Below are 66517 nucleotides of genomic sequence, written 5' to 3' on the forward strand. Positions count from 1 at the left end.
CTTGAAGCTGGCTTCACTGCTTACAGCATTGTCTCTGTGTCCAAGGGCTGTTTTCAGATAATTTCTCCGTCAGAAAAAAATAAAAAAGTTCAGGTTTGAATTTTGGTAAAACTATAAAAAACAAATTAGAACCTCAAACTTCAACCTATATAGATGACCCTTCATTTTTAAGTATTATGTGTTTACTTTTAATGAATTATTTCAAACATTTTAGAAATGTTAGATTTTACTTTCTATATTTTAATCACTTTCAAATTTCTTTAATATGGCTTAAAAATATTCTTCCAACGTATTCTGGGAGATAGACACAGAAAATATTAATAAATTAGGGTTGTCTAAAGTGGGAGAAATTAGACCCTTACAGTGTAGCAAGCATTGTATTAGATGTTTTGTATAAATTTCTTCTGTGCATCCACATACCAGCCTGCATGACAGATGCTATTATCACCATTTTACACACGAGAAAACTGAGCCAAAGAAAGTTTAGGAAATGCTATAAAGTATTAGTGAGCTATATGTCACTTTTAGAATGCATGAGTTTAAAAGTTAATGTGTTTCTAACTTTGATACCAATAAAAATATTTATTTTTACACTAATTAAAATGTAAATACATATTCTCCTATCACATTCTCATGGCTAGATTTGCTTCAGTTATTTTTAATGATTGCTAGAAAAAGTGTGAAAGAGAAATTATATCTGTTGACTATTCTAGGGTTTCTCAAGAGACTTGGACTATTGCTGTATGTCCTGTGAGTTAAAGATAGAACACAATGTACTATTCTGGCCCCGATGTAGATACACCCAGAATATCACATGGACTCTAGATGTTTGGTACAAAAACCAAAAAAGGAACAGACTGCATCTATATGTGGCATGAGTGTAAACATGGTAAAAAGGAAGGGTAAATGACGGACGGCCACTTGCTTGTCACCGCCTGCTCTCCCGCCTCCTTTCCTCCTTCTCTCCTTTCTTCTTTCCTTCTGTCAGTCATTCAAGGAATATTTACTGAGCACCTAGTTAATATCAGGCTTTGTAGTAGCATCAGTTTGCCTTCTCCCCGAAAAGGCTTCCTACTCAGAACATTTTCTGATGAATCTACTTGTCCTCTCTCTGCTCCGGGAGTATGTCCTTAGTTTTTCTGATTTTCTCTCTATGGTCTATCCCAAGTTCTGTGCTCCATAATTACTTTATTGTTTGTTTTATTTTCATTACTCTAATTTTGAGAACTGCAAAGAGAATCCCTGACTTTCTTCTTGCCCTCCACTACCTCCCTGAAGAACTTCCTCTGAGTAGAATGTTAAGTCTTGGGAAATGGGCTCAGATGCCCTTTCTCCCTGCTTTTGTGATATTCTGTGGCTGGAAATGGGACTCATCAAGTGAATTTGTGATTTTTCCCTTGGTCAGCTTGTATCTCTACATTTTTGTTTTCTAAGAAAATGATTATTGGTTGAGCCTCGATTTTATTGCTTTTGGAAGCAAAGAAACAGCTACTTTGCTTAAGATCAAGATATGTTGCTTTCCATGGCCTTCTGCAGAATAATCCTTCTTTCTTTGTGTTTTGCAGATACTCATCACTGTCACAGCTGTGGTCATTTCTGCATTTCACTGGGCAAGATTTTTTTTCTTCTTTCTTTTCCCTTTCTTCTTAATTTTGTTGTTTTTGGTATCTTGTGAGGGACTGCCACGTAGAAGTGTTTTATGCTGCCATTCCTTTGAAAAACACTGATAAGTCAGATTAAAAAGATGCAGAGTTATTTATTGCACTTAAATGTCACCCAAGGTAACTGTTCTTCTGCCTACTTACACACAGTAGAATAAACCTAATGATTTAAATGCCAGTTTGTTAATGAAGCCATGCTGAGCTGCATATAGCTGTAAGAATTCTAAGAATTATTATAACAATTATAAGTCTAAGAATGTTAAGGGTTCAGCTAATATATTGTCTGCCTAAATTTAATAGGCCAAAATTGAAGAATATTTTAAAAAGTTATTAAAACTAAAAATATGTGCAAAATAATTCCTTACATATTTCCTAAAGGTTATTAGCTTTTCAATGATTAATTCTGGCAATCATTTTTAACTTTGTGAACATCAACTTCATAAAAACAACTGCACTATACATTGGAATTGCAATGCATGTAACATCTCCACTTAGCCTGTGTTTGAAACTTTCTTTAGTATGTGTCCTGTGACACTGTTTAATTTATTTATTCCTAGAGACTTTTAACTGACTTCTGAAGATTGTTTCATGTATTTATTGTGCCTCCTTTGATTTAAACAAATAATTGTCAATTATATAACTCACAAGTTGCCACAAATTATTTTGAGGGCCAGATATATCTAAATATAGAAAGTGAGAGTTTATATAGAAGTTTTTTCAAATAACTTTTTTTCAAAGGAGCCTACACCTTGTAGGACAAGAAAACAAGAAGAACAGGGATTCACAATACAGTGCAAAAAATTAAGCACCGATCAATATTAACCCAGATAAACTGCAAGTAAGAGAATTATCATTTCCCCCACTTAACGTAGACATATATAGCGCGGTTCTATACAGTATAACATAGTGGATAGGATTAAATGGAGTCAAAAAAGTCTGGGTGAAATCATGGCCCTGCCACTCAGTAACAATTTAATTTTAAGCAGGTTTCTTAACATCTCTCTGACTCAGTTTCTTTATGCGAAATGATAGTGGAAATGCCTGCTTTAAAGATTTTGCTAAGGATTAAATCAAACTATATTGTATGTAAAATGCTCATAGAGTGTGTGGCACATAGCAAAATTGCTTTTATTTCATTGCTGTTGCTGTTATAAAAGTTGTTTGACTAAATAGAGGGCAAGGAGAAAAAATTACAGTTACCAAAAAACAGTAAAAATATTATATATATATATATTTAAATGTACATCCTCATGAGAGGTAACCCTTCATTCTGGGCATTGTAAACAAAGGTATAGATATAAAGACAAGAATAAACAAGGTGAAGCCATTTATTAAAATCCGTGAAAGGCATAGCTTCTGAGTCCTTCTTCATGATTTTATTTTCAAACTTTAAAATCACCTAGACTCAATTCATTTTTAAAATTTAACTAACATTGGGCTAGGCTCGGTGGCTCACGCCTGTAATCCCAATACTTTGGGAGGCCAAGGGGGGTGAATCATGAGGTCAGGAGTTCAAGACCAGCCTTGGCAAGATGGTGAAATCCCGTCTCTACTAAAAATACAAAAAAATTACCCAAGCATGGTGGCTCGAGCCTGTATACTCAGGAGGCCGAGGTGGAGAACTAACTAAACCTGGGAGGTGGAGGTTGCAGTGAGCCGAGATCATGCCACTGCACTCCAGCCTGGGTGACAGAGTGAGACTTTATCTCAAAAAAAAAAAAAAAAAAAAAAAAAAGACAGAGGTAATCCTTCAGCCTCGCTAGCTGCCATGTTCATTCCTCACTCCAGCTCAAAAACAAAAACAAAAAATTTAACTGACATTGCACATATATAAATTCAAGTTGTAGTTTCCATAACAAAGCTTTGTCTTCACCCTGAAATTGGTATTTATTTAGCATTTGTCGAGTTATTTTTTATAAAATTGCCAAAATGATTTACTTCTCGGTGATTGTGCTACTCACTAAGGAGCAAATGGTCAGGAGTACTTACAATTTACAACCATGTTATTGACCACATTTTTTCAAAGATCATGATGACCTCTTCGCAAGCGATGTTTTTATTAAAGTTTCCTCAAAGATTCTCCAGAATTATCCTGAACAATTTAATCTTTCCTGTAATTCTTTAAAAGGAAGACATAAAGTTAACAAGATTGACGAATGCTGGGTTGGTGGCCTTGAGTATTCATTTTCCTTGCCATTAAAAATATTTATGTTTAATTACCCGCTAACTCCTTATCTGGTGACTATACTAGAAGTTTATTTAGTTAATGTGTCTCTTTATCCTAAGATACAATGAATTGTGTATGTAACACAAGACAGTTTAGATGCATTTGCTCGAGTTAAGGTAGCCAGGGTCCTTATAAATAGGGCCTGAAATAATGGCTCACACTTTCTAATAGTTTCTGGATTACTATAGATTATTTAAAAATTGCTTTAAAGTCCTTAGGGTACATTATTTACTAATTATGGATCTTAAATAATAATCATGCTTGGTAAAAACCTTAGGTAATTTCATTAAATCACACGATTAACAAATCCCTTTTTGAACATTTGTATACTGTTGGAGAGAATGCAAACTATGTCAACCACTGTGGAAAGCATTTTGGAAATTCCTCAAGGAACTTAAAATAAAACTTCCATTCAGCCCAGCAATCCCAGTACTGAGTTTAAACCTGAAAAAATAATAAGTCATTCTATCATAAAGAACACATGCATTTACATGCTCATTGCAGTGCTCTTCACAATAGTAAGGACACGGAATCAACCTAAATGCCCATCAACAGTTGATTTAATAAAGAAAATGGGGTACATATATACCATGGAATACTATGCAGCTATAAAAAAGAATGAAATAATGCCCATGGTAGCAACGTGGATGGAGCTGGAGGAAATTAAGCAACAAAATGCAAGAATAGAAAATCAAATGCCACATACTCTCACCTATTGGATTCACATGATTATAAACATCGGATTCACATGGATATCACTAGACAGGGGATGAAGGGGCAGGGGTACGGGCTGAAGAAACACCTGTCGTGTACTATGCTTAGTACTCGAGGCCTAGGAGATGAGATTGGTAGGGAACCAAGCCTTGGAGTCACACGGTCTAACCATGTAACAAACCTGCATGTGTACCTTTCAATCTATAATAAAAGTTGAAATTAAAAAAACAAATTCCTTTTACATTCTTAGGTGAAAATATATGTGACAACATCAAATAGGCCTTTTTCATCCAAGCAGTCATAGGGAAGACTGTGATAGAGAAACCGTCGAAGACAGAATGGAAAATAACACAGACCTTAACAGAGCTAATTTTGTGTTTCTGTGTATATGTGAGTGCATAAATCATGTGTATAGCATGAAAAGTTAGGAAACATGGTTGGTGATTCCCAGGCACAGACTAGGGGGCCTTTTAGGTACCTATAGGCAAGAGTTCCCAACTCGGCCCTAGCCATCATTTTCAACAAAATGTTAAGAGAAGCACTCATTGGGTGAGGAAGACCACTGAAAATGCATGCCGCACATCTAAGATATTATTAATGGCATAATTTTAATTTCATCTCTTGAAAATTGTATCAGTCTTGCGGAATGAGTTTGAAGATGTTTCCAATTGCTAAAACAGGTGGGAAGAAAGAACATGACTGAATAGGTCTTGTGTGAGAGAAAGAAGAATTTCTAAATGTATTTTCTTTTATTTTTAGGCCCCTATGGAATTAATTTGTTATATTTACCACACTGGAACTTCCTTCCAGAGCCCCAGGGAAACTTTTGTCTGACCGTAAGTCTGGATACTAAATAAAACATGTCCTCAGTTATTGTCTTAATCCTTTTAGACCAAGAATCTCAATCTCTTCTATAGCTTTCCAAGAATCCAAGTTTTTTTTTTCTTTTTTAAACATCCTACTATTTAATAATTCTTTGTCTTCCTCAAACAGAATTTTCAAACAAAGTTAAAATGAATCAGAGAATCAGGGCTAGTTCTGGAGAATTATGGGGTTGGTAAAACTTGTCTTGGTCTTTCCTACCATTAAGTCACCTACTAAGTTACCTTCTGCTTCTGTTTGCAGAACATGTGCTGTTGGTACTGTAATCCTCTGAGTATGTAATAACGCAGTTTGTGCAACAAGTGAAAGTGTCAAAGGAGGGGCTTATGGTCTGGAAGCCATTCAAAAATATCAAAGAGATAGGTTCTTCACAGGTGTGGAAGCGCTATACCCTCACAAGATGTTTCTCAGGATCTGGGTCAGGTGGGGGATTGATGTGTCCCTTGAAAAGAAATGTTCATACCGAGCATGGAAGACCAGTGGCAATGACCAGACTCTCTGCCTGGCAGTTGTTTCTTTCAAGGCAGATGGAAGATAAGAGAATAGAAAGAGGTAATTTCTCCTTGTCCATTCTCACTCCTGGGAAGAGCTTCACATCAAAACATTCTATCAGTAGGTTTAACAGTGGATCACCCTGGTTTATGTTCTTCTTTTTGATTTTGACTGTTGGGCATGTGGAGAAGTACCTTAAAGATGTCAGGTATGGAACCCAACCCAGCCAACAACACTTATGGAATGTATGTACTCCTGTAGCTGATACAGGACTTTGTTAAGTCAGTTGGCAGAAAGCTCGCAGGATAGACAAAAGGAAGTTTTGCAATTAACCAGTTCAGTTGCCTTATATCATGCTTACTCTTTGTATCATAGACTTGAATTACATGGCAAGAATGTGGTTGGAATGAGTAGAATTCATCGATTTTAGCATTGCATGACTCTCTGGAGCTGGAGGGTTTAGGAAACCCTACAGTGGAGACAAATATGTCTTGCATAAGTCAGAGGGAATTCAACTGGCCATACTTCCTTGTAATAAACATATCAAAATGCCTGCTTTTGGCTGCTCTATACATCAGCTGTGGGCAGTGATTAATTCCTGGCCTCCTCTACTTCCAATCATGCCATAAGAGGAGGGGAGAAAGAATCTTTACCGGCTGTAAAGTAAGACATAAAACAAGGCTAACAAAGCACCGTGTGTCAAGTTGCAGCAGGAGTGATGGCAAATACATGGGAATGAGTCAATGTCGGATTAAAACAAAGAATGTAATTCATGGAAACCTCTCAAATGTACATGTTGGGATGTGCTGAACAGTTGACTTGAGTGGATTTGTAGCAGCATGTGAAGGTGATTTACATAAATGTGAGCTCATGCCCAGAACACAGATGTGACTTGCAAATTTACAACCCTGGGATCATGGAAGCCGCACACAGAAGCAAACACAATTGATAAACAAAACATTACTCCTTTTGACTGCTGTTAAATATTTAGTGAACTCTAATACTGTGCTGCTAGGATGAGGCTTGATTTAGTTGGTCCCACTCGTTGAATTTCTCTGAAGGGCAAAACCTGTGCCCCAACCCTTACCTCAGAGTGAAAAGATTACATTGTTGCAAATGAGGCTGGTAATTTGGATTCAACTCAAATGGAAGAGTTCAGAAATGTAGACAAAAATGGCAAGTTGAATGGATCTGCCTTCTAGAAGCCTATTTGGTGTGTTCACCTATAAATGACCTGCCCACACCTCAAAAATCAAAGTGTATTTCTTCCTCTTCAGTTCACTCCTCTCTCCTGACTCTGTTTCTTAATTCAACCATGCTGTGATCCTTCCAGCCACCTTCTCCCTTCCCATGATTTAAATAGTCGCTGAGACATAAACATTTCTCTTCTGCCATGTCTCTGGAATTGATCACTGCCTTTCCTCTCTAAAGTTCAAGTCCTTCTTACCTCTCATCTGAAATATTGCCGTAGGCTCCTAATTAATCTACTCATTTTGTCTTTTCAACTTTTATTCCTTTAATCGACTTTATGTTTGTGTGGGTTTTTTTGTTTTGTTTTGGCTTGTGTTTTTTGTTTGTTTTTTGTTTGTTTGTTTTTGAGACAGGATCTCTCTCTGTTGCCCAGGTTGGAGTGCAGTGGTACAATTATAGCTCACTTCAGTCTTCTCCTGAGCTCAGGTGATCCCCATGTTTCAGCTTCCTAAGTAGCTGGGACCACAGTCATACACCACTATCCTGGCTAAGTTTGTACTTTTTTGTAGAGATGCAGTTTTGCTATGTTGCCCAAGCCAGTCTCAAACACCTGGTCTCAAGGGATCTACCCACTTCAACCTCCCAAAGTGCTAGAATTACAAGTGTGAGCCACTGTATCCAGCCAACTCTATGTATTTGACACTTAAGTTTCCCACAAAGGACTATGGTTATAGCAGATGCTAGATTAAAAAAAAAAAAAAAATAAGACTTCAGTTGTTGCTCAGAACCTTCTATTTCAAGTGACTTTTCCTTGGCCTACAGTTTAAAATCTGCAAGCTACTTTTCCAACTGCATTCCCCATTAATATCTAAATTTAGCTACCCTACAACAGGTTTTCTCAAGTTGTCACTATTTCCATATTGGACTAGATAATTCTTTGTTGTTGGGCTCTGATCTGTGCATTATAGAATATTTAGTAGTCTCTCTGATCACTAGCCACTAGATGCCAATAGCACCACCTGCCTAGTTGTGACAATCAAAAATACCTTCAAACATTGTGAAATGTTCCCGGGGGCAAAATTCCTGCCCTAGACAAAATGGGTCTCTTGTGGTTATCAAGGTATGCTTTAGATTTCTTGTGTCTACATGTATGTTTGTAGTGGGCCATTTGCTTGGAAGGTCTTCCCTATTACATCTACCTGTGAAAGTCATATCCATCATTTGTGGTTTACCGCAAGACTCCTTATTACCAAAGTCCTCTCGTTGTTTTAACCACTATCCCTTAATACAAGTAGTTCCCTTTGGAATTACGTAACATTTTACATATTTCTTTTTGTTTACTTCTTTATTTACTTTGGGGTTTTCTGTTTTTTTTGTTTTTAAACATTTATTTTATAATTGGGGTACATGTGCAGGTTTGTTACAAAGGTATATTGCATAATGCTGGGGTTTGGTGTATGAATGGGCCTGTCACCCAGGTAGTGAGTATAATATCCAATAGAGAATTTTTCAATCTTTACCCTCCTCCCTTCCTCCCCTCCTGTAGTCCCCTGTGGCTGTTACTCCCATCTTGATGCCCAACACTTCACATTGTTCTTAAAACATTTATCTTAATTTTTACATTTTTCTTTTAATTTGGCTGCTAAAAAAATAAACACAGAAGCAAAGTTCTGGCCTTTATTTAAATGTATAAATATTTATAGCCTGACTTATGTAAGCTACTCTATATTTTGCTTGAACTTTACTTTCTCATTTTTTTTCTTGCCCCTAACAAGCCTACTGTATCTTCTTGTATGAAATTTTTAGGGTTATATAAGTCCTAAAGTAGTAGTTCTTATACAATAATCTCAAAGTTATCTCACTGATAAATGCAATTATATGATGCTCTCTTTTGGCAAGTGTGATAGAAAATAAACCACAGCCTCTTTAGAGAGAGAAAAAACCAGAGCTGGCTGGATCTTAGGAGCCATCTGGTCCTTTATCATCCCTTTTACTTGAGGTAACGGGAATAGGAATATTGGAAGGATAAATGGCTTTTCCCAGGTGGTAGATCTAGTCTCTTACCCACAGTGCCTGCTCAGAATTTATTATGTTAGACTAGTTGTTCCTCATGAGGGGGTCCTCAGACCAGCATCATGTGCACAGCTTAGAAACTTATTCAAAATGCAAATTCTTGCCCCCATCCCCAACGTACTGAGTTAGAAACTCTGGGGATAGGGCCTATCTATCTGGGTTTAGTACAGGGTAGGGGTCTTTAAATCTGAGCTTGTCAGGTTAAGTTCGAGGACCCGTTCATAGAGACTGGTTATTTACCATGTGCCATATTGAGTGGAAGTTAAATTGTTGTGGGTTCTCAAAGACCAGATTGTTAAAGGCAGCTGCAGTCAATATCAAATTAACCTGACCTATTTCCTGAAATGTAAAACTTAATCCAGAGATCCTCTGTTTATACAATAAAAATATTTACCCTAATATAGTAGTTTCTGTTTCACCTTAAGATAGCACAATAAATTTGCATCAAGTTTAAAGATCTAAAATTTATTTGATTTTGATTTTTATCATGTACTGCAGGGAGCAAAATTTCTAAGTATAGGAATATGAAGGCAGAAGAGAAAGTTGAAAACATGTTCAGCTTTTGTGTTAGTGAAGAAAATAGATATAAATGCTAACAAGTCATAGGCATCTTCAGAATGATTTGTTTTAATACAACATATATACAATATAAATATAAAGACAACCACTAAAATAAAAGAAATAATATGTGTATTTATAAGCCAGTCAAAGAAAAATGAAGGCAAATATGTCAATACGGTAATGAATAGGAAGAAAAGAAAGAAGGAAAATACAAAACATGTCAGTGGTTATAATAATTGTAAATATTCTTCTCAAATTTTGCATTAAAATAACATGTGAAATGGCATAGAAAGATAGAAAATTGAAGGAAGACAAAAAAGATATGCTGGACCAATACCAAGAAAACTGAAATGGTATTACATATTAATATCTGACAAAAATAATCTCAGGCAGAAAGTAAAGAGGGTTATTTTATTGGTAAAGTTTCAATACTCTAAGATTTAACAATCACCAACATAGATGTCCTTAATAATATTATTAAAATATACAGGAAGCAATTGCCATTAGAAATACAAGTAAAAATAGAATATTTAACCATCATGGTAGAGACTTAAGCCTACTTATCTCGATACTCAAGAGATTAAACAGATAAAAAGTATTTAAAATTTTGAATGGTTGAATTATATAGTTAACTGTCATATAGATATTTAAAATGCGTACCTAACAAAAAGGAATGTACTTTAATTTCAAATAGCCGTGACATATTTATTAAAGTTGGCCATTAGATTTTAAATAAAATAATGGATTTCATATTTTCTGACACTATTCAATAAAACTAGATAATAAAAATAAAAGTAAAGAGATCACCTCCTTTCACAAAAATAAAAACAATAAATATCCAACTAGACATATTAAAATGCTCTGTATAATAATCTCTGGGTTATTCAACTACTTAGAAATTTTTAAAAACCGTGAGAATGCAATGTGCCAACACCTATGATTTAATTTCAAGTGGTATTCAGATGAGGTTTTATTAACTTTAATGCATTTATTATTGAACAAAAAAGAGTGCAGGAAATATCAACTATGTATTCAACTCAACAGTCATGGATAAGAAACGAAAGTTATATATTTTCATTGTAGAAAATATTAAAATTAGATAAGTTATGAAGAAAATGAGAATCATCTACAATTTTTTTTCCACCCCTGTAATTACAACACTTATAATGGTTAATAAATAAATCAGGACAAATGCCCCAAATTATGTGATGTCTCTACAGTTTCAGGGCTGAATTTCTCCCTTTGAACTTACCAAAGTCACAAGAGAGAGTCAAGAATGAGGACTTTGACAATCGCCATGGAGTGCATTTGGTTTCATGCATGTACATGTAGGAGGTTGTGTGTGTGTGTGTGTGTGTGTGTGTGTGTGTGTGTCTGTGTCTGTGACTTCATGTGTTATGGTGAAGTGATGGACAAACTGAACCTCCTCAAACCTCTTTTCAGGAATACTGCTTTCTTTTTAAAAGATGTTTTTGCAAAGGAAAATAAATGATTCATTTTAGCAGATTTGCCAGAAAGATTTCAGTGACATGAATATTTGGTAAAGATTTAGCCTGCAAAATGAAGCTATGAAAACAGCAAGGGAAAAAATGTACCTAAAGAAGTAGTAGGAAAAGAATCCCCTGAAGTCCATTGAGGAAAAACCACCTTGGACACAAAGTAAGAAAGGAGGTTTTCTTCTATAAGGAATCCTAATAGTAACACTAATAAACCTCTGCCAAACAGCAGGACACTCTGGTTCAGCCAGAAGTTCTGGGAAAGGCCACCTTCTTACTCTTGGGAGGCGGTGGTTTTGTTTTTGGTAAATAAAGTCATTTGGTTCAGCAGAGGGCATCTAAAACACTGAAGGTATTTCTTGTCTGGACATTGATTCTACCAGGATGTTGGCCAGAAGACTACACTCTTCTTTTCAAAAGAAGAATAAGAAGTGACTAGCATGTTCAAACAAGCTGTGAAATCCTATCCTTCCTGCCCCCTGAATAGACTCCAATGCCCCAAGATAAAGGAAATCCACTCTGTAATCCAATAGGCTTGTTACTGAGCATTTTGCCAAGAACAACACCTTCCCTTCACATAGTGCCAAGGTCCAGGTGCATAAACTCCAGCCTTATAAACTCAAGTATGAAAAAAAAAAAAAGAGTGAAACCTCTTGACATATAATGTGACTATGGATTTTCTCAGCAAGGATGGAGTGTGTTTACACATATTGGGCAAACACTTTACAGTAGGTGTTTTGGCTTGAATGGTAAGGTCAGAGGACAAACATAGAAACCCAAAATCAGATTACTGTAATTGTCCTCATTCTCTCTTATGCCACTGCAAGCTCTTTGAGAAGCCTACCTTTGAATCTCCAATGTCTATCACAGTTCTAGGCATCTGATGGTTGGTAAGCATTTATGAAAATAAGAAAAGCCTTTGTTGTTGTTGTTTGATGGACTTAAGTATTTGGAGTTTATGGTAAAAATTGTCTATATCAGAAATTTAAAAAATTGCTGCTACAAGTATGAAATTATATATATAGTAGTGCATACGATTTGTAAAGCACTTTTACGTAAACTATTTTCTTTAAATCTCACAAATTTCGTTTTTATTTTTATTTTCTAGTGAGCCAAACAAGGCTCAAAATTCTTAAGAAACTTGTGGAAGGCCAATTTTTTTTTTTTGGCAGTCATTTGTCTGTAGAAGATGAGTGAGCTTGCACATAACATTTCACTAAGTAGAACTAAATACATTTTACTACAAAATAAAAAGGAGAGACATCAAACCTGTTGCACAAAACCTGTAGAAGTTCATCTGAGAATTTCTTAAAATTGTAGATTTCCTTAGGAAAAATACATGCTAAATAATACACTCACACATGTGTGTATACATGTATATATACTCATAATACCTGTATGACTATAATATAATATACAAAATCAAAGTTACATTTTTTCAAAAATTGTGCTACCTAACAAAAAAGATGTCAGTAGTCCAGAGGGCTGAACTGGGAAGTAGGCAGGGAGCTGGAAAGAAGTGATATGTATGAGCACTCACTTTCCAAAATCTTGAAAATTAGTCAAATTTTTCTCTAAGAGTTAAAGAGCAAAATCAAGGCATGCTGCATCAAAACAGAGATAGGCAGGTCATTGAAAAGAAATACAAAGACAGAAGATGTATGCAATCTAAGAAGAAATTGGAGTATGTATACATAAACCTATAAAAATCAACTCAAAAATTGTAAAAATTAACTCAAAATGAATTAAAGATTTAAATATAAAACTAAAAGCCATGAAACTACTGGAAGAAAATATAGGGTAAATGCTTCATAATATTGATCCTGGTAAAATTTTTAACAATAAACCCTCAAAGCACAAAATAGACAAATGGAAACTAAAAAGCTTTTGCATAGCAAAGAAAACCATTAATAGAAGAGACAACCTACAGGATGGGAGAACATGTTTGCAAACTTTACATCTGACAAGAGGTTAATATTTAGTTGTATAAGAAACGTGACAGCAAATATATATTTTTTATATATATATATATATATATATATATATTTATAATAGTAATCTAATTTTAGTTGGGAGATATATATATAACTCTCCCAATCAAAAATGGACAAAAGATCTTAATAGACCTTTCACAGAAGAAGACATACAAGTGGCCACTAGGTATATGAAAAATACTCAACATCACTAATCATCAGGGAAAGGCAAACCACAACCACGATGAGACACCACCTCACTCCAGTTAAAATTGTTGTTATCGAAAAGACTAAAGAAAACAAATGTTGGTGAGGATGGGAAGAAATGTGAGCACTTACACATTGATAATGGGATTGTAAAATTAGTACAATCATTACGTAAGCAGTAGAGAGTTTCCTCAAAAAATTAAAGATAGAACACCTATATGATCCAGGAATTCCACTACAGGATATGTATTTAAAAGAAACAAAATAAGTGTGTCTAGGAGATATCTGCATTCCTGTGTTTATTGCAGAATGATTTACAATAGTTAAGATATGGAATCAACCTAAGTGTCCAACAACAGTTGAATGGATAAAGAAAATGTTCACACAGATACACACACACACACACACACACACACACACACACACACACAATGTAATACTATTCAGCCATTAAAAATAAAATGAAGTCTTGTCACTCATAGCAGCATGGATGAACTTGTAGGATATTATGCTTAGCGAAATAGGCCAGACATGAAAATACAAATAATGCATGATCTCACATATATGTGGAATCTAACATAATAAAAATTAAAGTTAATATCATAGAAGCAGCAAGTAGAAGAGTTTACTAATTACTAAGGAGGAGCAGCAGGGTGGGGGAGGATAGGGAGAGGTTGATCAATGGGTACAAAGTTATGATTAGATAGGAGGAATAAGTTCTGGTGTCCATTGTACAGCAGGGTGGCTAAAATTAAGAGTAAAGTATTGTATGTCACAACACAACTAGAAGATGTTATAGGGTCACCATGTTCAAGTGCTTATATAGCAGTAACCATTCAATACATTGAAACAGCAGGAGTTGCTGCAGAGAAAGAATTTAATAATCATAGGAGCATCCAAATGAGGAGGTGGGAGAGAATCTCAATTCTGCCTCTCTGAGGAGTTTTGGACTGTGTTTTTTTAAGTTTGGCAGGTAGGGGACTGAGAAGCAGGAGGTCACTGATTAGGGCATGTGAGATAAAAATCATAAATATGTAGAAACTGCCTTGTTGCACTTAGTTCCTCAGAGGGTTCTTCAGACTGTCTGGTGTCAGTGGACCCTTAGAATGCAAGATCTAGATGTATGGCTCCATTCCTTCTAAAACTATATCAAACAATACAAAAAGAGGGAATCCTCCCTAACGGATTTTATGAGCCCAACATCATCCTAATACCAAAACCAGGCAGAGACTCAACTAAAAAAGAAAACTTCAGGCCAATATCCATGATGAACATCAATGCAAAAATCTTCAATAAAATACTGGTAAACCAGTTGCAAGAGCACATCAAAAAGCTTATTCATCACGATCAAGTAGGCTTCATTCCAGGGATGCAAGGCTGGTTCAACATATCCAAGTCCATAAATGTAATCCACCACATAAATGGAACCAAAGACAAAAACTACATGTTTATCTCAACAGATGCACAGAAGGCCTTTGACAAAATTCGATTAATTCAACTGCATGCTAAAAACTCTCAATAAACTAGGTATCAACAAAACACATCATAAAATGATAAAAGCTGTATATGACAAACCTACAGCCAATATCATACTGAACGGGCAAAAGCTGGAAGAATTCCCTTTGAAATCAGGCACTAGACAAGGATGCCCTCTCTCACCACTCCTATTCAATATAGTATTGGAAATTCTAGCCAGAGCAATTAGGCAAGAAAAAGAAATAAAGGGTATTCAATTAGGAAAGAGGGAAGTCAAACTGTCTCTATTTGCAGATGACATGATTGTACATTTAGAAGACCCATGGTCTCAGACCAAAATCTTTGCAAACTGATAAGCAATTTCAGTAAAGTCTCAGGATACAAAATCAATGTGCAGAAATCACAAGCATTCCTGTATACTAACAGACAAACAGAGAACCAAATCAAGAATGAATTCCCATTCACAATTGCTACAAAGAGAATAAAATACCTAGGAATACAACTAACAAAGGATGTAAAGGACCTGTTCAAGGAAACTGCAAAGCACTGCTCAACGAAATAAGAGAGGACACAAACAGATGGAAAAACACTCCATCATCATGGTTAGGAAGAATCAATATCTTGAAAATGGCCATACTGACCAAAGTAATTTATAGATTCAATACTATCCCCATCAAACTACCTTCTTCACAGAACTGGAAAAAAAGCACTTTAAACTTCATATGGAATCACAAGAGAGCCCACATAGCCAAGATAATCCTAAGCAAAAAGAACGAAGCCAGAGGCATCACACTGCTGGACTTCAAACTATACTACAAGGCTATAGTAATCAAAACAGCATGATACTGGTACCAAAATGAAGACTTAGATCAATGAAACAGAGCAGAGGCCTCAGAAGCAATACCACACATCTACAACCATCTGATCTTTGACAAACCTGACAAAAATAAGCAATGGGGAAAAGACTCCATGTTCAATAAATGGTGTTGGGAAAACTGGCTAGCAATATGCAGAAAGCAGAAACTGGACCCCTTCCTGTCACCTTACACTAAAATTAACTCCAAATGGATAAAAGATTTAAACATATAACCTAACACTATGAATATACTAGAAGAAAACATAGGCAAAACCATTCAGGACATAGGCATAGGCAAGGACTTCATGACTAAAACACCAAAAGCAATGGCAACAAAAGCCATGATAGACAAATGAGATCTAATTAAAATTCAGAGCTTCTATACAGCAAAAGAAACCATCATTAGAGTGAACCGGCAACCAACAGAATGGGAAAAAATTTTTGCAGTCTACCCATCTGACAAAGGGCTAATATCCAGAATCTACCAAGAACTAAAACAGATACACAAGGAAGTAGGTGAAGGATATGAACAGACACTTTTCAAAATAAGACATATATGAGGCCAACAAACATATGAAAAAATGCTCATCATCACCAGTCATTAGAGAAATGCAAATCAAAACCACATTGAGATACCATCTCACGACAGCTAGAATGGCAATCATTAAAAAATCTGGAGACAACAAATGCTGGAGAGGATGTGGAGAAATAGGAACACTCTTATACAATTGGTGGGAGTGTAAATTAGTTCAACCACTGTGGAAGACAGTGTGATAATTTCTCAAGGATCTAGAAATAGAAATTCCATTGGACCCAGCAATCTCATTACTGGGTATATATCCAAAGAACTATAAATCGTTCTACTATAAAGACACATGCACACGTGTGTTCATTGCAGCCCTGTTTACAATAGCAAAGACCTGGAACCAACCCAAATGCCCATCAATAATAGACTGGACAAAGAAAATGTAGCACATATACACCATGGAATACTATGCAGCCATAAAAAAACTATGAGTTCAAGTCCTTTTTAGGGACTTGGATGAATCTGGAAACCATCATTCTCAGCAAACTGACACAAGAACAGAAAACCAGACACCACATGTTATCACTCATAGGCAGGTGTTGAATAATGAGAACACGTGGACTCAGGGAGAGGACCATCACACACTGGGGGCAGTTGCGGGGGGGCTAGGGGGAGAGACAGTGGGGGGTGGGAAGAGTGGGGAGGGATAACATGGCAGAAATCCTGGATATAGTATGCATCTATGCAATAACACTGCATGACCTGCACATGTACCCCAGAACCTAAAGTAAAATAAAATTAAAAAAAAAAAAATAGAAACCATCTCTTAATAGAAACTTTGAAGTTTCTTAACATTAAAGATGTTCTCTATAGAAGTTAGGACCTTGTGATGGTGCTACATGACTTTAAGTAGTAGGAAGCTAAAAGGAAGTAGGCTATAGGGCAGCCTGGTTAATGCTTAGTCATGCTTCTACTCGAAGCTTATGCTTTTGGTGAGAAAACTGACAATTTAGTTTTATTAATGTTGTGAGGACAGTTTTAGGGCTAGGCTTTTAAATGTTCTCATCACAAAGAAATAAATACATGAGGTGATATATAAGCTAACTACCTGTTTTGATCATTATACAACATATATATGTATTGAACCAAATTGTGCTCCATAAATATGTAAAATGTCAATGTATTGATTTAATAATTTAAAAAATGAAGATAAAGGAATCAAAAAAAAAAAGACAGGATGAAATATCTGGAAAAAATAAACTTAATTTGTCAGTGGTTTCCTGGGGCCAAGGGTAGGGCTGAGAGGGGAGGATTCTCTGAATTAGGGTACAAAATAAATTTGGAAGATGATGGTAATGACTGTGGTAATAGTTACAAGAATGTACAAATTTATCCAAGGCGTAGAAATGTACACTTAAATGAGTGCATTTTATTGCATGTAAGATATACCATAAAGAGAGAATTATATAAACTATCACAGATGAAACAAGAGAAAGGTTTCCAGACCTCTGAAATGTAACTTCAAATGGACAGTGTATATTCACTTATATAAGTAAAGAATGTTTTAATTAAAAGGGAACAGAGAGTGATGACACTAGTCGGCCTTGGAAGTATTTAAAAGAATAATCCCATAAGCTAAAATGAATAGTGCTTATCCAAGCATTGTTCAGGGGAAGAGAGTTCCATCTGATGATTCAACATGACTAGTTCTTTAGCCCAATTCCCAGTCGAGTTAGATGTAAGATGCTGTCTTTGTTTGCTAACATTTTACAATTAATTCACGTGACTTCTTCTTGCTGTATTCCCAAGCACCATGAAAAATTCAGAGAGTGAACACACATTGACTGTAGTCTTTAAGTGTGTGGTTCCCTTAGCATTCATACTTCCCACTGTAAATAAATATGGTATGTCCATTCATCTGGCTCCTAGGGCCAGATGTGCTGATGGAATCAGACTTTTGAGCTTATGAGACTGGAACCAAATGCTAAACTGTGTTAATTAAACTTTACTACTTTATGCATCTTAGTGGCACAGTTATTGTATACTTTTTCTTTTAATCTGTGGAGTCTTAAAGCTGACCACTTCTAACAAGGGTCTTGCTAACCACAGCGTCTTTTGTTTTGCTCAGCACCTTATTGCATTTCAGAAGGTAAAAAGAGTAAATCTCACTCTTGGTGGTGAGAGATAAGACAAAAAAATCCCCATAGAAATACAACTTGCAAGATAAGTTTGATGTTTCCTGCAGAGTGTGTGCTGAGAACCCCTCTTCTGTCTTCCATATAAACATTTCCATAAAACCAACATTTCTTAATAATGCATTTTCATGTCATTTTGGAAAAACTCAAAGAGGAGTTGAGTTTTCATTGTGGATTGATGTGAGGCAAAAACCAAAAACAATCAACAATAAAAACAAAACACCAGAAACAATACATCTGAACTCAAAGCCAGGAAGAGGACACGGCTGACATTTAAAGCTGTATTTGAGGAAACTCCTTTTGTGGTTGTTTGGTACCTCTAGGTAAAAAGATTTGGAAATTCTAGATTCATTAAAGTAAAATTTTCCAACCTTAGACAGCCAAGGAGATCTTCATTCCATTTTTTTCTTTTTTTCTTGCAAGCATGTAGCTGGTTTCAGTAGGTTTTTAAGAAACATGGCCAGCCTAGTTTTACAAACAGCACTAGCTGAACCAGCCACATTTTTTACCTGCAGGCTGCCAGCTCTCCAAAAAGAGAAAATACTTTCATATTTTACTTATACGAAAGACTTATTTGCCTTGCAGAAAGTCTCAGTCCCAGGCTCTCACATGTAGTCCTCCAAATCAAGAGAACAGAGAAGGCATATTCAAGAAGAACACATAGGATTATATTTTTGCTCATCGGACACACCTTGTACCTTTGCATTTTCCTTTCTAAGTAAATTCTATGTTGCACTCAACTTCATGCAAATCATTAGCAGGAAGCAGCAAACTAAGAACAAGTACGTTTCAAATCATGCCAGCATGCAGGTTCAGGATTGCCCTGTCTCACTGAAGGCTACTAGAAAGAAGATGTGTTATTTTCTTCCAGCAAATTTAACCCATCAGCCCTTCAGAATGTATGAAAACCAGAGGCAGACCCTCTAAATTCTGAACAGTTTCCCTCAGGTGAATGTTGCAATGAGACCACTGTTGAGGTACTCTCCTCCCACCCTCCTCTATTGTGAAAGCAGCTGTTTATTGCAAGTAGCAACAGGATTTCTTTTAAAAAAGGATTTTGTTGCCCTGCTCCACTAATTGCTTTTTTGGCATTCCCCTGTCCACCTCTTTTTATTATCCTGCAAAATGATCATAAACCTATAGAATGTTTTACAGTACAAATGCCAAAAGACAGAGCAATTTCAGGAAGGCTTGGTAAACCCAAATGACCCAATATGAAGATCCCCTGGAAATAGACTTTGTTATAAAAGACGCCACATGCAGATGTCAAATGTGAACCAGGGAAAGACAGAAATGCATAAAGCTTCACTCCTCAGTCTTGGTAAATCTGGACCTCATTTCAATTAAAGCTGAAGTGAAGACTCCTCTTTGAATGGTTCAAATCTTTTGAAATGGAAGGGAGAAGTGAGCTGTAGACTGAGGCAAAAGTACATACTGTATTTATAATCAAACACAGCTTTTTATATAATTACATCCTTGTGCACTTTTTATTTTTGGTTCTTAAACAAAGTCACTCAGATGAAATTAAAGAGTGTGCAGGAGAAGGTGCTTCTGTGCTTCTTCCAGTTTCTATGGCAACTCCGGGGCATCTTATTCAGCTGTCTCATTGACTGAGTATGCCCGAGTGATGCTGGCTGCAACTTGAGTGGAGCCTGGAAAAGGCAAGGAGGAGTGCTTTGTGGACCTTATGGCCACCAAAAGAACTCATGATAGGACTGAAGAAAACCTCTGACATACTAAATCACCTTTTCCTCTTTTTGTTATATATGGTTGCCATCTGAGAGTGCTTTTGCCGAGAGTGTTTGATTAGAGATGTGTGTATACTAGCCTTTGAAATTTCTCTAGTGGTAAATAATCTGTTTTTATGAGAAAGTTTCTAATGCAGCTATCTATATAATGTAAAGGAAACTCCTATAGACTATTTGACGAGATACAAGATACTCCCTTTGTTTGTGGGGTCAAAGGAAGAGTTGCTTATCTGGGACTTTAGATGTAAAATCGTATTAGCAAAAATTTAAAAAACAAAATCCAAGTAAAATGACAAAGTCTGACACTTGCTTCATTTGCTTGTTGTACTAGATTGAATGTTTGCCCAGGGGATGTCTTTCTGTCCATGTGTCAGGACTGCGGAAGTGCTAAGGCAAAGATGATTCACAGAACTAATCGTAGCAGGATCTGGGGGCAGAGCAGTCATTTAGCAGGAGGGAGAGGAAGAACAGTGTTCATGGAAGCAAAGTCCTTACAAAACCAACTTAAACTTTAAGAAGAAACACTTTCAAATTTTAGGTTAAACATTGCATTAGGTAACCATGCTTTATTATTGTAACTATTAAAAGTCACTTCTGAGTACTACTAACAGCAACAACAAACAGAGTGACAAATGATAGAGAATTAAAAATGTGTGGGAGGAAGGAAGGAAAGAGGAGAGAAGGGAAGAGGAAGAGAAGAAAGGAAGCAGGAAGGAAGAAAGCAAGGGAGGAGGAAAGAAGAAAGAAAGGAAGGAAGAAGGGAGGGAGGGGAAACAAGGAAACAGGAAGGGAGGGAGGGAGGGAGAGAGGAAGGAAGGAAGGAAGGAAGGAAGGAAGGAAGAAAGGAAGGAAGGAAGGAAAGAACAGAGGAAGGAGAACATACATGCTATTTTTGAGATGTCTCTGGCATTTGAGTCTCTCTATGCTTAATTTTCTTACATTTCCCTAAACCAAGAAATTGTCATAATGTTTTTACCTCACAATTCCATAACTTTTATACCAGTAGGAGCTTGTGTGGGTGTGTGTGTTTGTTGTCAGAAAGCAGTCTATCAAAACCAAACCAAATGCCTCAAAACATTTAATTTTTCCTTGAAGGGACTGTTTGACCTATAGAATTTCCATTTTAAGAGTAAAAAAAAGAAGACCACAAAGTAATATAATCTGATTATGACTATGTGTCTGTACAGATATTATGTTTGTAAATAGCTGATTTTTAACTAAGTTGATTTTAAGGTTATTGTTACTGATATATGGCAAATGGTTTCAAGAGAAGTGGCTGGAAGGAGATGTCCTTCCAAGTTATCATAGCAGAAGGTTGCTTCCTTAGACTAACTCTAGTTTCTTGGTGAAGCACATTTTGTAAAGCCTCCTGGGTCATTTTGAGCCAAATCAGAAACATTGGCAATTAAACAACCAAACCATCTCATCAATTACATGTTCTTTATAGTCACCCATTGGTTGTTTCGTACAACGTGATATTTGCGATCTTAATTCTTCAATTTTGTCACTTAAGTGTGGCTCTTACTGAGTTCTAGATTTTTCTAAATATAGAAATTAACCAAAAAGTCATAAAAAATTTTGTCACAATTAATACATTCAAATGATGTGCTCTGGAAATAATTCCCAAGAGGGTGTTGCAAAAATACTTGAGTCCATAAATGACATCCCTGTAAATATATTTAATCTTCCAAATGAAGATGTCCACACATGGAAGAAAGGAACTGTATGTCTGTCCAGTACCTAACCGATCCTAACTCAGTAATTGGTAGTTATTATATACAAACTTTTTATGTCTAAAACCCAGTTACTTTTCTTAGTTTTAAGACAAAATAAATAAATAACCATACCACCCACTTTCTAAGTTGTGACTGATTGAAGACTATGTCCATATAGAAAGCTTCGGGTGCCCAGTACTACATAATAATTGCATAACAAATTTTTCATTGAATTGAATATAATTTTCTAGAAGTCAAACTTCTTAATGGCCTCAACCTCTCAGAATATAATCTCAGGCTTGAAATAAAAAAGATCTCTGAGGCTGGGCGTGGTGGCTCACGCCTGTAAACCAAGCACTTTGGAGGCCAAGACGAGCAGATTGCCTGAGGTCGGGAGTTCAAGACCAGCCTGACCAACACGGTGAAACTCCGTCTTAAAAAAAATAAATAAATAAAAATAAAATAAAATAAAAAGATCTCTGAAAATCAGTACAATGAATATAAAACCCGTGCTCTGGACCGGGCGTGGTGGCTCACGTGCTCAAAGTGCTGTAATTCCAGCACTTTGGGAGGCTGAGGCGGGTGTATCACCTGAGGTCAGGAGTGCGAGACACACCTGGCCAACACGGTGAAACCCCATCTCTACCAAAAATACAAAAATTGGCCAGACGTAGTGGTGCATGCCTATAATTTCAGCTACTCGGGAGGCTGAGGCAGGAGAATCGCTTGAACCTGGGAGGCGGAGGTTACAGTGAGTCGAGTTTGTGCCACTGCAGTCACTCCAGCCTGGGCAACAGAGCAAGACTCAGTCTCAAAAAAAAAAAAAAAAAAAAAAAAATCCCTGCGCTGAAGCCAGGTCATTTGTGTCTCCTCTGGGCCTTCTGAACCTCCCTGCTGTTACCTATGATACCAGTCATAGAGGATTATGTGATATTCTCTCTGATAATCTTTATTATATATGATATCATATGATAATATATGATAAACTTATCATATATGCTATGATATATATGATAAAGTAATCTATATTATACTGGATTGATCTGATTTATTTGACGCAGAGAATAAGAAGCAGAAAATGAACTAGTATTAGGGGACTTCTGGCAGTGGACAAAATATTAGCTGCTGGTTTCATGACAAACAAGATTAAAAAACATATCCCATCATAAAGAGGTGCACATATTAGTCTGAGTCATACAAGGAAATGTTAAATAATACATATCATCTTTTGAATAAGGCAGAGAATTGTATAATATTTCAGAAAACCATTTTTTCAAAACAAAAAAATGCCTTTGAGGCGACAAATTTCAATTAATTGGAGAGAGAGCCAGTTCCTAAGTAATTATTCACCATTGTTCTTCTGCGTAGTGACACTCACGTGCCGCCTCTGGTCAATTCCTCCCTTCCACATTCTTAACTGTTGGGTCTTCCCCTTTCCCCCAGCCATTCTACTTCTCTGCTCTCCAAAGTAGGATGACCGACTCCCCTGGTTTGCCGAGAGCTTTTCCAGTTTCAGCACTGAAAGTCTTGCAGGCTGGAAAACCCCTGAGTCCCAGGCAAATCAGGACACTTGAACACCCAATTCTTAAGCCAGTCACTCTGATAGTCTTATTCTACTTGTGCTTTGCAGGTACTACTTGGTAATTAGATATTTATCTTTTATTAAGTCATTACAACAACCCTCAGATAGTGATTCTAATCATTGGATCACTCAGCTCCGTGGTCTGAAATATTTGGAAGAAACATTCAGGTTCTCAAATAAGCTGATCATGGACTTGGTTCTTTACTTGATTTAAAGTGTATGGAGCTAGCCATCCTTCATTTATTTATGTGTTTATTTATTTATTCACTCAAATTTGGGCAAACAAAAATGATTCATTTAATCAGTTTTGCTAGCTTGAAAATGGACATTTCTAGAGGGAAGTTTGTTTTTTCTTTGCAGGTATGACCTGGGAAGCTGCTGCATCTGAAGGCTAGAGCTTGGAGGTCTTGCTTTGCTTGTCACTCAAGATAGTCCAAGCAAAAGGACTCTGAAATTCCACCCCTGCCTTTTCTTTTTGTATACGTATTTAATGAAGTAAAAAAATGGAGAGGAGGCCTGTATAACATGCAACTCACTGCCTGGTGTTACCATAACTGGTCTTGCTTAATTGTCTCAATTGCCCAGAGGATTGTGTTACACCTTTGGCTGCCTACCATGGGCACAAAGCAACAGTGTGGATGTGGTCGGGTGCCTACAGCTTGATTAGTAACAGAATTTTGTGGTTTTGCCTGGAACAGACCTAAACAATTCCTCATTAATTGAAATTAATCTTAAGCTTGAAATTTACCCAAATCCCACAACCAGTGTTTGTAATTATTCTACCCCTTGTGAGTTGTTCTCTCTCACCAAACATTAAATGAGGAATATAAGAACAGGTTTATGAACGAGGCAAGAATTCTGCACTAATGTGTGCTGTGCAGACAAAAAGGATATATTTTCATTACTGAAAAGGATAAACACTGAAAAGCAGAAAGGTCTTAGATTAAATGGTGAGGCTTTTACTAAGAATGTGCACAAAAGGAAAGTGCATAGAGTAGTCATAAAAAGCACAGCCAAGTATTGAATGGCCTCAGTTTTAGTCTCAGCACAAATAATTCCTGTATGTACTTGGATAAGGTACTTAACTTCTCTGAGCCTTAGTTTCTTCATTTCTTAAATGAGGATAATAATAGAGCCTATTCCATAGAGTTGCTGTTAAAGCTAAATTATTGAGTACTTAGAAAGGATTTAGAGTCATATTTGAAACATAAATAATAATAGCCATATTAAAGGAAAAAAAAGTAAGGCAAAACTCATATTTGAGAATGCAAATTTTCTCCACATTTCCTACTTGGAAAACATGTATTTATTTCAAATTTGCCAGAGAAAGTAGCATTTCCTCTGGGGCTACATATTCTTGGTAGCTTTGTGACCTGAAACGATATATAGTTTAGTGAATAAAACTAGGTTTAGATGCAGGTAAAACCAGAATCCAAATACTACCTCACTGGTTCATTAGCCTTAAAATTCAGACTGTTTCTTCACCTAAAACAGAGGTCAACACACTACTGGCCGTAAGTCAAATCTAGCCCACTGGCTGTAGATGTTAGTAACATTTTGTTGAAACACAGCCATGTCATTTGTTTTTGTATTGTTGCTAACTGCTTTCACATTACAAGGGTGAATTTGCATAGTTGACACAAAGACCCTCTGGTTTGTAAAGCCAAAAAATACTTACTGCCTGGCCCTTTACGGACTTATTTGCCAAGTCTTAATCTATAATACAAAATAATAATATCCTGATTTGGTTTCTGTGGGAATGAGATAAAATAATATGTAATGCAAGAACTCTACACATAGCTGAGGCTTGATAAAGAATAACTACATATTATCACTCATTAAACAGAGAATCAAAATCTAAACTTGATAATATTTTTGTTAGGTTTTTTTTTTTGCTTGTTTATTTGTCTTTTCTATTCCCTTTCTACCTAGGCCATCTGTCCAAAAGCAAAATATGAGCTTGACTTCCTCTAACTTGAATTAAACTAATCTGCCACCCCACTGCACCTGTCTGTTGAGACAATTTCTATGGTTCTATTCATCTAACCTATCAGGGGTTTGGGAACACTTGCTTTATGTGTTTCTATGGTAATCATACAGGAAGCCCAAAGATTCTTGCACAAATTTGTTTTCAATTTTTAATTTTTTTATTTAGAAATAATAAAATAAGACGTAATATATAAAAATATGTACAATCCATGGTTTGTGCAGTACAACAGGAAGACTTTAGATACAAAAAGACAGCAATGGGAAAATAATAACTATCACGATTGTCAATGGCTAGGATTGTTCAGCTTGCCAGAGCCCAGAGCTAAAACCCAAAATTACTAGAAAAGAGATTCTACTTTGCTGAGGGTTGGGGATGGGCAGGTAACTATGCCACACTTTTTTTTTTTCACCTTGACATTATTAGACACAGAGTGAAAAAGAACTCACTGTACTTCTCAGGACAAGCTTTTGCTTTTACTGAGTGTTTTATTATAAAATATGAAGTGACATTTAGTAACGGCAAGGGAAATATGATTTAGGAAACAGAGCTTATCAAATAAACAATGAGAGTTGGGATAGGAGGGTATTGAGAAGACAGGAAGTAAAGAGAAGAAATAATGCATCAACAGAATAAAAACAAAATAAAACAAACTTCTCTAGGAATTTGGAAATGACAACAGTGCTATAGTGACATCCTTAAAATGTCTGATTCAAGTATACTCTTAGAGGGATAGAAAACTACTCCTTTCTCAATAAGCAAAATAGAATTCACTTTGTCTACATTTTATTTAAAAATAGGATAACCAGGAATCTATGGCTCCCTCCAAAAATATAGCGCCCTTCCAGATATGGGCAAAACTTTCTTTAAAAGGGAATAAAGCCTAAGTAAATTCAACAGGGAATCTGCTTGCAATAGAGAAGCAACACACATCTGGGAATCGACCCCAGATATTCATGGTGAGTCCCCTCCATCTGCCCTCTAATGCCATGTGTATACTAATTAAGGAGACCCAGTCAATAAGGACAAATATTTTGAAGGTAAAATGCAGCAATTGATGTCGTGCATTACCTGTGTCTTGGCTCTTGACAAAAAAAAAAAAAAAAAAAAGAAAGAAATGCCATTTAAAGCTTGTAACTGTTAAAATGCTAATAACTAGAAAAAGGTTTCAAATGAACAGTCCATGCTGAAATAAATAACAGAAGAACATAGCAATACAAACCTTATAAGGCTGGTATATATTTGCTAAAACCATGCTAACCGGTAGCATATAGGTACTAGCTCTCAGAAATTGCTGCACTGAAATTATACTTTCTATGGCAATTATTTTTCTTTACAGACCTCTATTTACATTTGGCTTTAAATATGAAAATATCTGATAAACTTTATAAAATGTACACTTTAAAAACATAGCTTCTGCAAAATTTTCTTGAAAAAAAAAACAAACCTGTGCACCAGAAATTTTATATTTTTTTCTTTTTCAGAAATAAGTTGAAAGATTTCCCTCCCTCTTTCCTGCCCACCCCCCATACCCACCCCCTTTCAAATTTCTCAAGTCTTTTTAAGTGGCAGCACTGTGTGTTTAGGGGGAGTCCCTTTTTTGGTCACCCCCATTTGCCACTATATCTTCATTTAATTTACATATCACTGAATACTCTTTGGTTTGATTATTTTCCTTTGCAAAACATCATAATAGCAGCAGCTGAAGCCCTCAATAACCTCTCACGGTCAAGAACCAAATTGGTGCCCCTTCTGTAAGTTTTCTTGTCCACTCAATCCCCAATTCCTCCAACTCTTTAAACACCTTCCCAAACCTGCCTTTACATTTGGATTTAAAACAACCATTTGCTTAACATCTCTTTCTTGGTTTCATTGAAAATAACACCTCGGTTTTCAAAGCCATCAAATCTGAAGGCTGAAATCAGCAGAAATTGTCATAGTTTTGCAGGCACAGCATTCAGATATGGCTGTTCGAGAACCAGAGACCATCACAAACATCAGTTCACAAAATACATGATTCTAGAACAAGCTGTTTTTTAATGGCATACAGGGACATAATACCATAAGAGAGTTGCTTTTGAGACTCCAATTAGAAAGAAAAGTCAGTAACCCCAGAATTCACAAATAGGAAACTTTAAATCAAAAAGAGAGTTCCATTATTGAGCTAGAGTGAGGAAAAAAAATGAGGTTTCTAGCAAGGCAGTCAGCCAGGCAGGGGAGGCTTCTGGAAAACAACGTGTCCTTCCTTAGTAAGCTGCTCTGGGGCTCCGCAGGAGACAATGCTTAGCTCATATTCAATCATAAGTATGCACATAGAAAAGGAGAATAGCCGTTTTAGACCATCATCTCCTTTACTTGTGATTATGTTATTTTTATGTGTCTCTTTGACCCTAAAATACTGAGATATTTTCATTCCTACCTTCTTCCATTAAAAAAGGCAAGTTTCCTCTCCCTCCTAAATACTTCATCGAAGTGTTGCATCAAACTGGCTTGTCCACACCTCCCTGTTACCCCACTTTGGCATTCACTGCCCTATCTGGCACTGTGGGACTCAATCCAGACAGACAGATCAGAAGAACAAGGCTGGAGACCATGTGTGGCATCTTTTCTAAGGTGAAGGTGGGCTGGAAATATTCTGACAGTCGAGGCAATAAATTCAGCAGCAAGGGTTTAAACCCATTTCTCTTTCATGCTGGATGGCTCAGTTTTGAGAATTCCAGGATGCAAAGGAGGTCCTATGAAGATCTTATCTTATGAAATAAATTTTGGAATGTGCAAAAGGGAAAGCCCAGAAAAATGTAAGAGCACATCACCATCTCGCACTTTACATGAGCCTGGCCAGCACTGCCTAGCAGGAAAGAATGGATGTTGATATTGCGTGTGTGTGAATTCTACTGCCCCTTTCTTCTTCTTCCTCTTGAAATAAAAAAGTTACATGAAAGGACAAAATTTTTAAAAGCACTACATTGACTAGACTCTGTGAGTATGATGCTCTATTTTCTGAATAAGGTGCAAAATGAACCGGCGGTTCAAGGTCTTGCTGAGGTTCAAAGTTATTGTCTCTTGATTTCAAGGCAGCCCATGGGGCTTTGTTTTCTTTTTAGTGTAAGCTCCACTGTGCAAAAATATGCATTATCTTTGGTATTTATTTTAGGTAGTCTAACTTAAAATTTGAGATAACCCATTAACATCATGGAGGAAAAAAACAACCACCACCCGGAGGCTACCATTTGGCTAGTGTTACATAATGCCCTTATGTAACAAAGAGCAAGAGAGAAAAAAAAAATCAATTCTAGCAAACAAATTACTGGCCTCAAAAAATCAGGCTCTCGTTTTGGCAGTTAATAGCCAAATACTTGCCACTTTGAAGCGCATCATGAGCTTTCAATAAAGTTCAACACTGACTTTAAAATTACACAAAAGAAAAACTACACTGCAACAAAAATACAAATTTGTGTTCATGTAGTTAGCAGCTTTTCAAAAATTAAGGCAGAGTCTTGCCTTTATTATGCCATTAAAAACATCCTTGTTCCCTAAAGAGAAGCACTCTGGATAAATCAAATACCCAACCAAGGCTTGCCTGCAAGTTCAAGTTTTGGAAAAAACACAAAACAAAACATAAAAACCCATAACTTATTCTACAACATCTATGTGCCATCGGGTCACACAGAGGCATGGTTAGTGCTTTATGCTAATCATGGAGCTTACAGTCTTTCTTTGAAACCATTGTGCTTGCCTCAGTCCCTGGTGGCCGCTTGCTTGACCCATCTTGACCAGTACCGTCATCTGTATAACTGTTTTGGGCCTCTGACCAACAGACCACGTTGTAAAGTAACCATTCCAGAGAAGGAATCAGTCAGTCATATCTCCGACTCTCGCCGTAAGGGCCTGGGCTCTAGAGGTACACTTGCCTGGTTGTGAAGGTCTATGTCAGGGGGTGTGTCTGTACTAGTGCTTTCTGGAACTCCGTTTTCGCTGTCATCTTCCTCTTTGCTTGTGAGGGCAACTTCATTTTCATAGCAAAATGAATTCGCATTTGAGAGGATGTATTTCTTTTCTGCTAAGTCTCTGGCACTACAAAGGGGAGTGTTGGGGACTTCGTACGTTTTGTGAAACCTCGAATAGTCCACTTTGTAGTAGTGTTTCTCTTCAAAGAGCACAGGCTCATAGCGGTGGCCCCACAGGATTTCATTTGCTAGATAAGAGCTACGGCACTGAGTCGTCATGGCAGTGGCTTCCACCATGCCTTCCAGTATGACCACAATTTCAAAGTCTGCGTTGTCAATGTCCTGTTTACTCAAATCGTATAAAGGACTGTCTTCGTCTATTTCGTGGACGATAGTGATTGGGGACACCAGAAATATACGATCAATTCCACTGTCAAACCCAACATTGATGTCTATTTGATCCAGAGGGATATACTCCCCTTCAGAAGTGATTCTGGATTTAAGGAGCTGTGCTCGAACGTGAGCTTCCACCAAGTGGCTTTTCCGAAGATTACCCACTCGCCACATCAAGCACAGCTTGCCGTCTCTCATGGCAATCACGGCATTGTGACTGAAGACAAGAGTCTCGTTTCTCTTCTTTGGCTTTGCCATCTTCGCCATGACTGCGCCAATGATGAAAGCATCGATGATACAGCCCACGATGGACTGAAACACGACCATGAAAACAGCAATTGGGCATTCATCCGTGACACACCTGAAGCCATAGCCTATGGTTGTCTGGGTCTCAATGGAGAAGAGGAAAGCAGCCGTGAAGCTGTTGACCTCGGACACGCAAGCTTTGCCCACTTTGGATGCATCCAGATCCCCATGGAGCAGAGCTATCAACCAAAACACACAGCCAAAAAATAGCCACGACAGAATGAAAGCCAGGCAGAAGATAACCAGCATCCACCGCCAGCGAATGTCCACACAGGTGGTAAAGATGTCTGCGAGGTACCGTTGCCCCTTCTCGCCCACGTTGATGAACTGAACGTTACAGTGGCCATCTTTCTTCACAAAGCGGCTCCTGCACTGCTGTCGGGTGTGGACTTTACTCTTTCCGTTCCCAAAGCCATTTGCAACTGCCATGGTGGCCAGCTTCATGCCGTCTTCTTCCGAAGAGACGATGCTGTAGCGGTTGGTACGCACACTGCCCATTGCTTCTGCTGGGGACTCCAGTGCTTCTGCTTTGGAAAACAGTCTGAGTTTTTGCAAAACGCTTTGGAGAAACAGTTTTGAATGTTCGGTGAAGACACACACACACAAAAAAATGAGGAGAGATGGGTGTCTCTGGGGGCCTTGGGGTTCTACCAAGGTCTGTCTACTGACATACAGAGTCACTTTAATAACTCAGCTGACATCCAGAGAACATGTCCTGCAAGAAAAGAGAGATTGTGCATTACAAAATAAGCCACTCATAAAGAATTATACTGTCTAAGGCAATATATCCTAACAAAAACACAGAATTAAGTCAAGATAAGTATACTTTACATTTAATTATAAGGTTTTAAATTTCTTCATATCCTAAGCATGCTTTGTAAAACTTTTATTTAAAAGTATAAAGTCATTAAACAGAAGAGTTGTCTGTGACACTTGTTCAACCAAAATGTCAGGTCAGGTTCCCTTTCCCTTATTTTTGGCCAGTGATCTAGAATATTCTGTTATTCAAGTCTACCTCTCCGTTCTCTTATTCTCTTCTTTTGCCTGCCCCACTTGCTAGGATCCCTGTTAAGCAGATGAAAAACTTTCTGATTCCAAGATTTGTCACAAAATTTTTGGAAGCAGGACATGTTTAGAAAACTTTTCACGTGAACACAGCATTGGTATTCACTGAGTTGCATGTGTATTATGAGAGAATATTAGAACCCCTGATGACTTTGAAATGGGGAGACATTGATTATTTTGTTTAAATGATATAACTGAGCAGACTGGATAGGCAGAGGAAATGCTGGAGGAAGAAACTTAGATTCACACCTACAAATATAATAGTGAAGTGGATTCTGGTGTAGGATTGACTGAGTGTATATCCTGAAAATAGAGGGAACTAGTGGACAAAACCTTCTATGATAATACTGACCCTATTGCTAATAATCATCTGAAATGGATCCCAGTTTCTGGATACCGTTTAGGCTTGCTTCATCACTTCTCGCACTTTAAGCAACCACTGTGCAGAAATACCTGCTAACATCTCTATTAGTGCAGGTAATTCTGGCTTGAAGACTTTGAAGACGAAGTCTTGCTCTGGGGGATAGAAAGCAATTCTGTTGCCTAGCAATAAGAGTCCTGAAATTCTCCTGAGATGCGGCTGTCATGTGTAATAACAGGCTAGGAAGTAAGCACCATTGTGCCATAGAACCAGGTCTTCAGCAGATTGAGATAAGGCAGGAACTCATTTCATGTGAGTCCAGTGCTGTGTTCTCTCAGACAGAGACAACTGTAAGGACAGATTACAAATGCCCGTCTGCTTACTTTCACTTCCAGCGCTTTTGTTTGCTATAGGTTCCTATGGAGAAGGCACTCACCTTTACTTAATATGTGCAAATAGTAGTTCTCAGCTTTCTCCTATTGCCTCATTCTTCCCTAGGTAAGGACTATCTATTTACTTTAACTTTCCATCTTCATTCTTAAGAAATTATTTTCCTTGACTAACTAACAAAAACCTAAAATTCTAAGGTGTTTTCTTTGCCAAATGTAAAATAACAAAACTAATATAGGTTAGAACTGAAAAATAAAGGCCACCCTCAACTTTCCATACAACCAAATCCTGCTCCTATATTAAAGGGGGGCAACAAATAACTCATGAAAAGAGTCAGGAATTTGTTGATGCCTGATAATGAAGACTCCACTTTTTTCTTCTCCTCTAAATCCATTAAGATTAAACAGTTAACAGAACCAATTTCAGCCAAGCCAGCTGCAAACAAATAAAGCAAACCATTCATGTTGTTTTTGTGCAATCCCTTAAAAAGAGGCAAGGTGCATTGCCTTTGAAAATGTCTTGTTACTGTCTTTTGACTTCTTCTTTATCCAAGTTATTATGCAAGAATGTGCCCCAACACATTTTTCCTGAGATTAGTCATCTATGAAAATTGCAATGTGTGTTACATTTTGGCAGCTTTTGACACCTAAATGATGCTCGGTTTGAAAGTGCCTTTGAATTACTTTATAAAAAGAAGTTGCTGTGCTTTCTTAACCTTCCACCTGCTTCAATGTTTTGTCTGCTTCCCTGTGAAGTTTGCAGTTGGACCAAGGAAACAAGAATCCTACCCTTCAAGGTTCTAGATCCTGTACATGGAAAGCATTTTTAAGCAATTACCTCATCTTAGTTGTCTCACATGAAATTGACAATCATTTCTAAACAGACAGAGATAGCAACAACACCAAATGCAGGTGTACGTTTCAAAAAAGGGTAGAAGAGCTTCATTTAATGAATGCTTTGTATTCCTGAGTTCTGATTGACTTCAGAACTTTACATTATAAGCTGACACCAAGAAATTCCCTTTTCATGATTCAAAACAATCCTTCCATGTGAGTTACCATTAGGGGCCATGAGTAGACAGTCTCAAATTTCTTCTGACTTCTTTCTGTACTCCTTCCAGATTAAAACATAACAACCATATGAAATCTAAAGACTGAATTGTGACTTTCCAAAAATCTTGACCCCAAGACATTTGTTTGAATTCCACAAATCACACAATACCAGCTTCCTATGAATAGTTTTCCGCATTTAGAATCTCGAAAGTAGCCTGTATTGAGAGACTATTATTGTCTGATTTCCATTGCTAATAACAGAATTTGTTCCACATGTGGAGCATCATTTAGAAATTTTACCATTTCTTCCTGGAAAGAGAAAAAGAGGACTTTTCTGGCAAAATGAAAACTTTTGCCACTTCAAATAGATATGCCCTAAAACAGATTTATGTGTGTATACATGTGCACACGCATATGTATTCGGACTTTTTGTGGAGCTGATTACATAGCAAAAGTCTAGAACCTGTCAGGGTTTGATGGGGTAACAGTCCTAATGTTATATGGTAAAAATTGCTTTTACTGTTAACCTGCCCACATGCCTGAGTGACTTTAAGCAAGCAGAAAACTTCCTTGCCTGCTCGGTTTCACTAGCAATTACCAATTCATGAGCAGCTGGGAAAAGCTATCATTAAAAAATAGGGCTTTCATGCAATTTTATTTCAAGCTTGTATTCAAAATAATGTTTTGAGATGCAATCAATTAGAAAAAATGAGAACACTAAGTGATATAAATCCAGAGAACTGAAATTTTAATTTGATAAACAATGTGTAAATTCCCCTTTCAGTCAAAATATGTAAGGGCCTAGATGTAAATTTCATGGACACAAATAATCATTTTTATCCAGGCCATAACCTATGATGTAGAAAGTATTTTTGGGAAATTGAGACGATACATGTGGTGCTGTTCATGTTAAGACTATTTATAGGCTGAGCCAAAATTAAGCATAAGCAATGGAAAAAATAGTTCAGCGCTTCAAACTTAGGTAGATGTTAAAGGAGAAAGAGCTATGGATAAGGTCAAGGAGATTGCATGGTACAAATGGGGAATCTAAACTGTTTTGACTATATAGGTAATACTTCCAATATGGCTTATAAATAACTTTAAAAAAATCAAATAAGAATAAATGTGTCCTGTAATGTGGTCATGGTGTGTAATGAATAAGAAAGTTTCTAGGGATAGGAAAGAAAGATAGCAAAAGAAAATGTACTGGGCTGAGAGGTCTGCTAATGAGTGTTTAGAACAGCTATTCCCCAGTTGACGCCATATAGACCAGCCTGAGTGTGCTCTGGGCACATGTTGCTATGTGAGCACAACTGCTAGGAAAGCAACCTCTTAGAAGCTCAATAAACATAAGGGAGGAGGAGGGGGAAGTGGGAAGGGGTAGGGGGATACCTATCTATGTGAGTCCCATGTCTGACATTTATGCTCAACCACGCTTGGCTTGTAGCATGGCTCAGTATTTGCATATGCTGAAAAACAGACATGTCTGGTAAACAAAAATATACAGTTAAAAAATCAATCTGTGCAGGTAGTTGTTGTCAATCTTTCAGGTTACGCAAAAGTCACATAAGGACACTACAGCTAACCAGCGATTCTGTAACTGAAGAGGCCGAAGGATGTAGAAAGACTGTGTTCTTTTATTTTTCTATGCCAAATTCATGAGAATTTAGATCAAATATTTCTTATGGAGACCAAGAATATTAAAAAATAAAGTGTCATCAAAATATGAGAGAGGAGGGCAGAAAGCTAAGTAAAATGACCTTGACCTTATTCTCACCCTTTCCACCATGCTTCAATTAACATCTCTTACACTTTCAGAGCACCAGGATTTTTCCAGATAATGGCAAACACAAATAAAACATTTGGAAGTGAGCAGGAAAACGCTAACAAGTGTAGAGATAATGTACAGCAGACACAGAACAGTGGTCGGGAGAGGAAATCTGGCAGTCTATTGATTATTAATGTGAAAAGAAAACAAATGGTAAAACGCAATGTAGATTCTTTGCATATACAAAACAGATTTTCAAATAACACCTTATTTCCTAACAGGTAAACTCTGAATTTAAGAAAATCACCAGAATTCACAGCCTGATCCTAGTGACCATCCTGCTGATATGCTTTCCCAGACACAGACATTAAACTGCCCATTTCCTATCATTTTTTTTCCAATTGTCATGATGAATCCATGCTATGATGCAATCTTTCTGCAGAATCAAGTCGTTTTGACTATTTTGCTTCCCTAAAGCCACACTGTCTTCAAGCTAGGTATTAATGCCATTATTACTACACACAACAAATTGGTTAGGGGAGAGTAATATATAATGCGAAAGTTTTGCGATCCTCAGGCTCAAACCGAACTCAAGCTCCCGCTTTTCTTCCAGGAAGGCAACTTTGAGACACTTACTCTGTTTGAAACTCACAGCTATACTTGAAGCAACGACGAAAAAAAAAAAAAAAGCCAAGGATCAAAAATAGTGCTGAGCCCCAAGGTTTGCCAAGCTTTAAGACCAAGGCTAGAGACGCACCCCCAAACCAAATTCCCTATCGCCTTTTTTTTTTTCTTAGAGTGAGAACCGAACACAGACTCTCGCCCTTGCCTCCAAACCCAGTATCTCGCTACAGCTGGTGCATTGGAAGTTATGAGCACAAACAGATGCTGCAGAGAAATCTGTTTCTATTGCTCAACTGTTCCAAGCATGTCTCAGTATTTTTAGCTCTGGGGATGTTCTGGTGCGCACACAAACTATATAGGCATGATCTGGGACTCCGGAGCGTGGGTGAGCGCTACAGCAGTGTGACAGCTGGGCACCTCTGGAGCAGCGGGGCAGGGTAGGGTAGGGGACGGCGGCCAGAGTCCATTCCCCAGGACACACAGGCAGCGAGCAAAAAGGAAGAAAACACAGCAGCCCTTACCTGTTGCTGGCGCAGGAGCATGGGGACATGGAGTGGAAGTGGGGGGTACAGAGGCATGTAAGATCCAGTAGTTTGTAAAGAGCGAGTGAGCCAAAGCAAACCAGAATTCCCAAGACCCGGCCTGCCGGCGCCGGGAAGGCTGCGCGCTGGCCAGGGCTCCAGTGCGCTCTGCAATATCCTGGGCTCTTTTGAGGCGGTCCGTGCGACACCGGCTCTCCTGGCCCCGCCCCCGGCCGCCGCCGGCCAATCGCAGCGCGCCTGGCCGCGCGGCCGGCCCCGGGAACCGCGGCGGGGAGGGGAGGATGCTACGAGGCGTAGCCAGCAGAGGGAACCTGCCGCCGCCTCCTCCCCCTCCACCCTCGGAGCCCCGCCGACCGGGGAGTCGGGCCCCGGCCTGGGAGGAGGAAGTTGCGGCCCAGCTGGGACAGCAGCAGGTGGGAAGCTCCGCGCCCGGCCGTTGCGGCTGCCTGATTGCAGCCTGGCCTTGAGCAAAGCTTCCTACTCCGTCTCGAGCCCCACGCACTTCCCGGTTCCCCTCCTCGCGGGGGCGCTGTGCCCTGCGTGCTCCTCGAGGGGGCCTGCGAGGTGCCAGCGCCCGGGAGAGACGTTTGCCACCGGGGCAGGACTGCTTGTCGGCCCCGGCGCGTCTCCTTCTCCCCTCCCTCTCTGCCGAAGCCCCCAGCCGAGGCTGCTGCGCGCGGAGAGGCCGCTGAGTCAATGGGGCGAGGGGCTGGGACGGGCGCGCAGAGCCCCCAGGACCGAGACGCGCGCAAGTACGGCCCCTGCAGCGCCGCTCGGCTGTCTCTTCACCGGACTGTTGGCGAAGTACTTACAAGGAGCCTAGGCTTCTCTGAAGGGGAGACGGCTCGTTCCCTCTCGCCCTCTCCGCCCTCAATCTCTCCACCACCGCCCGGCACGCTTTGCTGATCTAAAATCAGAACAATTAGAGAGTAATGATTTTTCTGGAATAGCTACTCCTACAGACACTTAGATCTGCCCTCGCCTGAGCGCCTCCCAGCTCTCGTTCCCAGCAGAGCCAGGCGAGAGCGCGCAGACCCCTAAAAAGCAACTTGAGTGTTAACCGGGTCTGGATTCTGGAACTTTATAAACTAATCCGTACGTGCGCGCGCGCGCGCGCGCGTGTGTGTGTGTGTGTGTGTGTGTGTAAATCGAAGAGTAAGTGTATATTATTTCTGAGTAGTTCGGTGTCCTAACTAAGCTTTGCTCCTAAAGAACAGAATATATTTAGGAGGCTTTCCTTCCACTAAGTTTTTTAAAATGTTTATTTCCTCTAGCGATCAAATGTGTTGTTTGTGCAGCTTATTTAAACCTCTACAGGCCTCTTTGAGCCGCTAAACTAATTCAGCAAACTAGCTGGTATCGTGGACGGCGCAGTCGGGGTGGATTTTTGTGTGTAGAAGACGTGAGCTGACAATTAAAGGAAAGGTTCGGCGCGCGTCCCCACCTCCCAGCCTCATATCCACACGTGGCCCCTAGGAGGTGCTGGTGAAATATGGTTGCTTAGGCTTTGCAGATACGCACTTAATCCTGCCTTACGGAGTGTGCCTCTTTTCTTAGCCCTGAGCAAGGTACTTAAATTAAAAGGGTGTGCGATAGACGAAGTACTCAGTGTGGCTGCTCTGAAAGCCAAATGGCGATGTGGTTTCTGTTTATTGAGATTATGCTGCTCACCAAGCCCTGTTACCAACTCTGTTGCCACGCATTTGGGAATAATGCTTGCCCTAAGGGAGGCCTACTTTAACATTTATTTAGCTATGTGTTATTTATAAACAGGTTGAATTAACACTGTAAAATTGATGGATGTTAAGAACCTAGACTGTACCCTAAAGCTAAAAGAACCTGAGGATTGACAAGTTAACTCTAGATTAACCAAAGGATAATGGACGAGTTAACAGCTCAGTTCAATAAGCTTCTTCTGACATATGCTTCCTCCTGGACTTCTAAGAAACAGGCCAAAAGTTTAATTATCCCTTAAAATACGTTAAGCCCAAATGGAAAAAGAAAATTAATCACTTATAGATTTTTTCTTCTTTATTATGATTCAGTTGGTACATCTGCAGATGGCTAAGAATTTTCCAAGCCGTATGAATTCAGAGAGGCAACACTTTCTTTATTCTTGTTGTTCCAGGTAATGAGCTCTCTTTGAAAATCAGTCACTCACTCCGAAAGGGATGCCATTTTTATGCAGGCTGGATTGAAATGATTTTGCATTAGTCGTCTATTCTAAATAGCATGAATACACCACAGGCCAAGATAGTTTCATAGGATAGGAAAATCCTGGTCTCTCTCGTCAATTATCAGCATCACATCCCCCAGCTTCTCTCCTCCCAGGGGACTGAAGGATGCGCAGCAAGGCTTACTTCTTGAAGGAGAAGGTTCTGGAAAAATTAATGAGTTGAATTCCAACTTTCCAATCTAAGTAGAATCATTATCTTAATTACTTAGCTAAATAAGGAAGTATGAAGGATTAAATTTTGCAAGTGAAATTTTCTAAATGCATGGTAGCATTGAATAACTCTTTTGCTTTATTTTTAAAAAGGAAATATAAATGCATTTTAATTAATAAATGACTTTTCATCATGTCCCTATTAGGAAAATTCCTGTGTGCCAATGCTTTCAGTGCTTGAATTAATATATCTTTTCAAGTGATGCATGATACAGATTTCTCTATTCAGAGTCTATCTTTTTTGGCCAAGTCAGGCCTTATTTAGCAAAAATCCCCATTAGTCTTGGATATGAATGCAATTGGGTGTTGAGATCCATCTGTGGATTAAATTTTTCCAAGGAAATGACAGTTATGCTCTTACTGATTCTCTCCACGGTAACCACCTATAACATTAGAGCCAAATATTAGTCACAATCTGGATCTGCAGTCAGATTGTGAATAGCTGTGTGACGCAGAAGGTGATTGTTTCACTAGAAGCACAAATCTTTCTTTTGCATTTATATAAAGATGCCCAACAATTAGAGGTATTTTCAGACTTCCATTAACCATATATATATATATATATATATATATATATATATAGAGAGAGAGAGAGAGAGAGAGAGAGAGAGAGAGAGTTCAATTTCACATAAATGGTAAAAAAACTCCTGGCATTTGTATCCGATGGATATTAACCACTTTCTAATCTTAAAAGTGACAATCAGTAGCAATAGATAATAAATAAATCATTGTCAGATTGCCCTGAAATGTAGACAGGATGAGTTTGCAATCTGCTGCTATGAGAACAAGCCACTTACTGTGGTATTTTAAGGGATTGTATGCAAGCTTACTTATTGGAAAACAGTTTTGGCCTTAAGTTTCACTTGCCACATTGGTAATATTTAATCTTCATATTAAATTCAATGAATGTATTTGTTGAAATAACTACTTGGTACTTTGGCTACATGCTAAGTGAGGTGAAAGGTGGAAGGGTTCTAGGGGCAGAAATTCCTGTCCTTAGGAGTTCAAATGTCCAATTGAGAAGACAGACAAGGCAGAAGGAAACATTTAAATGATCAAATGACAATATAAGGCAGCTTATGATTAAGCACTAAAATGCATCAGGCAACAATTAAAACAATAATTTTAAAGAGATTTGAAGAATGGAATGAAGCAGGATTTATGGGGAAGTCTTTGTAATGGAAGATTTAATAAATATGACATATTACTATATATAGTGATATTAAGGATGCTGAAAACGCATCAGAAGACCGGAGTATCTCCTCATTCAATTAATTTCACAAATGCCTGCTATGCTCCCAGACCTTTCTATATACAGGTAATCAAGTGTATAAATTATAAGTCATTTCTAAGAATAAATGTCAGTTACATGATGAAATGAAAAGAACAGTATGTGTTAGTATAACTTTTGATAATTACTTAATGTGATTATAATAAACATAAGCTATTTCATTTTTTGCCTGCAAGACAGTAGACCTATCAAGGTACAGTAGAGCATTTTCCTCCGCATTAAATGACCCTAGACTAAGCTTATTTAAGACTTTCTGCTTGTTTTTCCTCTCCGTCAATGTGAGCCTTCAGTTCTCATTTTTGCTTCTGATAATGTACCTTTAATCTGTCAGGCTGTCACCATGCTCAGCCTAATTTGTTGATTCTAATCTGCACTGGGCTGAGAAATTATGTAACCAAGGTTGCTGAAGTAATGTAAAAGCAAATATAATTTAACATATCTAAAGATGCATTTTTGAAGTCGTATGAACAGATGCTGAATTTGGAGTTACCTTCGCTTGGTCAACCTCTATTTTGGGTAACAAAGCTTCAAGATTTGGATTTATGGAATCTATTTTGCTTCTCAGAGCATTTAAATAGCTTAGTCTTTGTATTTGCTGTTATGAATAGCTGAGGAAAACTTCTGAGTAAGTGAGATACCCTTGTGTTTGCAACTATTCATATGTTTGTATGTATACATAAAACAAAATCATACACTCATTTATTGAGAAAATAGTTGAGTGCTTGCTTTATCCTTATATTATTATGACCATTATTTTCCATCAAACATGTTAAAACCAAAAACAGTAAGTGGGGCTTTAAGAAGCTCACACTTCAGAGCATCCATGTTATTATTTAGTAAATTACCTCTTCTCTCATGCTCTGGAAGACTTCATTTATCTCATGTGAATGAGACGATTACCCTCTGAAAATGCCATATTCATTTTAGGGCCAGGCCCTACATTACTATGTTTCTTGATTCAGTGATTACAATGATCATTTCATCTGTTTTTTTTCTGGTATGCATTAGGTCTCCCAAAGGTAATGACCTTACAGCCTCGGTTTACCCTCTATAACCACAAATGGCAGTTCCTTAGATCAGGTAGCCCTACCATACGTGCAGGTCATTGGTTAGAAGAGGTACCAGCTGAGAAAATGTCAATCATTATGCGTAGACTCCTCATTATCACTGGGGAAAAGCAAGCCATATAACTGGAAGGGTGTAGTACCACTATTTAATCATAGTAATTAAGCAATAATAAGAAGACTAATAATAAGCTAGCATATATGGAGGGTTTTCCAGACAACAAACACTGCTTTTGTGCTTTACAGGATGTGCTATCCTGATGTTGTATATTGCACGTACATTTGCATGGGAAAATAATGAAGCCAGGGCGGATAGGAAGGAAGGAGGAAGTAGAGGAGACAAGAAAATATTCATTAGAAACTATTGGTTCTAAAGGAGACACAAACCCATCAGTAGCCACCAGGGAAAATGAGACTGCCACCAGCATCCATAGTCCCCCTCTACAGCACAGTGAGAAATGCTTTCCAGTGAGAGATGCCACAATTAGCAAACTGAATCCAATGTTTAAAACACCTGTTAGAATGTCTCATTGCTTAACAATACTTCTTTGGAAGATCATTAAGACTCATACAACTTGGCTTTTTCCAGAACTTACAAAAACAAAACAAAAAATTAAAACAAACACAAACTTCAGACAGTGAAAGCTAGTCACTATTGTAGATATTTATGGAATATGCCACAAGTTATGAAGAAAATGCAAAACATATTTTGAGTAATGTCAACAACACTGTAATGATACTCTTGAAAGAAAATGTACATACTTGAATGCCTAGATTTTGAGATACGGGCTTTAAGAGCTTGTGGGTTTTTTAAAAGGGTATTTTTGGTATTTTTTAAAATTATTGCTAAAATGATGCATGTCTATTTTGGAAAATAGATAAGCATTTTAAAATGTAGAAGAATGTTGATAAATGTGGAAAATAATATAAGTTCATATTTCCACCACTGTAAGACAACTATTATAAATAAATGTTTTGATATACCTTTCTCCTTTTCCTCTATTTCTATGTTTTATAATTAAAAAAAATTAACCTACTTTTTTTTTTTTTTTTTTTTAAAGATGGGGTCTCACTACGTTGACCAAGCTGGTCTCAAACTCCTTGCTTCAAGCTGTCTTCCAAACTCAGCCTCCCAAGGTGCTGGGATTATAGGCATGAACCACTGCACCTAGTCTCTATAATTTTAAGATCAATTGTGTCATATTTTTAATACACGAGCATCACACTTTTTATATTATCTAAACATCTGTCATGCAATTAAAATTATTTGGAAGTATATATTTTAATGATCACATATATTTTATGAACTGTAATTGTCACTTATCCTTATACCTTTATATTCAGTTTTTTTTTTTAACCCATATAAGCATGAATTGCCTGGACTTGGAGATTTTTTATCTTCATATCTTTCTCTTTTCTTATAGATTTGTGATGTGCAATTACTAGGTCAAAGCTTATGAGCTCTTAAAGCTTTTTTTTAGTGCAGTCCTTTCAAATGAAATTCCAATGCATTGAATCTCAAGGATGTTCTAAATTATGTGACTTTGATGATAGTAGCGGTATTGCCCAGTGGGGAGAGGTTGAGCTTTGGGTCAACTTGACACGTGTTTGCAACCTCCCACTTACTAGTTGTGAAAGATTGTTATAAGAATGAGAAATAATATATGTAAAATTCTTACCACTTTGTGATCACCTAATCAAAGGTATCTATTTATTCAATTACTATTGCTGCTGCCACTAATGATGATGAAAATGCTAAATGAATAAATTAAACATGTTAGCTAGGATAATAAGACATGCATACAAAAGTCTATAAATCAATAACTTTATGTATTGCTTAATTAAGTACAAAAGTCATAAATGAAGAGGTAAGCATCTGAGGAACTTAGCAACATATTAGTTCTGTATTTGATAGTACAGGTTGGCATGAAACAGAGAAAAAAATAAAATGGATTTCACAATTGATCAGAATTTGAACAAATTCATAAATGTATTTAAAGAAATATTAAGATCGAACATTAAACTTGAACTAGATTTTAGTCTTTTAAGGCAAAGATGCTGAACTGACACTTGATTCTTGACACAAGGAGAGATCTACAGATGACTGAGCAGAAGGATATGATGTGTAAGTAGGGCTGTTGGAACATTAAACAGTCATTTCTTCTTCTGTTGCTTCTGGCTGCAGCCCTACCATGTTATCTTCACTTCCATTTTTGTTTTCTTAATATGATTTCCACATTCCAATTTTTACTTAAAAGGAAATGGAGATATAGAAATTGTATTCCATCTCCTCATGTGAATGGGACTATACATGTGGATTTCTAGCCTGCTGATACCAAATTCAATGCTTATTCCTCTACTTTCTGCAGAGTATAACTTTTGCTATCATCTCTGCTCAGACAAATCTAGAAACCTAAAATAAGACCTCTATTTTTCAAAGCCACTTTCTAATTCTCCCCCACATATCCCCCACATTATTTCTCTCCTAACTCTAAAATATATGAAATTTGAATTTTTGCTCCTTATGCAGGACTCAATTCCAAATGCTTGGCTCAATTTTCATGCTTCCCTGTGCAAGAGTTTCTTACATTTTAAAAATAAATTTTATCAGTATCTATGGGTTTAATTGAATGTTTCCTTCATCATTGACCAGCTTCCATTATGTAGGCACTCATCCTCAACTGAGATTTAATTCCAGTCTTCCAATAAATTTATGTTTTAATATTCAAAGCCCTAGTGTATAAATTACAAATAAATAAAACTTATATTGCAACTATACGAAAATAAAATGCTGCACCCAACGACTACCAATAACATTAGTGGTTTATGATAGCATAATAATATTCATAGCATGATATGACTATTAAAAGAAAATGCAAGTTTTCAGGTGAAACTTTTAGCTCCATGACAGACTATCCTCTGGTTATCTGTGTACACAGTTTACAGCTACAAAAACCTACTTTGCTATTTATTGCAGAAAAGTGATCAGTTAAAAGTAAGTGTTGTTCCTTCAGCAAAATAGTCACTGACCCAAAACTCTCTGTGACATTTTACAATGCACACAGCCTCATCTAAGTTTAGACAAGCGGATTTATACTGTCTTATGAGTGCCCGCCCCTAATATATTACCTTGTAACACAAAAGTAACATATCTTTCATGACTATTTTGACAAAAGTTTAAAACACATACGATGAAGTACAACTTTCAGGAACCAAGGACTGCCAGAAAATATTAGTTTCTACATTATACATCCATTTAGAAGCTTACTTGAAATCTGCCTTTTATAAAGGAATGGTATGAATAAGTGGAACTGTACATTTTTTAAACTTGATTGCCATTAAAGCAGAAATTATAAGGCTAAAAAAATACAGGTGCTTAGATTTTTAAAGTGCTTATTAGGCTCAAATCTGGACATTTCTTATGCTTCATTTGGATTTGAGCTACATGCAATTCATTTTAAGTGTTAAAGAAATTTAAATGAATTATTTTAAGCAAATGTTTTTAGAAATTGTTTCTAGGATTAGTGCTAGAACAACTCTGAATTTATATAATAGACTTAAGTTATATCACCAGTATTTCAGCTTCTGATCTTTTTATCTGCAAAATCTCATTTCAAAACTTGTAATAATACAAAAGTCTATTCTTTTGTATGGTTTGCATAACTGAGTCACCAAGTTTTAGTAAGGCAGGAACTGATAGTATAAATAATGCTTTTTTTTTTTTTTTTTTTTTTGCAATCTGATTGCCATTTCCCTGCATGTAAACAGAAATATGTGAATACTCACATTTTGCCTGTTAAGTCAGCTTGGGAAAAAATTAATTAGGAGCGTCAGCTTTCCCATTTACTGAGACTAAACCTCTTTTATGTGTTAGAATGTTTTTTTTAAAAATCCTTGTGTTTAATTCACTTAGAGAAGAGCGCTGTTTTTTAAACATGTAAGAATGTTTTTTAAAAAATCCTTGAAAAATAATATGTCCTACCTATCAAAGTCCAAAACTATTGCTTTCACTGTATATTATTTTTATATAAAATAAAGATAGTGCCTCCTTTGCACAGATTAAGCTAAGGAAGGTATATACTTAATAGTTTAGTTGGCAGAAAGCAAATTAAAAAAATACATGAATATGCAGCCACACACATACAAACACATGCATGTACACAATTATTTCTGTTGACCCAATGATGACACATCGTAAAGCCTCATAAAAAGATAAAGAAGGCTAAGATTTGATTTGCAGTTGCTTAGTTCTAACAGAAGAGCTTTGGTCAGTTCTAAGACTCTTTCTCATAACCTGCCTTAATGATCTTGATTTTATGGTATTTAGAGTCCAGTTACATTTGACAATTTAAAAAGTCACCTGTTCACTCATTACACATATATTTATGATGTACTAAAATATGCAAAATTCAAAATAGATACTGGCAACTCTCGGTATTTTTGAAAAGTAAAACGATCTGTAAAGCTCTGAGGTTAAACAGCTTCAACACGTCAGTGAAACATGAGCTAAGTACACGTAATTTAAGCAGCTCCTTTAGACTAAACTACAATGCACATATTATTTAAATTTTCTTTCAGAAGTAATCTGAACATCTACCTGGTCAAAGTATCATTTAGCCCAACAGGCTTAGTCCCCAATGCCGTATCCATAGTTTCAAAATCCAGACAGTATAATGGAAGTTTATACAAGTCTCTTTAATCCTGGGTTCAAAATGAATCAGCGCTCTTTTCTAAGTGAATTAAACACAGAAATTAGTTTACCCCTCTCTGTGTTCTATCTTCTTTCCTTAAGCATTGCTTGACTTTGTTCCTTTTATTTCTCTCCATAGTCCATACATTAATTCAAGTCCTACAAAAAGGGGATTGGAACTCAAACATAGCCGGTGATCCAGGTGGACGGCTCTGAATTATATTACTACCAGGATTTAGCATTGGGTTCATCTCTGAAAATACAGCTCAAAACCTATATGATTTCAGCTCCACAGGCTCCACTGAAAAGTATTGCCTATCAAAGCAACACGCAGAAAAAGCACCAAGCACACTTGATAATATAAAACCACGCCATAGCCCCACAGGGTGAGACAATCTAGTCAGCAAGAAAAAAAAAAAAATCATTGTTGGAAATATTTCTCCATAATGGAAAGCAATTCGCTGTGAGTCGACTTATAGATCATGACATAAAACCAAAGAAAAAAAGAAAGAACTCTAAGCATTGACAGATGTTCTGTGCTTGCTCCTGTCTCCTGACCCCCTCCGAGTCTCCATCAGAAGGCTGCCTGACCTGCAGGCTTTCCAGCAACTTAGGAACTGGAGATCTTTCACACAAAAGGTTTTACCCCTAATTCCACTGAAAACCCCCTTCAACCAAGAAAAACTTTTTTTCTCACAGGAGAATTTAAGAGAGTCTATGGATTCATGCTCGATTTCATAATTTCCTCTCTGTACAAAAACCTGGGTATTTATTTCTCTTACGCAATTTCCAGGGAGTCAGTTGCATGACCTGACTTGTATTCTGCTGGTCTACTGAGGGACCTTACCGTCAAACAGTCACTCTTGGTGAGAACATACCCAAGGGCTGATATATGACTGCAAAGGAACTTAACAATTCCTGGAAGGAAAAGGGTTAAGAGCCAGTAAAAACAGCATAAATTTACACATGACCTAGTGTGATTACACTTTATTCTCTTCCTTGGAAGGAACAACAACAATGACAAACTCCATAACTAATGCTTCTGGTCTAAAAAACTGCTCCCGAAAGGACACGTTTTCACCCACTACCGATGATCTCAACAACTTTCTGGATAGAAAAGACCTATAGACAGAGAGATGTACTTGCCGGTGAGTTTTTTTTCCAAAGGATCTAACAAGTCCATTCCCGTCATGGGAAAATGATAGCAACTATTGGGCTGAAGGGAGCAGCCTTGTGTGATTGGTTTGTGATGGTTCGATTCAGGCTGACAAGTTCTAGAACTAGAATTGTTTTGTCCCAATCTTAACTTGCTAAGAAGGTAGATGGCTTGAATAGTCAGAGGCCTTGATTCCAGTAAGAACTGTGGGTATATTAAAGCTACTGCAGTGGCTTCAATTACAAAAAAAAAAAAAAAAAAAAAAAGCTGGCCCTGATACCATTGCCTTCCATAAGGTAGAGTGCTCTGCTCTTTTCTCTGCAAAATATAGAAAGAGGATTGGTGGTGAAGCAAGTGAAAAGTAGTTGGGGACAAACAGGGGACATGCATTTGTTTCCGTTTATAGGTGAGATCAAATGCACCAAAGAGCAAATGAAGCCAGTGCCTCAGTCCTCTATGTCCTAGCTCTGCAACAGAGGAGCCCCTAGTTGAATAAGCTAGTTAAAAACTGAGCTCTCAGTATAGGGTTATCTGGAGCCAGCAGAAAACGGGCAGAGAGGTGGGTTGCAACCTCTCCCTTCTACTCATATCTCTTAATCGTTGGGTTCATCTCTGAAAATACAGTTCAAGACCTGCATGATTCCAGCTCCTTTTCTCTTTGTCCCCTTCCTTCTGTAGAAATTTTTCATCAGCTGAAGAACAGGAGAGCCTGCTGCCACAGAGAGGAGAAGTTGCTCTTTTGCCTTTAGCCATGGATGCATCAGGGTCACCATGTATTTGACTGGAGAGCCCACAGATGTCACTGACACAGCAGCTTCTCTGACAATAGACCGTCAATGGTACACTCTTCTGTTTCTCCCCTCTCCTCCTCCTCCCTGCTGTCTACACACAGATTCTTCAAGGAAAACCTTTGCAATGCTTCCTGGTAATAGGACTGAAGTATCTGGAGTAGCAGATACCTTAGAAGAGTTATCTTGAAACTTTCTGAATACAATTGATTGTATCAGAAGCGCTGCTGAAGAACTAAATTAAATGGAAAATGTAGACATCCAGAAAGAAGTAAACATTTAGAGATAGCATAATTGGAAGATTTTTATTTTAAAAATCCACTCCTAAAAAAAGAAAAAAAAAACCTAATTTGTGTGTGTGTGTGTGTGTGTGTGGCGTGACTTCCCTTACATATCGGCTACTCTGAAATATATCTCTCTCCTTTGATTCATGAAAAACAATATGGGCAAGATAATTATTGATGGAAACATGTCTGGGTCAGGAAAATGACCCAGAACCAAGATTTATGCTTTCCCAGAGAATATTCCTATATTACTAGACCTGTAGAAAAGAAAACCCTGAGCTTTTCTGATATTTTTAAGTAAGGGCGCCACATGTTCCCTTCTAGAAAGAAAAATAAGAGTGTGCAAGCTGTGCCCACAGGCCAAATCAAGCTTACAACCTATACGTACCCTGTGCACTAACAGTGTTTTTATATTTTTAAGGTAGCAAAAAATCAAAAGAGGAATACTATTTTGTGACATTTAAACATTTTATGAAATTGAAGTTATGTGTATTCATGAATAAAGTTTTATTGGAACACAGCTATGCTCATTCAGTTACAGATTGCCTCTGATTGCTTCCCAGATGCAACAGCAGAATTGAGTGGGTGACACAGGGGCTATATGTGGACCCAAACAATCTAAAACACTCACTATCTGATTCTTTATTAAAAAAAAAAGTTTGCTGATTGCTGACTTACAGTAATTCTATGGATCATCAGGCTAAATTGAGTAAAAAGGATGTGAGTACTGTCTCTCATCCTGATTCCTGGAGGCTGAGTAAACTTGACTATTTAAATGTTGTTGCTTCCTCATTTAAGTAGAGATAAAATTCAGACAGATTTTTTTTTTTTAGGATGAACCAAATAATGATTGTAAATATGTACACAAACAATAAATGTGTCTGGGTGCAGTGGCTCATGCCTGTAATCTCAGCACTTTGAGAGGCCGAGGTGGAAGGATCACTTGAGCCCATGAGTTGGAGGCCAGTCTGGGCAGCATACAGCAACCCCATCTCTACAAAAAATAGAAAAATTGGCCAGGTTTGGTGGCGTGTACCTGTGGTCCAAGCTACTCTAGAGGCTGAGGCAGGAGGATCACTTGAGCCCAGAAGGTCAAGCCCGCAGTGAGCTGTGATCATGCCACCACATGCCAGCTAGGGTGACAGCGCGACCCTGTCTCAAAGCAAAGTCCAGGTGCAGTGGCTTACGCCTGTAATCCCAACACTTTGGGAGTCCAAGGTGGGTGGATTGTAAGGTCAAGAGATTGAGACTATCCTGGCCAACATGGTGAAACCCTGTCTCTACTAAAAATACAAAAATTAGCTGGGTGTGGTGACACGCACCTGTAGCCCCAGCTACTTGGAAGGCTGAGGCAGGAGAATCATTAGAACCCAGAAGGCGGTGGTTGCAGTGAGACAAGATCGTGCCACTGCACTGCAGCCTGAGCAACAAGAGCAAAACTTCATATAAAAAAAAGAAAAAAAAAAAACAAAACAGAACGAAAACTAATATATGTTATTGTCTGTAGTTGACATCCTTTGATAAAATATCCTTACATATTAAGTGGCTTCCAAATGGATTCATAAAATAGAATATTAGGGATATTATCAATATCAGTCAATAAAATCAATGAATATGAATGATTCCATGAAGATAAACTTTTGATCTATTTTTTGACACTGTATAGTTTCTTGATTTTTGCAAATCTATCACTAGACTGTTGTAAGTCTGCTGTTCCATAGAGGGACATAGGAGTCTATGAAATTTTCGGGCAAATGTTTAACTTTGGATTGCTTCAACATAACACATCTTGAGTTTGATCATATTGGAGATCATTAAAATTTGCATTTAAGAACTCAAAATACCTTGAATATGATCTCACTAGTAATCATTAAGTGTTACACTTAAGAGTACTTAGTGATGTAAAAGAAACATCAAAAACAGTAACCGAATAAAGTAGATTATTCTGCAACCAAAAAGCGTATCCTGCAAAGTGTGTAAGAACTTCATTTAATTTTGAATGCATATTGTACCATTGTATGATTTTAGTTCTTTGATTAAAAAACTATATCTGTTTATATCATTGTCTATTTTTTTTGTTTTAAGAAGTACTAGTTTAATAATGATATTTAGAAATATGGTACACAGATACCATAGCAATATAAAATGCATACAATTTAAAATTATTTTCTTATAAACTCTGTACGTGAATGGCTGACAGCTTCCAACAGATAAACTTTTGGACAAAGGTACAAGATATTTTTAGGCCTTCATTTTAAATACCATCTAGTCATCCAATTAAGTTTCTAAAAATATAAATATGACAAATATATGGATTTCTGAAGTATAAACTGACATACAAGTCTACATATTTTCTTAATACTTTTCACTAAAGCATCTTTAAAGAAGCTTTCTGTAACATGAAGTTGAGGGCTCAAATTCATTTTCTATGTTTTTATCTTTTGCTATGTTTGACTTCAAGGCCAGGATTAGGATGAGGTAAGTAAGACACTACTCTCCTCAGGTGTAAAATTTAAGAGGTACCAAAAAAATCCTCCAGTAATTAAGATAAATGATACTAGAATGCATTACTTTTTAAATTTAAAAAAATGCGAAATAACTTATGATAAGCAAAATAGATCATGTGTATGTGTACATAGATTAGTTGGAGTTGTCTACAGTAGAGAAATTCAAGATAACAATATATTAATCAATATAGACATTTTTCTCTCATGAAAAATCATTTAGAGATGGGTACTCCGTGTCTGGTTAGGGAGCCCATGGCATTTTGCAAAGGTCAGGCTCCCATATCTTTGCTCCAATATTACACACACACACACACACACACACAGACACACACAGAGGCACATGCACGGGTATATATAATTTAACAAGTGACCTAGTTGATGTGATTACAATTTGTTTTTATTCTCTTATGTTTGTTTTCTCTAAAAATTTGTTATTTCACAATAAGGAACAAAACCTGATACACTCTATTACTTTACAAAAAAGAGATATGATTTCATTTTCTTTACCTCTTATGCTTGTTTTTCTTATTAAGACCATGATGCAATTTTGATCTTTCATTTATATAGGTGGCTCCAAAGAACCCTGGGTAAATGCTTTTTCAGAGCTTGCAGAATTCATATTTCTCTACTCATTAGGAGAAGAAAATCTGTCTAGAAACAATTAAATCATTCATATAATATTTTGATCTTTATTAAATGAGTGAAAGCAGAAATAGTTCTAAAGCAATAAATTCACTAGTGGGAAAGGCTCAGGAAAATTTCCTTGCTAAATTTAATAAGGAAAAATAAAAAGTAGAATGCATATTTTCACCATAATTCATTTTGCAGCTTTTACCACCTCATAGAAAGCAAATCTTAGTAAACTTTTTCTAAGAACCTAACTACAAAGTCACAAATGGCTTGTTCTTACTAGATTTTTCTAAAAATTAATAGAAGTTTATTTCTCCCTGAGCCCCTTTAGACTGACCTATCTTCAAGCCTAATTGAATCTTACTTTGTCAGAGTCAAATTGTCAGTTTATTTTAATTTCTAAAGCTCAGTATTGAACAGGGCTTTTAAAACTTCTGCTCATTTGAATATTTTCTATAAAAGCTAGAGAAAAAAGCACATCCCATTATTAACTCCCGTGCCCTGGGTTTGTCATTGCACTGTTAATAATATGAAATGCTAAACCCAGAGACAGTCCCTGAAAATAAGTAAAAAGCTTTCTGAAAATATTAGTTTTCAGTAAGATCATGTCTGATGGGTTTGCTTACCTGAAATTGACTTTAAAAAATGTTTTTGTAACAGTTTCATAATAGGTGTGCTTCCATAGAAGACAATTAGCCAATCAAATCATGTGGCAGATATGGGTGAAAATTTCAGAACAGCTTCAAGGAATCAATTAAAGAAAAACGCAACAGAAGGGGAAAATCAAATATGAAGATAAATGGGATTTAAAAATAATAAATGATTGTATTTCATGAGAAATTATAGGAAGGGAATCTATCAGACAATAAAGATAAATAAACTGATCCATTAAATTTTGGTGAAATTTTGATTTTCAGAATCTATTCCAATGAAATAGAAATAGTGGTTCTAATTACCCCAAACAATATGGGATTCCTCTGAATCCTTTATATTTTAGGATTAAAAATTGTTGTTTAAAAAAAGATTTAGTGGCCAGGCATGGTGGGTCATGCCTGTGTTCACAGCACTTTGGGAGGCTCAGACAGGTGGATCACTTGAGTCCAGGAGTTGAGAACACACACAGTGAGACCTTGTTTCTACTAAAAATAATTTGTAAAATGTAGCAAGGTGTGATGGCATGTTCCTGTAGTATTAGCTATGTAAGAGGCTGAGGCAGGAGGATCACTTGAGCCTGGAAGATCAAGGCTTCAGTGAACAGTGGTTGTGTCACTGCAGTCCAGCCTTGGCAACAGAACAACATCCCATCTCAAAATAAAAAATAAATCAAAATAAAATAAAATAAAAAGGATTTAGTGATTATTGAGATTAAATACTTATCAAAACTCCATGGACAAGTTAATTTGTTTCTCTTATCCTGATTTTTATTCTCCAAACAGGAAGAGGGAGTTGAACAAGACTTTTCTTAAGGTTCTCTCTTTACTTTTCTCTGATCTTTTTGGTACAACTAAAATGGCAGAAATTTTACCTTTTGTCATTTGGCCATCGTAACAATTTGATCTACTAGAAATATAGTAGTTAGAATCTATTTTAAACACTTCTGCATGAATTTAAGTCCCCTGGGAGTCATACAATTTAAATGATTATGATACTAACACAGGTAAATATAAGTTATTAACTTAATTCTCCATGACCTGGATGTTTTTAGTCATATAACAATGGTCCCCAACATTGTAGCACCAGGGGCGGATTTCATGGAAGACCATTTTTCCATGGACAGGAGGGGGGGGTTCTGGGTGATGGTTTTGGGATGACTCGAGCACATTACATGTATTCCTAGATTCTCATAAGGAGCACATAACCTAGATCCCCTGCCTGCGAAGTTCACAATGGGGTTTGCACTCCTATGAGAATCTAATGCCACCCTGATCTGACAGGAGGCAGAGTTCAGGCGGAAATGTTTGCTCACCTGCCACTCACCTCCTGCTGTGTGGCCCAGTCCATAACAAGCCACAGGCCATGAACCAGTACTGGGGCTTGGGGACCCCTGTCCTATAACATTCAATGACATCACTGTATTATTTCTTCTGTTTGTTTTTTACATATTGACTTTAATCTGATATCTCTTATGGTCCATTCAAAGATGCTATTACTATTGTTAGTATCATTACGGTATCAGTAGAGTATACCAGACTAAAGGGAGCTACTTATGTTCTTCATGGCCAGTAACTACATATGAATTTAAAAACGGCATTTCTCTCTATCTCTTCAATACAATGTTCTTAACATAGATATGGGATTCCTTCATACAGGCTCCTGGAAAAACTTAGTAGACTGGCAGCTTTCATTGCAAATAGCCAAGAACTAAGAAGATAGTGCATTTGATATTTTCAAGAGTGTTTCCTCTGTAAATATTTGTAAACAAGCATACCAACAAGTTTTTGTGAGCCTCTGTCTTGCTTATATGCTATGATAGCTAAAAAAAATCAATGATTTACTGTAGCCACCTGATAAACAGCAGCTTTACTGGAAACTAAATGTCCCTCATTGACATATTGCATCAAATGTACCTCACACACATACTGCAATTGAGTTTACGGCAGTCACAAAAAGTATATTAAGGTAGAGATTTGTTTACATTGCAAATGCCTTTTTTCAATACTTTAAATATATATTGAACATTATTCATTGGGACGGTAGCTACAATGCATGCTCTATCATAGTCCCACACTCCCCTTTACGAATTCTTCATTTATTCACTAAAAAGTTATTGTCAGACTGGAATCCTTTCCATCCCTTTCTCTCATTCTCACTTTCAGTGAAAAATGAACCTTTTTATTCTTTATGTTTTGCTTGATTGCAAATGATCCTATAAGAATTTAGTATTACTGAACTATATGTCCCATAAAAGCAAATTTTGAAAGCATGAAAAGTGAATTTTAAAATCAATTTTTTGTTCTAAAGGGATATCAAAGAGTATATCCCAAAGCAAGGCAGCACTAAATCCATTAAGGGGGCCTGGCTCATGCCTGTAATTCCAGCACTTTCGGAGGCCAAAATAGGAGGATCACTTGAGCTCCTGAATTTAACAACATAGGGAGAACTTGTCTCTACCTTAAAAAAAAAAAAATTGCTTCCACTCTTACTCCCAAAAGTGGGGATGGTGGGGGCTGGGTTTAACTGAAAGAAGCAGTTTTGACATTGTACACAAGTGTGTAAGAAAAAAACAGCAAATCCGTAGACGGAAAAACTAAGTAAAATGATTATGAAGATGAACAAATATTTGACAGAAATCTCCATTTCTCCATTGATTGCTATTTAGTTCCAGCATCAACCCACATAGCCAGGCAGCTGCTGTGCTAGGACAATTTTAGTTTAAACAGCTCTTGCTTCTCTAGCTCATGTGTTCAGCACTCAGCCCCTTCTATTATGTTTTAATATGATATACCAGAAAGCTTGTGAAATAGTACACAGACCCCTGGGTGAGGATATGTGTTTTTGGTAGAGTCCCAACCAATTACCTATTTCCCTTCAACAGTTGTAATATGTGACCCAATAGAAAAAAGGATGAAGAGCTGGTATGTTGCAGAGACAGTGAACCCTGCTTTTTATTGTACTTAAGTAGCAAGAGGTTCTTCCTGAGCTATGATGGTGATCTAGCCACGTATTTCTAGATCCTCACAATTAATGTTTCAATGGCAGATAAAATTAGTCATCTCTTTTATTGAATTGTGTGTGCATGTGTCATTCACAAAAATGAAACATGTTATTTTGGAAAGCTGGATTTTTTTTCAACGGATCAGTTCTTAGAAACTAAACTTTATAACACATGTTATAGATGAAGAAAAACATACAGCCATGCTCAGGCTCGTGTTACATTAAAAGTACAACAGTGGCAGGTGGCTCACACCTGTAGTCCCAGCACTTTGGGAAGCCAAGGCAGGCAGACCACTTGAGCCTAGAAGATCAAGACCAGCCTGGGCAACATTGTAAGAACCTGTCTCTATTTGAAAAAAATGCAAAAATTAGCTGGGCATAGTGGTGCATGCCTGCAATCCCAGCAGTTTGCGAGGTTGAGGTGGGTGGATCACTTGAGCTCAGGAGTTAGAAACTGGTTTCAGCAAAATGGTGAAACAGTGTCTCTAAAAAAAAACAAAACACAAAAATTAGCTGGGCCTGATGGTGCACACCTGTAGTCCCAGCTACTTGGGAGGCTGAGTGGGAGATCACTTGAGCCTGGGAGGTTGAGGCTGCAGTGAGCCAAGATTACACCACTGCACTCCACCCTGGGTGACAGAGTGATGTCCTGTTTCAATTTTTAAAACAATGAAAATACAATCCTATTCTATTGCCTGACAATCCTATTCATTGCGCAGTCCACTTAATCTCCTAGTTCTGACACAAGTATTTGAACCTTTTCTGCTGCACTCAAACCTCTAACAATATCCTTCACTCTGATCTGATTACCTTGCTTTTCATTACACTGAAAAAAAGTGGAAGCAGAGAGAACAACTTCAACCTTATGTTCTCTCTCACCCAACATGAAATCCACCTCCGCATCTCTACCTGTGCCTGCTTTTCCCTTTCTGTGTCTGGAGCTAAGATGAGCTATTACCACTCCCCTCTCCTTGTAGACTAGATCCCATCTCATGTAGGCAAGGACTCTGCATCTTTAATTATCCTTTCTCTCCTACATTATCTATTTTTTCCTTAGAGAGGGATCATTCCCATCTGTTCATAAACATGCTGAACTACCTCCCACTAACAAAAGAAAGCAAAATACAAAGGGTGGGGGGTGGAAGAAAGCTTCTATTGACCCTGCATCTCCCTCAAGCTATTACTTCATTTTTCTTCCCTCCTTAGCATCAAGACTTTTAAAACGTTTTCTCTGCTTTCTCACCTCTCGTTCTCTGTTGAATCCTCCTCAGTTACCAGTTTACCCCAGACATTCCTGCCGAAGTGTCTGATGCCTGGTCCTGTCACTTGACAACCCATCGCTTCGCTCTTCCTTGGACCGCATTCTTTATTTGGCTTTTAAGTAACTATTCTTCTCTGCCTTTTCTCATACCTCATGGACTGCTCTTTCTCATCTCCTTTAATGAGTTCCCTTATGTTTTGCTATCATTTATATATTGTCCCCTCCAAATCTTACGCTGAAATTTGAACACTGATGTTTGTGGCTGGGCCTAATGCCTGGTACTGGGGTGATGGGGGCCGATCCCTCATGAATAAAATAACGCCCTTCTATTTATCTATTCATGAGGAATTGGCCCCATGGGGAGGATGAGTGAGTTCTCATTCTCTAAGTTCCCATGAGAGCTGGTTGTTAAAAAGAGCCTGGCACCTCCCTCTTGCTGTCTTGCTTTCTTTTGCACCATGCTATCTCTGCATATGCCAAGTCTTTTTCACCTTCTGCTGTGAGTGGAAGCAACCTGAGATTCTCACCAAACGCAGATGCCAGCACTATGCTTCTTGTACAGCCGGCAAAACAGTGAGCCAAATGAACGTCTTTTCTTTATAAATTTTCTAGCCTCAGGTATTTCTTTTTTTTTTTTTTAAGATGGAATTTTGCTTTTGTTGCCTAGGCTGGAGTGCAATGGCACAATCTCAGCTCACTGCAATCTCTGCCTCCCAGGTTCAAATGATGCTCCTGAGTAGGTGGGATTACAGGTGTGCACCACAATGCCTGGCTAATTTTTTGTATTTTTAGTAGAGATGGGGTTTCTTCATGTTGGTCAGGCTGGCCTTGAACTCACGATCTCAGGTGATTCACCCTCCTCAGCCTCCTAAAGTGCTGGGATTATAGGCATGGCTCACCACACCTGGCCTCAGGTATTTCTAGCAACACTAAATGAACTAAGACATGCCTCAACCTCACAGTGTTACAGTGATTCTGGCTCTATCTCATGACATAATTCCCTATCTCCATTTGATTACTAGAAGGTGTCATTCCAACCTATGTCATTGTTTATCTATCTATCTATCTATCTATCTATCATCTATCTATCTATCTATCTATCTATCTGGTTGTTGTTGTCGTTGTTTGAGACAGGGTCTCACTCTGTCGCCCTGGCTAGACTGCAGAGTGGAATGATCTTGGCTCACTGCAACCTCTACCTCCCAAGTTTAAGCAATTCTCTTGCCTCAGCCTCCCAAGTACCTGGGATTACAGGGGTACACCACCATGCCTGGCTATTTTTTTTTTTTTTTATTTTTTAGTGAAGACAGGCTTTGTCATGTTGGCCAGGCTGGTCTTGAACTCCTGACTTCAGGTGATCCACCTGCCTCGGCCTCCCAAAGTGCTGGGATTACAGGCGTGAGCCACCATGACCAGCCACTCTCCTGCTATATTTTAAGTTTCATAAGGGAAATACCTTTTTTTCTATTTAGTTCATTATTACCTTCAAAAGGTCTATAAAGGATCTGATGCATGGTATATATGAATGCATGAATTAATGAATTCTATAAAAATCGAGTACTTGTTGAAAATTGTTATCTCACTGGCTGCATTAATTTAAGAAAAAAGAGAGAAAGAAATATAAAAGGAAGGAAGAAAGACAAAGAAAAAAGAATGGACTAAAGAAGAGAAAAGATTTTAGATAGATTACTAAAAAAATGAAAGCATGATTTACCTTCTTCTGAGTGTTTTATTGATAAAATGGTTAGAAGAGGTACATGGGAGATTCATTTTTAAAATTCTGTGAGCTACCTCTCTCACTTATAACATTATACCTATAAATAAGGCAGTATTAGAGAGCATCTTATGATTGGGTACAGACTGGAATACTAAAAATGTATACATTTCACAGAAAACAAAAATAAAAATAAACACTGTCTATTGGCCATTTACTCTGTGCTAGATTTTGTCTCAAGGGCTTTTACAACATGCAATGTGCCATTGAATTGTCACAACAATTTTATGAGGTAAGTACTTTAACCCCTACTTAACAAGAAACTGAGGCTTAGATGCTTGAGGAGTTTTCCCAAGGCCACATCATCAGTAATGCACAGGGCTAGGGTTCGACTCTAGATTACTTGAGCTCCTAGAGTTCAATCTAAATCAGATGAGAGAGTGAAACAGAGACACAGAAAGAGACAGAGAAAGAGAGACTAAGATATAGTAAGAATAAGAGGTAGAAGAAAATCAGAGAAAAGAGAGAAATTGATACACATAATGTCAAGAAACAAAGAAACAGAGACAAAGAGACAGAGATTTGTCTGGACAGACTTAAAACCAATACTAGCATGGCGGTATATCTGTGAGAATGCATTAAAGTCTCTTATATACTACTTCTTTCTCTGCTCCTCTATCCCCATTCTACACACACACACACACACACACACACACACACACACCACACACACACACCAACATGCACCCCCAGACACTACTTATAATGTCAGAATTCTTGAGACTTTATTGTTCCTAATACTTTTATCTTTAAATAAAAAGAGAAACTACAGCCCGAATCAAATAAGCACGGATGGTATAAGGAAGTGGCCATTAAATGTCTGAATTTGTTACAAAATATATTAATTCCTAGCAGACATTTTATGGGAAGGTGGCCAATCCTACCTTTTTCTCTGTTCATCACATTTGGATACTGACATAAGTAGGATTTAGAAAACAGAAAAAACCCCTAAGCAAATATCACAATTCTTTGAAATGCATAAAAATTATGAGATTATAATATACATATTTATAAAGCAAATCTTTACTCATGCCATTAAAATCATGTGTATTAAGCTATACCTATATATGCATTAGCACAATAATTTTAACACAATATTGGTAATCAATACCTAAATTTTGGCTGCTTTCCCTTGCAATAAAGAGAATGCTGAATTATTTATTAGATGCTAAACGGATGTCATCCAGATTTTCATGTCTATATTTGTAGATTGAGAATGGCAGTCTAAATAAACTACAAATTCATCTTCTAAATATGTAATCCATGTTGAGGTAGCAGGGGAAAATCTAGTACATGGAGTCTATACTTAGAACAATGTTATTTGTTGCTTTTCAGTGCCTGCTATTTTCTGACTTGAATGGCACCCATTATATTTTGTTTATCAGTATTATTGACACCAAGCTTTCCAAATTATTTTTCCAAATATCATTCCGTAGCAGTGGGGGATAAATTAAAACTTAATGGATTTACTTCATGGAAAAACATGTGTTCTCTTGTGACCACAAGGTGGCACAATAGTGACCAAAAATACTCAGCCTCCTAATAGAAGTGCAATTACCAGAAGCATTTATATAATTGTTATTATTACCATTGTGACATGTCATAATTAAATATCACCCCAACCTTTGGGGAAAAGATAAAATGCTTTTGTTTATTTTTTTGTCTTCTTTCTGACTGCAACATTATTAATATTTTTTTTTCCCTCCAAAATTCTTCCCCACCAGGACAAGCAGGTTCACACATCTATCATTTTATTTATTGTTCAAACGTTTAAAACAAAGAGTACTAACTTAAATAATAAGTTACACTTTTGGAGAAGGGTAAACAAAACTTTGTATTGTTTGATGGATCTAATGCTGCTTTCCATTCAGTTTTAGTTACTTCATGACTATGCTAACGTTTATTTGTAAGACAAAATTACCATTCCAGAAACTTTGGCTTACACTACAAGTTCAGATTTGTCCACTGAAAGTTGCTGTTTTTCTGTATTAACGCTAGGCATAATATTGGGAAGAGAACTCAGAATATCCCAGTGTGCCCTACATTTATTTCATGATGGCTTTGCACTGACAAAAGGCCATCTCTCATCATATTGAGGAGATGAGGAGAACACTGATGCCTGGGAATCTAGGTGTTGCAATGATAGTGAGCTACACTCGTTGGAAAGGCATACAAGTTAAACTACCTTTTTCCCAAGTGAAAATGAAACACAGGCTGGCCAGGTACTGCTTGCACTTCATCAAAGAAATCACCCACCTGAAGACGCACTCTTTTATATAACATGAGGGTTAGTAGCATCCGTGAATGAACATATTCTCCAAACTTACCTAGATTAAGAATTTTGGCATTTTACAAAATAACATGTATGATGCCTTTTATTAGTTTATGTCATGAGTGTAAGGTGCCCCCATTAGAATTTTAGTGTTCTACCACGGTGATTACATGTATTTATGGTGCTACTTCCTTCCTACCATTACAATTGTGAAAGCAATATCTTGTCTTTTTTGAAATCAAATTTTGTGGTGTTTTTACATGGCTTAAATTTTCCTGTTGAAAATAGACCCAATTTTAGAAAAGGGCAGTAAGAGCTGAAGAAAACTAAATTCAACAAATATTACTTTAACTGAATTGTCAAATTATCATCATGGGATGTATAAAATGTACATCACATTTAGTTGTACATTAAAGAAAGTTTTTTAAAGTAGCATAAAGTATTGTAAAATTGGAACTTTGCAGCTAAATTCAGTTGGTACAGTAATTATAAGAATAGAAAATACTGCATTAAAATAATTAATAGCTGCCCTGAGATGGAAATCTTGGGAGTAGGAAGAGAATATGATCTCATACCTCAACCACCGTATCAAGATGAAAACATAATTTTTTAAAAATTGTTTGATAATTAGCAGAGCACTACTATCTTACATCTAATAATGCTTTTGCGTTCACATTCCTGTGAAATACCTTAATATTACTAATATATATGGAGGAAAACAAAGAACATTCATTTACTAAATAGCACCTATTTGCAAGATAATTAGATGTGTGTGTCTATACATATATATACATGCACATGAGCACACACACATATATTTATATTTATGTTCATACATACGCATTTGTGTATAAGGTATCCTAATATACCCTTCACAACTAGCCCATACAGTAGTTTGAATGTTTGTTCCCTCCAAAACTCATGGAGAAACTGAATTGCCATTGTAAGAGTATTAAGAGGTGAAAACTTTCAGAGGTGATTAGGCCATGAGGGTAATGGACTAAGGCCTTTATCACAGTATGGATAATGCCTTTATCAAAGGCATGGACGAATGCCTTTCTCACAGGACTAATGCCTTTATTAGTATGAACTAATGCCTTTATCACAGGAGTGGATTCATTGTAAAAGGGAGATTTTGTCACCTTTCCCCTATCTCTCGCCCTCTCTTGTCTTTCCACCTTCTACCATGGGATGATACAACTAGGAGGCTGTCTCTCAATCTTAAACTTCCTAGTCTCCAGAACTTTGAGCCAATAAATTTCTGTTCATTACAAGCTAATCGGCTGGTGGTATTTTGTTATAAGCAGCACAACATGGACTAAGAAAGCCCACAAGTAAATATTATTAGCTCCAATTACACTCGTAAAGAAACTAAGGCTTAGTGGCAATCAGAAAATTACCCAAGTTCATACAGCTGCCAAGGGGCACACCTGGAATTTGAATCCACTTCTGCCTGATTTAACCATGATCTTCCTGCAAAGTACGTCATACATTAGAGAAAAAGATGAATTGTTCTCCTCCCATCTCAAATGTGCTCAGTGTACCTGTTCTTTGCCATCATCAGGTGTAGTTCTGTTTTCTGGGAAGTTTTTATTTCTGTGGGGTCCACCAACACATCGGAGGCCATGGAGGTTTTTCACATTCAAAGAGCCGTAGCTTACTTGAATAGTGATAAGTTATTTTGGGATGACAAGCCTGCTCCTCTCAGGACTCCCCCAATTCAACTGGAACATGTTGAACATTTTGAAAATAACACCTGTTGTTATGAGATGGAGCATTTAAGAACTTTTGGCAACAGCTTTAATTTAATGCCCAGTAAGTAGATAATGCGGGAGGATTATCCTGTATTATATCCAGTTTGATTTTGCCTGTTTGGTGCTATTCACTAAGCCTTAGGTGTATCTGAGTAGAGTAGTATTTTATTCTCAAAACTGTATTTCACTGAATGCTCATGCCTCACACAATGAAAAGGATGTGTGATATAAATCATCCAAAGTAATTTTGGTCAGATAGTACAGAAACTATTTACATTTGGATTGGGAATAATTTATATGTTTTCTACCAAATCATTCTATTCTTTCTACTTTTCAATTTTTCATTTGTTTCTTTGATTAAATCAATGTTAAAAGTTAAGGAATGTAAACTGATGAAACACAAAAAGAGACGAATTTCCTGCCGGCATTATTAATTGCCTGCACTGTATTATCATTCATTATGTGCTAGACATTCTTCTAAGGACCTTATAAATATTTTCTCACTAACCCTTTCAACAATTGTAAGATGGGTACTGTTATTTTCTTTATTTCTCAGTTGAGAAAACCTGGGCCCAGAGAGGTTAAGTAAATTGCGCAAAGTCACACAGGAAGAAAGTAGTAGAACTAGGCCGGGCGTGGTGGCTCATGCCTGTAATCCCAGCACTTTGGGAGGGCGAGACAGGCGGATCATCTGAGGTCAGGAGTTTGAGACCACCCTGGCCAACATGGCTACTCAGGAAGCTGAGGCAGGAGTATTGCTTGAACCTGGGAGGCAGAGGTTGCAGTGAACCGAGATTGCATCACTGCACTCCAATTGGCAACAGAGCAAGGCTTCATCTCAAATAATAATAGTAACAATCAATTAAAAAAAAAAAAAAAGAAAGTAGTATAATTAGAGTTCAAACTTAGGCAGCTGATTCTCAACTCTGTACCCTTAAATTTTTAGCTTAATACAGCAAGGAAATCTACTGCTAAGGAAACTGAGAATCGGAGACACCAGCTCAGTTGCTAAAGGTGTCACAGTTAATAAGTAGCTGTATCCATCCCGAGTCTTTGTGATTCTCTCAGGTTGGGCTGTTTTCTTTAGAGCCCTTGTTTCATGAAGGGAGCAAGTCCATTTAATGGAAACAACAACAACAAAAATCCCTGCTGCTCCTTGTGTTTGCTTACTCTTTAAAGGTGGCCCTGCCAAAGGACTAAATGTGTCTGCTTCCAAGGTAAAAGGCTTGGTGGCAGTAAATCAGTGTACATAGGTGTGCCTCACTGTACATTAGCATTTCCCTGAAAAGGTGTGACCTTTTTGTTTTTTTTTAATTCAGTCGTTGTTTGTGCACATGTTGGAGAAGTTTATCTTCCTTTATCTTGGCTGTTACCGGCTGCCTCCCACACTTCTTTATTTTTCTGCTTTCCCAGCTTCTCTAAATACTTTTTGTGTGTATGTGTGTGAGATGGAGTCTTACTCTGTCACCCAGGCTGAAGTGCGGTGGCACAGTATCAGCTCACTGCAGACTCTGCCTCCCGGGTTCCAGGGATTCTCCTTCCTCAGCCTCCCCAGTAGCTGGGATTGCAGGCATGTGCCACCACGTGTGGCTAATTTTTGTATTTTTTAGTAGAGACAGGGTTTCACCATGTTGGCCAGGCTGGTCTTGAACTTCTGACCTTAGGTGATCCACCCACCTCGGCCTCCCAAAATGCTAGGTTTACAGGTGTGAGCCACTGTGCCCGGCCACTTCTCTAAATACTTAATAATCAGTAGTACTTGTAGAAAATACTGGCTTTATCTTTAACAAAGGGTCTTGCAATGATCATTTGTGATTACAAAACAGCAATATTTCAACCTGCACAGCATCAGGACTGCTTATTGCCCTGCGTTGGTCATTGGTAATTATGTTTTCTTCTCTGTCCCTCCCTATCACTCTTTAGGCACATAACTCCAGAGTTGGAGGATTCCTCCTACATAAAAAGGGATCTGATTAAATGAGCTGATGGCCCCCTGACGTCCTAAAAATCTTTGGTTCTGGAATTGGCAGCTGGAGGAGGCTAGCTCTGTCCTTAACCCAGCCCCTATGACTAGCCTCTCTTCCCCAGGCCAACTAGTGTCAGAAAGAATCAACCAGCAGCACAGTAAATAATTGATCTTCAACATGTGCTTCTAATTCAAATAAAGGGCATTTAACCACAGTGAGTATTGCATGTGACTGAAGTATTTTATGTGGAAATTTGAAGATTTCTGATAACTTGCTATAAAGAAGTTTTCACAGTGACTAAATCTCCAGGGGCCCTTTCTATTTCAAGTTCAAGTTACTTAGACAGTGATTAAAGACCTTTTATAGGCCTTTGTGATAAATGATAGCATAGAGAAAAAAAATTCTTTGGCTATGTAATTTAGCAAGACTTAATCTATTTGTTTGAGTTTTCATCCATCGGGCTTGCTGAAATACTTTAAATAATTAACCTGCTTCTCTGCAGCCTTAAGTGTCCCCAGAGTTTCCATTCCGGGCCTGAGATGAGTGATTACCCAGCACAGATTGCCTTACTTATTTAGAAGACTCTCCATCTCAGTCCAGCTGCTTTTTCTTGGGACAGCAGGCAGACCCTAGACATGGTATCCTTTTATGTTACGGTGTTTATAAAATAGAATAAATCAATGAGACCCAACAGCAAAAAGCTGTTTGTTTTATTCCTTTTATTTTTTGTTCTTTTCTATTGCCCCTGCTAGGTACTCAGCAACTGAATCTATTGAATTTCAAAACATGTAGAGGTGTCGATGTAAGTCTCAAAGCTCTACACAGAGAATCCTAAACCACAAGCATGGACATTTCCAAGGAAAGAAGCGCAGGGTGGCAGGATGAGGCAAGAGGCTGCTTACTCCAAGCCAAATCTCATGACCCAACCGCACAGTCATAAGAGGAGCGTGTTCAGTTGCTTTAGGAAACCAAGGGCAGCGAAAGAAACACTTGGGAATTTACTGGTAGATAAGATTTTTCTTATTGAAGAAAAGCTCCAAAGTAATGCAGACCAAGGAGGGTTTCTGGGCAGCATTATGATTATGTCTTTTTAGAAAAATGTCCCTTGTAGGGGACCTTACTTGCTGTCTACCCACAGATTTATCTGAACTGAGTCTCGGTTACTAGTTTTTGTTTTCAAAGACCTCCTATCTAAGGGAACATTTGCAAAGAATTTACCAAGTACTTCCCTGCTGCATAATCTGTCTGTGTGTTCTGTGTTAACGCCAACTTGCATCTTGCATGTGGAGCCAAAAGCTCTCTTCTCGGGAGTCTGGGTCATACTGCTCCTTTAAAAATGAAAGTGAGACAGAGAGAGGCCACGCTGATTTTGGAATTGAGTCAGGGCTTTGTGATTTATAGAGTACCGCGGGTGAATAGGTGTGGTGTCTAGATATCCACAGGCAAAGCTTACCTTAAAAGACACAGGACTTTGCATGTGCCTTGCAGAACATTCAGAACAGAAGAATCAAGGCTTGCAATTGATGAGACTAACAGGTAGAATATATTAAACTGAGTAGAATCTGGTGCCTATTCATTTAAATAAAAACGGCCCAGAGACTCCACTCAGCACATGTCCTGGCCAACTCAGAAATAATGAAATACAAATATTTAAAGAAAAATCTGGATTCCTTGGTGTGTATCTAAAATCCTTTCAGATATTCTAAGTTGATGCCATTTGGTCTCAGTGAGGGATGGGGGTCTGAGATGACATTAGTGGAGTTTTATTTTTTGCCCAAGTTGTACAGTACCTGCTTTATCCTGGTTTCTGTGGATTTTAGACCATTAACCCTAGTGAGAGTCCCAAATAAAACACAGAATGTAATTATGCTGGGGGGGGCAGAAAGAAGCAAAAGAGCAGCAGGCCTGGTCAATCCTTTTAACAAAGTCACTTCACCACCAGCGCCTCAGAGGGATTTCCAGGCCAAAAGCAATACCTTTGTGTTTGTCTTACAATAGTGGCATCTCGTCAACTCCTTTCAAAATATGCTGCTTCCACAGTCACCGATCTGTCAACTGTCATGGACAGGCACAAGTTGGACATAGGTTGTGCATCTTTCCTTTTTTTTTTTTTTTCTCACTATCCTGGCTTCCTGGATAATTTCCCTTAGAGGTATTGCTCACTGTGTCAATTAGAAATCATATTTATTTTCACTCATGGAAAAGACATCTGGACATATGCAATCTAGGGCTGCAGGCTTTCCAATACTTTCTGTTTTCCCTTGTAGGGGTTATCCTTGATTTGCATTCTTACAAGGTGGCTTCAAGCCACCTTGCATAAACTACCAAGTTAGAGGTCCAGATGGAGAGAAGGGTGAACAGGGAGCGTAAAGGGGCTCGTACCAGCCAAGTCAGCTTAAAAGCTTTCATAAAAACCACACCCAAAGATTCCTGCTAACATCTCATGTGGCAGAACTATACCAGTTAACCCTATCCTCCAGCAGCTTCCATTGGGACTGGAAATACAGCTGGTTTTTTGTTTGTTTTTTTACCCCTGAGTACATTGTTTTCCCTTTAGGAATTTGTTAGGGAAAAGAAGATAATTGGAGAGTCAATCAAATGGAAATTAAAAATATCCACCTGACTATGTTATTGTGGGGATTAAATCGCCGCATAAATCGCTTGATAATACTATTCCGGCACATGAAAATAATATTTTCTTCTCTCTCTCTAGTCTTACTCACTTCTCCAGGGCCCTGTTTAGAAACTGTAACACATGGTGGAGCAATATCTTGATGCCACAATTTGTTTTTTTTATCTAATTAACTTCTTTTAATACTTTCATTTTGGGGGAAAGGTAGATGGCCTAAGAAAAAATATTCAACCTACTTCTCATTATTTGCAGGGCATTTGAAACTAGATTTGCCATTTTACATAGAACCTGCTTGTGATACTTACAGAAGCAACTGATCTTTTTTTTTTTTTTTTTT

At 37.5% G+C, this 66517-nt stretch overlaps 1 protein-coding gene and 1 long non-coding RNA gene across 3 annotated transcripts; one reads left to right on the forward strand and one right to left on the reverse strand.

Annotated features, from left to right (window-relative positions):
* Nucleotides 1–24513: 24513 nt before the first annotated feature.
* KCNJ2 (potassium inwardly rectifying channel subfamily J member 2) lies at nt 24514–37006 on the reverse strand. Of its 2 annotated transcripts, none has more exons than XM_032241874.1 (2): nt 35990–36169; nt 24514–30923 (listed from the first exon to the last, which is right to left on the reverse strand). In XM_032241874.1, the coding sequence occupies exon 2, from the start codon at nt 30704–30706 to the stop codon at nt 29423–29425; it is 1284 nt and encodes a 427-aa protein (XP_032097765.1). In that variant the 5' UTR covers nt 30707–30923; nt 35990–36169; the 3' UTR covers nt 24514–29422. The 2 variants fall into 2 exon arrangements, with proteins under 2 accessions (XP_032097765.1, XP_032097766.1); XM_032241875.1 differs by lacking the exon at nt 35990–36169 and adding an exon at nt 36823–37006 and having other exon boundaries at nt 27232–30923.
* Nucleotides 37007–37922: 916 nt separating this feature from the next.
* On the forward strand, nt 37923–48249 carry LOC116525744. Its single transcript, XR_004257801.1, has 3 exons — nt 37923–38138; nt 45641–46649; nt 47336–48249. It is a non-coding gene; the product is annotated as an uncharacterized LOC116525744 (long non-coding RNA).
* The last annotated feature ends 18268 nt before the right edge of the window (nt 48250–66517 follow it).

The sequence above is a fragment of the Sapajus apella genome, unplaced genomic scaffold (genome assembly GCF_009761245.1).
Source record: "Sapajus apella isolate SASKATOON/1434 unplaced genomic scaffold, GSC_monkey_1.0 scaffold48, whole genome shotgun sequence".
In the NCBI taxonomy this organism is placed as follows: domain Eukaryota; kingdom Metazoa; phylum Chordata; class Mammalia; order Primates; family Cebidae; genus Sapajus; species Sapajus apella.

Bases quoted from the DNA above. Each gene is read 5' to 3' on its own strand.
- KCNJ2 (XM_032241874.1), bottom strand. From the start codon at position 30,706: ATGGGCAGTGTGCGTACCAACCGCTACAGCATCGTCTCTTCGGAAGAA.